This window comes from Rattus norvegicus, chromosome 10 (genome assembly GCF_021556685.1).
Source record: "Rattus norvegicus strain SHRSP/BbbUtx chromosome 10, alternate assembly SHRSP_T2T, whole genome shotgun sequence".
NCBI lineage: Eukaryota > Metazoa > Chordata > Mammalia > Rodentia > Muridae > Rattus > Rattus norvegicus.
In genome coordinates this window covers 85,693,827-85,764,547 of record NC_141543.1, presented here as the reverse complement: position 1 = coordinate 85,764,547, position 70,721 = coordinate 85,693,827, and the positions used below count along the sequence as shown (strand labels likewise).

At 47.2% G+C, this 70,721-nt stretch overlaps 3 protein-coding genes across 3 annotated transcripts; all 3 read right to left on the bottom strand.

Moving 5' to 3' along the window:
• Positions 1 to 10,053: 10,053 nt before the first annotated feature.
• LOC148003057 (transmembrane protein 92-like) lies at positions 10,054 to 13,935 on the bottom strand. The gene is made up of 5 exons (XM_087575155.1): positions 13,855 to 13,935; positions 12,216 to 12,252; positions 10,656 to 10,785; positions 10,325 to 10,514; positions 10,054 to 10,155 (listed from the first exon to the last, which is right to left on the bottom strand). Exons 1-5 carry the CDS (start codon positions 13,933 to 13,935, stop codon positions 10,054 to 10,056), a joined length of 540 nt encoding a protein of 179 aa, XP_087431281.1.
• A 13,338-nt stretch (positions 13,936 to 27,273) lies between these two features.
• On the bottom strand, positions 27,274 to 31,083 carry LOC148003056 (transmembrane protein 92-like). The gene is made up of 4 exons (XM_087575154.1): positions 31,003 to 31,083; positions 28,272 to 28,294; positions 27,668 to 27,751; positions 27,274 to 27,526 (listed from the first exon to the last, which is right to left on the bottom strand). Exons 1-4 carry the CDS (start codon positions 31,081 to 31,083, stop codon positions 27,274 to 27,276), a joined length of 441 nt encoding a protein of 146 aa, XP_087431280.1.
• Positions 31,084 to 36,993: 5,910 nt separating this feature from the next.
• On the bottom strand, positions 36,994 to 64,154 carry LOC148003055 (transmembrane protein 92-like). The gene is made up of 5 exons (XM_087575153.1): positions 64,074 to 64,154; positions 38,325 to 38,347; positions 37,763 to 37,846; positions 37,451 to 37,635; positions 36,994 to 37,273 (listed from the first exon to the last, which is right to left on the bottom strand). Exons 1-5 carry the CDS (start codon positions 64,152 to 64,154, stop codon positions 37,254 to 37,256), a joined length of 393 nt encoding a protein of 130 aa, XP_087431279.1. The 3' UTR covers positions 36,994 to 37,253.
• Between the last annotated feature and the right edge of the window lie 6,567 nt (positions 64,155 to 70,721).

Below are 70,721 nucleotides of genomic sequence, written 5' to 3'. Positions count from 1 at the left end.
TCTATTTCCATTTTTAATTCCTTCAACTGTTTGATTGTGTTTTCCTGGAATTCTTTCAGGGATTTTTGTGTCTCCTCTCTATGGGCTTCTACTTGTTTATTTATGTTTTCCTGGAATTCTTTCAGGTATTTTTGCGATTCCTTTCTGTAGGCTTCTACTTGTTTATTAATGTTTTCCTGTGTTTCTCTAAGGGAGTTCTTCACGTCTTTCTTGAAGTCCTCCAGCATCATGATCAAATATGATTTTGAAACTAGATCTTGCTTTTCTGGTGTGTTTGGATATTCCATGTTTGTTTTGGTGGGAGAATTGGGGTCCGATGATGCCATGTAGTCTTGGTTTCTGTTGCTTGGGTTCCTGCGCTTGCCTCTCGCCATCAGATTATCTCTAGTGTTACTTTGTTCTGGTATTTCTGACAGTGGCTAGACTGCCCTATAAGCCTGTGTGTCAGGAGTGCTGTAGACCTGTTTTCCTCTCTTTCAGTCAGTTATGGGGACAGAGTGTTCTGCTTTCGGGCGTGTAGTTTTTCCTCTCTACAGGTCTTCAGCTGTTCCTGTGGGCCTGTGTCTAGAGTTCACCAGGCAGGTCACTTGCAGCAGAAAAGTTGGTCTTACCTGTGGTCCTGAGGCTCAAGTTCGCACGCGGGGTGCTGCCCTCGGGCTCTCTGTGGCGGCAGCAACCAGGAAGATCTGAGCCGCCCTTTCCGGGAGCTTCAGTGCATCAGGGTTCCAGATGGCCTTTGGTGTTTTCCTCTGGCGTCTGAGATGTGTGTGCAGAGAGCAGTCTCTTCTGGTTTCCCAGGCTTGTCTGCCTCTCTGAAGGTTTAGCTCTCCCTCCCACGGGATTTGGGTGCAGAGAACAGTTTATCCGGTCTGTTTCCTTCAGGTTCCGGTGGTGTCTCTGGCAGGGGTCCTGCCGCTCCTGTGCCCTCTCCCACGGGAGCCCAGAGGCCTTATACAGTTTCCTCTTGGGCCAGGGATGTGGGCAGGGGTGGGCAGTGTTGGTGGTCTCTTCCGCTCTGCAGCCTCAGGAGTGCCCACCTGATCAGGCGGTTGGGTCTCTCTCTCACGGGGTCTGGGAGCAGAGAGCTGCTGCGGGCCGGGATCCGCGGGTGTGAGACTTCCGGTAAACACAGGAGGTGCCCGGTCCTAGAGGAATTCTGCCTCTGTGTGTCCCGGGCTCACCAGGCAGCTTCCTTGCAGCAGAAAAGTTGGTCTTACCTGTGGTCCCGAGGCTCAAGTTCGCTCGTGGGGTGCTGCCCACAGGCTCTCTGCAGCGGCAGCAACCAGGAAGATATGCGCCGCCCCTTCCGGGAGCTTCAGTGCACCAGGGTTCCAGATGGCCTTTGGTGTTTTCCTCTGGCGTCCGAGATGTGTGTGCAGAGAGCAATCTCTTCTAGTTTCCCAGGCTTATCTGCCTCTCTGAAGGTTTAGCTCTCCCTCCGACGGGATTTGGGTGCAGAGAACTATTTATCCGGTCTGTTTCCTTCAGGTTCCGGCGGTGTCTCCAAAAGCTGTTCAATTTTAATAATTGGCGGAATCTGTAGTGGATATAAAGAAGTCATTGGTCGTGGTCTTCCCATCTAGACTGGACAGCTCACTCTGCCATTCTAGAGCAGCGAGGCTGTGCCTGGAAGACAGTGAAGACTGAGCTGGTCAGACTCTCTGAGACTTCTTCATCCATACCTGTGCTGAGAGGATCTCACTGCACCTCTATAGCAATGCAAAAACCACAGGTGCCCAGGTTCTGTCTGGCTGCTGAGTGCTGATGGGGACCAGTTCAGAGGCTAAGGGGACACTTCAGCTTCTTCCAATGGTGACTGACTGCCCTGAGCACCTGCTAGGAGGATGGAGAATCCAGGATGTGAAGGAAAGCTTAGACCTTGTGTTTCCTGGGATCTTGGGGGCTCAAAAGAAATGAACTGGAAAGACAATACAATTCTACTCTATTCCTCTGACATGATTTCCTAGCAGACCAGAACTGGATTAATCATGGGACTATTAGGGAGTAACAATTCAGAAAACAGCCTTCTAGAGAAGGTAAAGTTGGGAGAAAGCCTGGAGAAGCATGAATAGAAATGTGTGGAGTGAGGTCTAGGGAACACTTCTTTTCACCTCCTTTCCTAGAACACCTTGGATGTAGTGGGGGGCTGACCCCACCTTGTACCTTCTGTTGAGAGGGGGTTCCAGGCACTAATGCTACAGCCCACCCAAGGTGAACTCCTAAAGAGAAGAAGGGTTTGTCCAGAGGCTGAGGTACTGAGGCCATCTTGGAGCTTGGAGTGTGCACAGGCTGTGGAAGGGAATGGAGACAGTTCCTGTTGGAGGTGCCTGGACACCTACTGAGGTCTTTACTGTGGTTCCTGCAGGGGGCTGAAGGCCAATGTTTCTCTGCAGACAGACAGCACTAGGGAAACTCACTGCTTAGGTGTGCAGGCAGGGCAGGGGGCTGTCCTGGACTCACTCTGTAGAACAGGCTGGCTTCAAGTGCGGGATCCTCTGGCTGCCACAGAAGATGGCAAGACAGGGAATCCAGGGACATTCAGGCTCCTAGCGAGAGCAGTAGATGCTGACAAAATGTTACTGTGCAGGGAAAAGAAGTCGTGGTGGAGGGAGTGTGGGTAGACAGGTTTGTTTTGATGTGGGAGTCTTTCTAAAGGAGGAGGGAAACCTCAGCCTCCTTCCCCCCACCATATTGAAGATGGTCTAGGGCTTTCCAATCAGTGCTTGGCCTGAGAGAGTGGCTCTCCTGAAGTTCATTGGCTGGAATATCGTGTTTAAAATGTGCATTCGTCGGTGTGGGAAGGTCACAGATCCCCCTGGTGTTTCTGATGGTTATGACCTGCCATGCGGGTTTTGGGAATTGAACTTAAGTACTGACAAGTAGCAGGCAGTAATAATCACTGAGCCTTCTCTCCAGGTGTCTGACAGAGTCTTTTCCCACTCAGTTTCTGAGGGTTTCGAGAAGTGGGTGAGGGTTTAGAGAAGTCATGGTGTCACAGGTGAGCCTACACTGTAGTGTTCTAAGCTCTGGTTGATCCACTCACCTGCCACTGCTGTTGTTGGCGATCATCTCATATTACTGGCATCTCCACTATGCTGGGGCCCTCACAATGAAGTAGGCATCATCCATATCCTCTCATAGGCTCTCTTCATGGTGCCAAGCCTCAGTTCCTTTTCATGACCTCTTCTGTCCTGGGCCATCAACTACAACTGAAGCTGCACCTTCATCAGTGGCCTCCCATGCTCCCTCACAATTCCAAGCCTCAGGTGTTCTTCATCACTGCTTTGTGCCTTCAAAACCAGTACCACCTGGGTGACTCTCACACATTAGCAAGTACAGCTGCAGCATGTGGTACAACCTTGGCTATCCCTGAACACAGCAACTTTGAGCTCACTGGAAATACTTCCCCTCACCTCAGCGACAATGGTCTCTTCTTAATCACAGCTCATTGCTCAGCTCCAGTTAAACAACATCAGTCGTCCCTGTCATCCATTCTGTTTCTATCTGTGAAGCCAGAGCCGCATGGAAGAACCAGCTGAGTTCTGCTGAGCGCCATCAAGACCGTGACCCGCTCCCCCATTCCATTCCCAGCGTTCTGTTTCCCATGTCCCACTCTGCCTAAGCTTTGATTTCCTGGACCTTGCTCTGCAGGCTGTCCTGGAACTAATAGATCTGCAGGGCTCAGTCTCCTGTATCACTTGTATTAAAGGTGTGTGTTATTATCCCTGGGATTTTAAGCCTTTCTTCACCTAGAGCCTGCTTTGTCCCAGGATGGTATTGAACTCATGTCCTGGGCCTTTATTCCTAGGATAAAAGGTGTGTACCACCATGCCTGCATCTACATTTTTCTGGGTAGGATCTTACCTGAAGGTAAACACACAATTAAATTCAATTATCTTTATCATAGAATTCAGCTCCATAGCACTTCCTGGTGCTCCTTTAGTACTCGAAGTATACATATTTTTTTTTTATTTTTCCTTTTTCAAATTGCTAAGCTCATTGAAAAGTCTGTTCAGGAGAAATAACCAAAGAACAAAGACTTTGCAGAGACTTCCCATGTCAAAGAAATTTATCTGAGTCTCTTCCTCTGAGCCTGAGATAGACTCCTCAGTCAAGGGCCAAAAGTAGCCTCATTCTTCTAAACCAAAACAGTACATAAACAGTATCTAAGACACATGTTGAAATACTTCACTGGAACCTCATGGCCCAAGTCTCAACAAGTCACATCAGTGTCAGTACAAACTTCTTCCATATTCCTACTAGGATGGCCCAATGATCCCCAATGAAAACATTCCAGTGTTTGGATATTTAAAGCTCTAAAATCCATATTCATCCAAACAAAGGCATGTTCAGACATATGACAGCAATACCCCAGAGACAGAGAACAGAGACAGAGACAGGGATGGAGAGATAGGAAGAGAGAGAACATAAGAGGGAGAGGGAGAAGCCTGGAGAGATGACTCAGTGGTTAAGAGCACTCAGTGCCCTTCCAGAGGTCCTGAGTTCAAATCGTGGCAACCAGGTGGTTGCTTACAACTATGTGAAATGGGATCTGATGCCCTCTTCTGGTGTGACTGAAGACAGTTAATAGCGTAGTTATACATAAAAAATAAATAAATCTTTAAAACAAAAAGATGAAGAGGGAGAGAGCTAGTGAGGGTGTGCATAAATGAAAAATTGTAATTATATATTTCATTTTTTTTTGGTTCTTTTTTTGTCGGTGCTGGGGATCGAACCCAGGGCCTTGCGCTTCTAGGCAAGTGCTCTACCATTGAGCTAAATCCCCAACCCCTATATATTTCTTATTATTCTTTTACTTTTTCAATTCAGTGTTTATGTGTGTAGCACTCTTTGTCCTGGAACTCACTCTCTAGGTCAGGCGGGCCTCCAACTGAAGATACACACCCCGTAGGTGTCCAGAGGATGGGGATTAAACACATATGCCACATCTATCCCATATAAAATACCCTTTAAATGAAAATTTTAAATTCAATCCAAGTGTTGGTGAAACACAGCTTTAGTCCCAGAATGTGGGAGGCCAAAGAAGGCAGATCTTTGAGCTCAATGCTAGCCTGGTCTCAAGAGGGAGTTGGAGGATAACCAAGGTTACTCAGAGAAACCCTGTCTCAAGAAATCAAAATCAATACATAAAACAGGAGAGATCCCCTCAACACTGAATGGTGATGTCCTTGCCCAGAGACAGGGAGGTATATGATGGGAAGGAGGCAGAGACTGGGGAAAGGCAAGTCAGTGCAGGAGAAGGATAATGGGGTATGTGTCACATAAAAGGTGCCATTCCTTTGTGCTTTGACCAAGAGAAGAGGAAAAGACCCTGAGTTGGGGACGAAACACTTTGGCACAGCGTTCCCCACAGCACTAGGTTATTAGTGTTCCCTCCATTTTGTAATTTGTGAGAGATGTTGGTATCTTTCCTTTCTGTCTGAAGAAAAAATCGTGGCTAAGCACTTTGTCCATTGTGCCCAAAAAGTAGGTGTCCCTCACGGCGATGAGCAGGCCAGGTGGGATTCATGTTCAGAATCATGGAGTGAGAATATGGCCTCCAGGTAACAGCATAGGCCAGCGACTAGGTGGGCACAGGCATTTAGGTCATGACTTGAGAGGCTCTGAGACCTTACGAGAAAGCAGCAGACTGGTGGATGTAGGATGACTGACAAGAGTGGAAGACGGACATGTGTGTGGCCTCTGGGCTAGAGGAAGAGAAATAAGGACTCAGTGACTGAGTTGCTGTCTGGTCTGCTGACACAGGAAGGTGACCCTTGGAGGCTCTGCTGTGAATGCCATGTGCATCTCACATGCCCTGTTCCCTGTCCTCTGGAACTTGGCTGTGGGATACAGGTAACTTCTAGGAAACCTCCCCTTATTTCTGGTCCCTTTATTACCTGTCATACTAAGAGATTCTCCAAGCCTCAACTTCTCTCCCAGTCTTTGTTTTCCAGCTTTACTGTCCTAATGGGTGCCACTTCCAAAGGCATCTATTTGGGCCCCTCTGTTGTCCTGCTGTTTCCATCACCAACTGTGTCTCAGGGACCCTGCAGCTCCCTCATTCTCCTGCAAGGAAATGTCCTGAGGTCTCTCTCCCACTATCTGCCTCTGATTCTCATTATCCCTTGTTTCCTTTAATGCTCAAAATCAGAACCTTCCAGAGTCAGGCCAAGTGCAATTGGGATCTGTTCCCAGAGAATCCCGTCTCTATTTTAAATCTCTGGAGACTGAGGCTGGGGATTCAAAAGGTGGGAGGTGGGTGTGCCTCTTGATGGAACCCCCTTGGGACAGTCCTGATATTTCCCTACAACATTCACACTTCTGCCCTTTTGAGAGAAATTGTTGCTAAGTTGGATTTCTGGCCCTCCGTCCTCTGCCCAGGACCCACTGTGTCTGTCTGTGTCCTGAGAGAACTTCTGTGGTCCTTCATTCCCTGCTGCCTGCCACCATGCCAGACCGGGAGCCCCCTCTGGAATTAGGTCTCATGAAAGAGGAGAAGGCCAGACACCCTGAGTACTTGAGAAGAGGGTTGGGCTGGAGAAATGAAGGGAAGTGTCTAGTACCTGTGTCCCTGATGGCAGTATGGAACAGGGGTTATTTCCTGTGAGTATCTGGCATCCATCCAACGTCCATGTTTTCTTATCAGAGGAGAGGGGAGGAGATTAAAATTGTATTGAGATAACATAAAGTTTTTCTTTTCTTGTGTGATGGTTGGCATGTGCTTGGCCCAGATTGGCAGTATTGCAAACTGTGGCCTTGTCAGAGTAGGAGTGTCGCTGTGACATTTGGCTTGGAGACCCTCATCCTATCTGGCTTTAAGTTACTGTTCAGCTTGTTTCTGATGAAGATGAAGAAGTCCTCCATTCTTCTTGCAGTATGCCTGCCTTGGGGCTGCCATATTCCTGCCTCCATGATATGAACTGGACATCTGAACCTGTTACCCAGCCCCAGTGAAATGTCTTTATAGAGGTGACTTGGTCATGGTGTCTGTTCCCTGAGGTGAAACCCTAACTAACAGAGAAGTTGGTACCAGAACTGGGGTATTGCTGTCATATGTCTGAACATGCCTTTGTTTGGATGAATATGGATTTTAGAGCTTTAAATATCCAAACACTGGAATGTTTTCATTGGGGATCATTGGGCCATCCTAGTAGGAATATGGAAGAAGTTTGTACTGACACTGATGTGACTTGTTGAGACTTGGGCCATGAGGTTCCAGTGAAGTATTTCAACATGTGACTTAGATACTGTTGATGTACTGTTTTGGTTTAGAAGAATGTGGCTACTTTTGGCCCTTGACTGAGGAGTCTACCTCAGGCTCAGAGGAAGAGACTCAGATAAATTTCTTTGACATGGGAAGTCTCAGCAAAATCTTTGTTCTTTGGTTATTTCTCTTGAACAGACTTTTCAATGAGCTTAGCAATCTGAAAAAGGAAAAATTAAAAAAAAAATATGTACACTTCGAGTACTAAAGGAGCACCAGGAAGTGCTATGGAGCTGAATTCTATGATAAAGATAATTGAATTTAATTGTGTGTTTACCTTCAGGTAAAATCCTACCCAGCAAAATGTAGATGCAGGCATGGTGGTACACACCTTTTATCCTAGGAATAAAGGCCCAGGACATGAGTTCAAGACCATCCTGGGACAAAGCAGGCTCTAGGTGAAGAAAGGCTTAATCCCAGGGATAATAACACACACCTTTAATACAACGTTACAGGAAACTGAGCCCTGCAGATCTATTAGTACCAGGACAGCCTGCAGAGCAAGATCCAGGAAATCAAAGCTTAGGCAGAGTGGGACATGGGAAACAGAACGCTGGGAATGGAATGGGGGGGCGGGTCACGGTCTTGATGGCGCTCAGCAGAACTCAGCTGGTTCTTCCATGCGGCTCTGGCTTCACAGATAGAAACAGAATGGATGACAGGGACGACTGAGGTTGTTTAACTGGAGCTGAGCAATGAGCTGTGATTAAGAAGAGACCATTGTCGCTGAGGTGAGGGGAAGTATTTCCAGTGAGCTCAAAGTTGCTCTGTTCAGGGATAGCCAAGGTTGTACCACATGCTGCAGCTGTACTTGCTAATGTGTGAGAGTCACCCAGGTGGTACTGGTTTTGAGGGCACAAAGCAGTGATGAAGAACCCCTGAGGCTTGGAATTGTGAGAGAGCATGGAAGGCCGTTGATGAAGGTGCAGCTACAGTTGCAGTTGATGGTCCAGGACAGAAGAGTTCATGCAAAGGAACTGAGGCTTGGCACCATGAAGAGAGGATATGGGTGACGCCTACTTCAATGTGAGGACTCCAGCACATAGGAGATGCCAGTAGCATGAGATGATCACAAAGAACAGCAGTGGTTGTTGATTGGATCAACCTGAGCATAGAGGGCTACAGTGTAGGCTCACCTGTGACACCATGACTTCTCTAAACCCTCAGCCACAGTAGAAACTGAGTGGAAACAGACTCACTCAGAGGCCTGGAGAGAGGGCTCCGAGGTTATTAATGCCTGCTACTTGGCAGTACTTAGGTTCAATTCCCAACACCCGCATAGCAGGACATAACCATCTGAAACACCAGGGGGACATGTGACCCTCCCACAACACCGATGAATGCACGTTTTAAACATGATTTTCCACCCACTGAACTTCAGGAGAACCACTCTCTCAGGCCAAGCACTGATTGGAAAGCCCTAGATTATCTTCAATATGGTGGGGGGGGAAGGAGGCTGAGGTGTCCCTCCTCCTTTAGAAAGATTCCCACATCAAAACAAACCTGTCTACCCACACTCCCTCCATCACGACTTCTTTTCCCTGCACAGTAACATTTGTCAGCATCTACTGTTCTCGCTCAGAGCCTGAATGTCCCTGGATTCCCTGTCTTGCCATCTTCTGTGGCAGCCAGAGGATCCCGCATTTGAAGCCAGCCTGCTCTACAGAGTGAGTCCAGGACAGCCCCCTGCCCTGCCTGCACACCTAAGCAGTGAGTTTCCCTAGTGCTGTCTGTCTGCAGAGAAACATTGGCCGTCAGCCCCCTGCAGGAACCACAGTAAAGACCACAGTAGGTGTCCAGGCACCTCCAACAGGAACTGTCTCCATTCACTTCCACAGCCTGTGCACACTCCAAGCTCCAAGATGGCCTCAGTACCTCAGCCTCTGGACAAACCCTTCTTCTCTTTAGGAGTTCACCTTGGGTGGGCTGTAGCTAATGCCTGGAACCCACTCTCAACAGAAGGTACAAGGTGGGGTCAGCCACCCACTACATCCAAGGGATTCTAGGAAAGGAGGTGAAAAGAAGTGTTCCCTAGACCTCACTCCACACTTTTCTATTCATGCAGGCTTCTCCAAGCTTTCTCCCAACTTTACCTTCTCTTGAAGGCTGTTTTCTGAATTGTTACTCCCTAATAGTCCCATGATTAAGCCTGTTCTTGTCTGCTAGGAAATCATGTCACAGGAATAGAGTAGACTTGTATTGTCTTTCCAGTTCATTTCTTTTGAGCCCCCAAGATCCCAGGAAACACAAGGTCTAAGCTTTCCTTCACATCTTGGATTCTCTATCCTCCTAGCAGGTGCTCAGGGCAGTCAGTCACCATTGGAAGAAGCTGAAGTGTCCCCTTAGCCTCTGAACTGGTCCCCATCAGCACTCAGCAGCCAGACAGAACCTGGGCACCTGTGGTTTTTGCATTGCTATAGAGGTGCAGTGAGATCCTCTCAGCACAGGTATGGATGAAGACGTCTTAGAGAGGCTGACCAGTTCAGTCTTCACTGTCTTCAGGCACAGACTCGCTGCTCTAGAATGGCAGAGTGAGCTGTCCAGTCTAGATTGAGGACCACGACCAATGACGTTTTATATCCACTACAGACTTGGCGAATTATTAAAATTCAACAGGTTTTATTTTGGGACAGAGATTACAGATCCAGGATAGTTCCCATGACAATAGGGGAGGGGACAGCGGTATATAAAATCAATAAATTAATTCAAAGAACAAATGACAGGATGGGATAGGCAGTCATTCCATGGTCTTTGGCTTCCTCCAAGATGTTTGTGTGTGTCATAGCTCAAATGGTTGCATAGCGAGTCCCTCTCCTCTGGCCAGTAGGGCGCTCAGGCCTGAGACTGTAGGGAGGAGGTCGTTCTGTGCGTGTTGAGTTCAGGACAACCTGCAGGAGAAGAGGCTCATTTGCTTTATTTGGAGTCTGCTTAAAAAAAGGACAAATGTGGTTGGCAGAGCCCTTCCCAGTCCATACTCCCTCAGCCTGCAAAACATTATTTCAGCAGGTTGGACAGCCAGCTATGAAACACATTGGGCATGGGGACAGAAAGACCCACCTGACTGTAGGTTGGTAGGGGATCCAAGGAGGTGATCCAAATGCTCTCTAGAGGCGCGATGGAGGATGTGTCTTGAGGAGTCTGATGATCAGCTGCTCTGAGGTCATGGTGAAGTCGTTTGCACTTGCACATCACAAGGCCACAGATGTACAGGAGGACGATAATGACCAATGAGATGATGAACACGATCCTAGGGAGGTGGGCATGGTAATGTCATAAGTGCCGAGGCCATGCTCCCTTGCTCTACCTCCTCCGTCCCTCACCCTCACCCTGTCTCTGATGAACCCAGCCCTCAGTGAATGATGCCCTGGAGGGGTGAACCTCTGCTTACCTGAGGGGGTCATTTTCAGGATCCCAGATTTTTCTTTCCTGACAGCATTCATTCTCACAGCATATGAATCCTTTGGGGCAGTGTCTAGTCAGGACGAACAAGCATGGGGAGATACTGATGACATCGCAGCCTGAAAGCAAAGGGTCCCTGCTTCCCTAGACACCTAGGTCCTTCAAGTGCAAGTCACCCTTAGTGTGTGGGGGTACAGATCCCTCTGGGGCTCACTGGGAAGGATTGCGGTATGGACCTGAGACCTGGGTTCACAGTTCTCCATGGCAGTAGTGTGCCCTTGTTCCTCAGGCAGAGTGGTCTGCTGAGGATCTTACACGGGAGGCAGGAGTGCGATACTGACCATTTGTCTCCCCCCTCCCACCTATGGAAGGTTGGGAATTAGCAAGAGTTACAGACCTGCAGATCCCATGGTTGGGTAAGGTGACAGGGGCTGTGGTTTCAGCATAGTGATTTTAATTAGGTGTCTGTCACCTTATCCAGGGCCAAATCTGAGCACACACCTGACCCCCCTGCCTTTATTGACACCATCGACAAAGTCCCATACTTATAGGTCTTCACAGTTATTCACAGTCTGTGGAAGGAAAAAGACAGAGGTCCGAGGTCAAAGCCTGGGAGTTGGGTCTGGGCTATTAGAGTGCTTGTTCAGCATGGCAATAGTACTTGCTATTTAGTACAGAACTCAAGAGAAGGCTGGACTATCCATGGCTGCACAGGCAAGGTGAGGCCATATAGGAAACAAGAATCTATGTCTCAATAAGAACTAAAGCTAGATATAGTATATCGTTTCAGACAGGCCCTCCAACTACCATGTCCAGGTTCAAATACAGAAGCCTACCTCTGGCTACCCAAGTGCTAGGCTTAAAATCTTGACTTACCATGGGAGCCCCCTAACAAGTTTGTATTGACACAGGCAAGTGTGTCCTGGCTTGTCCTGGCTCGCCTGGAATTCAGAGATCTACTTGTCTCTGCCTCCATATTCTGGATTAAAGATGGTCACCCTAACCCTGGCTCCCTCTTGGAAATTGTCCTATGAAGCTTCCCATAGTAGATTCTTAGATTCAGAGACTCCCAGAAAGCAACCTAAGCACCACGTTGCACCTACACCCTTGATTCACTGTCATCTGTCGACACCACTCTGGGAGTTCACTAAACACACTCATGTCCTATCCATCCTCAGGTCCCCATTGCAAACCCTTGCCCTGTATCCTTCAGTATTTTGAGACGCTCAGGGTCTCCATACAGAATCCCATGCTGTCATTAGCAGTACTGTGTAAGGTCTTAATTAGAACTCTCTTCCTCCAGGTATTAAGGCATTGCCCTTTCTGGCTACTTCACTTCAAAGCATCACCATGTGTGGTGGTGCATGCCTCCAATCTGAGAACTCCACAGGTTCTAGGGCAGCTAGACGTAGACCGTGTGCCAACCAATGAAGACAAGGAAGGCAGCTTTGGCTTTTATAATGATCCTTACATTAGCTTTTCTCTTGTTAAAGAGCAGAGGAAAGGACAGATGACAGTCACAGCTGGGTCATCTCTTCTCAATGCTCACAGTCCCTGTGTTCTTTGGTAAGGATGGGTACAGTAAGCTGAAGACACAAGGGCCCAGGAACTCATACACATGCTCCTTTAACTCGCTCTCTCCCTCCCTCCCTCCCCGTCTCCCTCCTCCTCCCTCCTACTCCATTCTTCCATTCTTATCCTTCCCTCTCCCTTTCTCTCTCTCTCTCTCTCTCTCTCTCTCTCTCTCTCTCTCTCTCTCTCTCTCTCTCTCCTCTCCCCACTTGTCCAAATACCACTGTCTTGTCTTGGACTGTATTTTTGTCAAGACAAGATTTCTCTGTGCACCCCTGGCTGTCCTGGAACAGGCTCTGTAGACCAAGCTGGCCTAGGAGTCAGATCCACCTGCCTCTGCCTCCCCAGTGCAGGCAATAAAGGTGTGTGCTGCTGACACCACTGGGCTCCTCTGCTAACTACATTTAAACAGAAGTTAAGGCAGGCATGGTAGACCCACCCTCTAACTCCTTTTAATTCCAATGCTGGGATACCAATGCAGATCTGTGGTGAATTCACAGTTAGTACAATCTACATAGTGACAGCCTGTGTCAAAAAAAAAAAAAAAAACGACAGGTTTAATAAACTGGATCCGGATTATTCCCTGACCCACCTTAACCATGTGGTCAGATCAGGATGGTTGGGAGCCTGAATATTAGTAAGCATGGATTTATCAGATCTGATTGGTGTTTTGACAACACTTGTAATTGGATCTGCAGAGAGGGTCAAAAAGGATGGGGAGGTCCCAGTTGGAAGCGTCTTGAACCTGGGTTCACTCATACGTGGCCTTGGATGGAGAATTAGGGGCTTCAAACAGCCAATGAGCACTGTTCTGGGGAGCTGACTTGGGAAGTCACTTACCACAGGCCCACCACCCAGAATATTATCAACCAAGATTGTAAATTTGATCCCAGTCCTCCAGAGGCAGAGGCAGAGGCAGAGGCAGAGGCAGAGTTGAGGCCATCCTGGACTAACGAGTTCTAGTATATCCTCAGCTAGAGGAACCATGTCTCAAAAAACAAAAGAAACCAAAAGATTGTAGGTTTAAAAGGCTTCTTCTGACCACTTCTCAGGAAAACCTACCAACCCAAGTCACTTAAAGAGTTTGAAGAGAAAGAGAGCTCCAATCCTCCCTCCCTGAGATCAGAGTAGAAGGACACCCAGCCTAGGAAGCCAAGTTGACTGTGAGATCAAGTTCAAACTAATTAGAGAAGTGAGAGAACCTCCACCTCCCTGGTACACAAACAGATAAGTCAGAGTGAATGAATAAACAACACCCCAAGGTCACTAGCCATGCAGGGTCAGGGAAGCAGAGACACCTAATCCAGACAAGCGAGACCTCAGGATCCTCAGCATGACTCAGAGGCATGCAAAGGCTAAACCGGGGTTCAAAGCCCCTATTCAGGGCTGTGCTTGGATCCACTTCCCAGTTAACAACACAGTCCTGCCCAAAATAGGGGCCCAGGTTTACCCAGGGCCTCCTTGTGGACCCTACTTCCACTTTCCCCAAACAGAGTAGGAAGGAAGTTACCAATGCCTGTGGTTAAGGGAATTCCTGTCAAGATAAAGCTGGGACAGGGCTCCAAGGCAAGCCTCTGCCCCCAAAGAGTCCTCCTAAGTCACAGAGTCCTGCTTACCTCATTGGAGCTTACTCCTTGCAATCCGAATATTGTTCCGAAGATCATGGTGAGTGCTCCTGGGACCCAGGCTTCCTGCATCCTGACAGGAGGGCCAATGAGCTTAGATGTGTAAGGACCCAGGAACTGGGCAAGACCTTACCAACTTCTCTCCTCCTATGGGGCCCAGCAGTGGTGTTGGGCTGGACCAGGCCTTAGAGCCTAGCCAGAGCTCAGGGAAGAGAAGTAGAGAGGGTCTGGCCTTGTTGAGTTTGAGGATGGAGGAATTGGGAGGTTAGAGAGTTTGATTTACCAACTTGGTGAGTTGGATGGAGCAGAACACTCTAGAACTTAGTCTGTTGTTCTGTGCTTAAATAGTGTTTAGAGCAGGGCAAGACCACACACCTTTAATCCCATCTCTAAGCAGGCACAGCTCTGTGAGTTCAAAACTACAATCTATTGGATCCGGGACAGCCAGGGTTAAATTTCAAAAGCCCAGTGGTGTTAGCACAAGCCTTTAATTCCCCAGCACTCAGGACAGAAAGAGGTGGATCTCTGAGGCTAGCCTGGGCTACGGAGGGGGTTCCTGGACAGCCAAGACTTCACAGAGAAACCCTTTGGGTGTCAGGAGGGGAAATGTCTGGGGAGGTGACTCAGGGGTTAGGAGCAGCTGTCCTTGGACCTGGATTCTGTGTCCAGCATCTTCATAGAAGATGGCTCATAATCCTCTGAAAGTCTACTTTTAGATCATCCCATCTTCTGAACTCTGAGGGCATCATGCATGCATATGGTGTACATACATGAGGCCAATCAATACTCATAGAAATAAAAATGACATAAATATACCTTAAACAAAACAAACCTTTAAGGTCAGTCAGGTGATTCAGTGGGGATGGAGAGATAGGAAGAGGGAGAACAAAAGGTGGAGAGGGAGAGGGCTGGAGAGATTGCTCAGTGGTTAAGAGCACTCAGTGTTCTTCCAGAGTTGACTTCGTGGGAAGCTCTGAGTTGACATGGTGGCTCACAACTATGTGAAATGGGATCTGATGCCCTCTTCTGGTGTAACTGAAGACAGTTAACAGCGTAGTTATATATAAAAAATAAATAAATCTTTAAAAAAAAGGTGAAGAAGGAGAGAGCTAGTGAGGGTGTGCATGAATGAAAAATTATAATTTAAATGATTCTTATTATTCTTTTACTTTTTCCATTCAGTGTTTCTGTGTGTAGCTCTCGTTGTCCTGGAACTCACTCTGTAGGCCAGGCAGGCCTCCAACTGAAGATACACACCCCATAGGTATCCATAGGATGGGGATTAAACACATGTGCCACATCTATCCCATATAAAATACCCTTTAAATGAAAATTTTAAATTCAACCCAAGGGGTGGTGAAACACAGCGTTAGTCCCAGAATGTGGGAGTTAAAGTAGGCAGATCTTTGAGCTCAATGCTAGCCTGGTCTCAAGAGGGCGTTGGAGGATAACCAAGGTTATTCAGAGACACCCTGTCTCAAGAAATCAAAATCAATACAGAAAACAGGAGAGATCCTCTCAACACTGAATTGTGATGTCCTTGTCCAGAAATAGGGAGGCATATGATGGGAAGGAGGCAGATACTGGGGAAAGGCAAGTCATTGCAGGAGAAGGATAATGGGGTATGTGTCACATAAAAGGGGCCATTCCTTTGTGCTTTGACCAAGAGAGGAGGAAAAGACCCTGAGTTGGGGAAGAAACACTTTGGCACAGCGTTCTCCACAGCACTGTGTTATTAGTGTTCCCTCTGTTTTGTAATTTGTGGGGAGATGTTGGTATCTTTCCTTTCTGTCTGAAGAAAAAATCGTGGCTAAGCACTTTGTCCATTGTGCCCAAAAAGTTGGTGTCCCTCACGGTGATGAGCAGGCCAGGTGGGATTCATGTTCAGAATCAGGGAGTGAGAATATGGCCAACAGGTAACAGCATAGGCCAGCGGCTAGGTGGGCCCAGACATTTAGGTCATGACTTGAGAGGCTCTGAGTCCTTACGAGAAAGCAAGCAGACTGGTGGATGTAGGGTGACAGTCAAGGGTGGAAGACAGACATGTGTGTGGCATCTGAGCTAGAGGAAGGGGCATAAGGACTTAGTGACTGAGTTGCTGTCTGGTCTGCTGACACAGGAAGGTGACCCTTGGAGGCTCTGCTGTGAATGCTATGTGCATCGCACATGCCCTGTTCCCTGTCCTCTGTAACTTGGCTGTGGGATACAGGTAACTCCTAGGAAGCCTCTCCTTATTTCTGGTCCCTTTATTACCTGTCATACTAAGAGATTCTCCAAGCCTCACCTTCTCTCCCAGTATGTGTTTTCCAACTTTACTGTCCTAATGGGTGCCACTTCCAAAGGTATCTGTTTGGGCCCCTCTGTTGTCCTGCTGTTTCCATCACCAACTGTGTCTCAGGGACCCTGCAGCTCCCTCATTCTCCTGCAAGGAATTGTCCTGTCGTCTCTCCCACTATCTGCCTCTCTTTCTCATTATCCATGGCTCCTTTAATACTCAATATCCGAAGCTTCCAGAGCCAGCCCAAGTGCAATTGGGATCTGTTCCCAGAGAATCCTCTTTCTATTTTAATTCTCTGGAGACTGAGGCTAGGGATACAAAAGGTGGGAGGTGGGTGTGTCTCATGCTGGAACCCCCTTGGGACAGTGCTGATATTTCCCAACAACATTCACACTTCTGCCCTCTTGAGAGAAATTGTTGCTAAGTTGGATTTCTGGCCCTCCGGCCACTGCCCTGGCCCCATGTGTCTGTCTGTGTCCTGAGAGAGACTTCTGTGGTCTTCATTCCCTGCTGCCTGCCACCAAGCCAGACTGGGAGCCCCCTCTGGAATTATATCTGATGAAACAGGAGAAGGCCAGACACTCTGTGTAGTTGACAAGAGTGTTGGGGTGGGTGGGCTGGAGAAATGAAGGGAAGGGTCTAGTACACATGTCTCTGAAAGGCAGTATGGAACAGGGGTTATTTCATGTGAGTGTCTGGCATCCATCCAACCTCCATGTATTGTTGTCAGAGGAGAGGGGAGGAGATTAAAGTTGTATTGAGATAACAGAAAGTTTTTCTTGTGTGATGGTTGGCATGTGCTTGGCCCAGATTGGCAGTATTGCAAACTGTGGCCTTGTCAGAGTAGGAGTGTCGCTGTGACATTTGGCTTGGAGACCCTCATCCTATCTGGCTTGAAGTTACTGTTCAGCTTGTTTCTGATGAAGATGAAGAAGTCCTCCATTCTTCTTGCAGTATGCCTGCCTTGGGGCTGCCATATTCCTGCCTCCATGATATGAACTGGACATCTGAACCTGTTACCCAGCCCCAGTGAAATGTCTTTATAGAGGTGACTTGGTCATGGTGTCCGTTCAATGAGGTGAAACCCTAACTAACAGAGAAGTTGGTACCAGAACTGGGGTACTGCTGTCATAGGTCTGAATATGCCTTTGTTTGGATGAATATGGATTTTAGAGCTTTAAATATCCAAAGCACTGGAATGTTTTAAATGGGGATCATTGGGCCATCCTAGTAGGAATATGGAAGAAGTTTGTACTGACACTGATGTGACTTGTTGAGACTTGGGCCATGAGGTTCCAGTGAAGTCTTTAAACATGTGTCTTAGATACTGTTTATGTACTGTTTTGGTTTAGAAGAATGTGGCTACTTTTGGCCCTTGACTGAAGAGTCTACCTCAGGCTCAGAGGAAGAGACTCAGATAATATTCTTTGACATGGGAAGTCTCTGCAAAGTCTTTGTTCTTTGGTTATTACTCCTGAACTGAGTTTTCAATAAGCTTACAAGCTGAAAAAGGAAAAATAAAAAAAAAGTACACTTCGAGTACTAAAGGAGCACCAGGAAGTGCTATGGAGCTGAATTCTATGATAAAGATGATTGAATTTAATTTTGTGTTTACGTTCAGGTAAGATCCTACACAGCAAAATGTAGATGCAGGCATGGTGGTACACACCTTTTATCCCAGGAGAAAAGGCCCAGGACATGAGTTCAATACCATCCTGGGACAAAGCAGGTTCTAGGTGAAAAAAAGATTAATCCCAGGGATAATAAAACACACCTTTAATACAAGTGTTACAGGAGACTGAGCCCTGCAGGTCTATTAGTTCCAGGACAGCCGGCAGAACAAAGTCCAGGAAATCAAAGCTTAGGCAGAGTGGGACATGGGAAACAGAACGCTGGGAATGGAATGGGGGAGCGGGTCATGGTCTTGATGGCGCTCAGCAGAACTCAGCTGGTTCTTCCATGTGGCTCTGGCTTCACAGATAGAAAGAGAATGGATGACAGGGAAGACTGATATTGTTTAACTGGAGCTGAGAAATGAGCTGTGATTAAGAAGAGACCATTGTCGCTGAGGTGAGGGGAAGTATTTCCAGTGAGCTCAAAGTTGCTGTGTTCAGGGATAGCCAAGGTTGTACCACATGCTGCAGCTGTACTTGCTAATGTGTGAGAGTCACCCAGGTGGTACTGGTTTTGAAGGCACAAAGCAGTGATGAAGAACCCCTGAGGCTTGGAATTGTGAGAGAGCATGGAAGGCCGTTGATGAAGGTGCAGTTTCAGTTGCAGTTGATGGTCCAGGACAGAAGAGGTCATACAAAGGAACCAAGGCTTGGCACCATGAAGAGAGCATATGAGAGGATATGGATGATGCCTACTTCATTGTGAGGACCCCAGCCTAGTGGAGATGCCAGTAATATGAGATGATCGCCAACAACAGCAGTGGCAGGTGAGTGGATCAACCTGAGCTTAGAGCGCTACACTGTAGGCTCACCTGTGACACCATGACTTCTCTAAACCCTAACACTTCTCGAAACGCTCAGAAACTGAGTGGGAAAAGACTCTGTCAGACGCCTGGAGAGAAGGCTCAGTGGTTATTAATGCCTGCTACTTTTCAGTACTTAAGTACAATTCCCAACACCCACATGGCAATTCATAACCATCTGAAACACCATGGGACCTGTGACCCTCCCACAACACCGATGAATGCACATTTTGAACAGGATTTTCCAGCCAATGAACTTCAGGAGAGCCATTCTCTGCAGGTCAGGAACTGATTGGAAAGCCCTAGACCATCTTCAATATGGTAGGGGAGAAGGAGGCTGAGGTGTCCCTCCTCCTTTAGAAAGACTCCCACATCAAAACAAACCTGTCTACCCACACTCCCTCCATCACGAATTCTTTTCCCTGCACAGTAATATTTGTCAGCATCTACTGCTCTCGCTCAGAACCTGAATGTCCCTGGATTCCCTGTCTTGCCATCTTCTGTGGCAGCCAGAGGATCCCGCACTTGCAGCAGCCTGCTCTACAGAGTGAGTCCAGGACAGCCCCCTGCCCTGCCTGCACACCTAAGCAGTGAGTTTCCCTAGTGCTGTCTGTCTGCAGAGAAACATTGGCCTTCAGCCCCCTGCAGGAACCACAGTAAAGACCACAGTAGGTGTCCAGGCATCTCCAACAGGAACTGTCTCCATTCCCTTCCACAGCCTGTGCACACTCCAAGCTCCAAGATGGCCTCAGTACCTCAGCCTCTGGACAAACCCTTCTTCTCTTTAGGAGTTCACCGTGGGTGGGCTGTAGCACTAATGCCTGGAACCCACTCTCAACAGAAGGTACAAGGTGGGGTCAGCCCCCCACTACATCCAAGGGATTCTAGGAAAGGAGGTGAAAAGAAGTGTTCCCTAGACCTCACTGCACACATTTCTATTCATGCTTCTCCAAGCTTTCTCCCACCTTTACCTTCTCTCGAAGGTTGTTTTCTGAATTGTTACTCCCTAATAGTCCCATGATTAATCCAGTTCTGGTCTGCTAGGAAATCATGTCAGAGGAATAGAGTAGAATTGTATTGTCTTTCCAGTTCATTTCTTTTGAGCCCCCAAGATCCCAGGAAACACAAGGTCTAAGCTTTCCTTCACATCCTGGATTCTCCATCCTCCTAGCAGGTGCTCAGGGCAGTCAGTCACCATTGGAAGAAGCTGAAGTGTCCCCTTAGCCTCTGAACTGGTCCCCATCAGCACTCAGCAGCCAGACAGAACCTTGGCACCTGTGGTTTTTGAATTGCTATAGAGGTGCAGTGAGATCCTCTCAGCACAGGTATGGATGAAGAAGTCTCAGAGAGTCTGACCAGCTCAGTCTTCACTGTCTTCCAGGCACAGCCTCGCTGCTCTAGAATGGCAGAGTGAGCTGTCCAGTCTAGATGGGAAGACCACGACCAATGACTTCTTTATATCCACTACAGATTCCGCCAATTATTAAAATTGAACAGCTTTTGGAGACACCGCCGGAACCTGAAGGAAACAGACCGGATAAATAGTTCTCTGCACCCAAATCCCGTCGGAGGGAGAGCTAAACCTTCAGAGAGGCAGATAAGCCTGGGAAACCAGAAGAGATTGCTCTCTGCTCACACATCTCGGACGCCAGAGGAAAACACCAAAGGCCATCTGGAACCCTGGTGCACTGAAGCTCCCGGAAGGGGCGGCGCATATCTTCCTGGTTGCTGCCGCTGCAGAGAGCCCGTGGGCAGCACCCCACGAGCGAACTTGAGCCTCGGGACCACAGGTAAGACCAACTTTTCTGCTCCAAGGAAGCTGCCTGGTGAGCCCGGGACACACAGAGGCAGAATTCCTCTAGGACCGGGCACCTCCTGTGTTTACCGGAAGTCTCACACCCGCGGATCCCGGCCCGCAGCAGCTCTCTGCTCCCAGACCCCGTGAGAGAGAGACCCAACCGCCTGATCAGGTGGGCACTCCTGAGGCTGCAGAGCGGAAGAGACCACCAACACTGCCCACCCCTGCCCACATCCCTGGCCCAAGAGGAAACTGTATAAGGCCTCTGGGCTCCCGTGGGAGAGGGCCCAGGAGTGGCAGGACCCCTGCCAGAGACACCACCGGAACCTGAAGGAAACAGACCGGATAAACTGTTCTCTGCACCCAAATCCCGTGGGAGGGAGAGCTAAACCTTCAGAGAGGCAGACAAGCCTGGGAAACCAGAAGAGACTGCTCTCTGCACACACATCTCAGACGCCAGAGGAAAACACCAAAGGCCATCTGGAACCCTGATTCACTGAAGCTCCCGGAAAGGGCAGCTCAGATCTTCCTGGTTGCTGCCGCCACAGAGAGCCCGAGGGCAGCACCCCGCGTGCGAACTTGAGCCTCAGGACCACAGGTAAGACCAACTTTTCTGCTGCAAGTGACCTGCCTGGTGAACTCAAGACACAAGCCCACAGGAACAGCTGAAGACCTGTAGAGAGGAAAAACTACACGCCCGAAAGCAGAACACTCTGTCCCCATAACTGACTGAAAGAGAGGAAAACAGGTCTACAGCACTCCTGACACACAGGCTTATAGGGCAGTCTAGCCACTGTCAGAAATACCAGAACAAAGTAACACTAGAGATAATCTGATGGCGAGAGGCAAGCGCAGGAACCCAAGCAACAGAAACCAAGACTACATGGCATCATCGGACCCCAATTCTCCCACCAAAACAAACATGGAATATCCAAACACACCAGAAAAGCAAGATCTAGTTTCAAAATCATATTTGATCATGATGCTGGAGGACTTCAAGAAAGACGTGAAGAACTCCCTTAGAGAAACACAGGAAAACATTAATAAACAAGTAGAAGCCTACAGAAAGGAATCGCAAAAATACCTGAAAGAATTCCAGGAAAACATAAATAAACAAGTAGAAGCCCATAGAGAGGAGACACAAAAATCCCTGAAAGAATTCCAGGAAAACACAATCAAACAGTTGAAGGAATTAAAAATGGAAATAGAAGCAATCAAGAAAGAACACATGGAAACAACCCTGGATATAGAAAACCAAAAGAAGAGACAAGGAGCTGTAGATACAAGCTTCACCAACAGAATACAAGAGATGGAAGAGAGAATCTCAGGAGCAGAAGATTCCATAGAAATCATTGACTCAACTGTCAAAGATAATGTAAAGCAGAAAAAGCTACTGGTCCAAAACATACAGGAAATCCAGGACTCAATGAGAAGATCAAACCTAAGGATAATAGGTATAGAAGAGAGTGAAGACTCCCAGCTCAAAGGACCAGTAAATATCTTCAACAAAATCATAGAAGAAAACTTCCCTAACCTAAAAAAAGAGATACCCATAGACATACAAGAAGTCTACAGAACTCCAAATAGATTGGACCAGAAGAAGAAACACCTCCCGTCACATAATTGTCAAAACACCAAATGCACAAAATAAAGAAAGAATATTAAAAGCAGTAAGGGAAAAAGGTCAAGTAACATATAAAGGCAGACCTATCAGAATCACACCAGACTTTTCGCCAGAAACTATGAAGGCCAGAAGATCCTGGACTGATGTCATACAGACCCTAAGAGAACACAAATGCCAGCCCAGGCTACCGTATCCTGCAAAACTCTCAATTAACATAGATGGAGAAACCAAGATATTCCATGACAAAACCAAATTTACACAATATCTTTCTACAAATCCAGCACTACAAAGGATAATAAAGGGTAAAGCCCAACATAAGGAGGCAAGCTATACCCTAGAAGAAGCAAGAAACTAATCGTCTTGGCAACAAAACAAAGAGAATGAAAGCACACAAACATAACCTCACATCCAAATATGAATATAACGGGAAGCAATAATCACTATTCCTTAATATCTCGCAACATCAATGGCCTCAACTCCCCAATAAAAAGAAATAGATTAACAAACTGGATACGCAACGAGGACCCTGCATTCTGCTGCCTACAGGAAACACACCTCAGAGACAAAGACAGACACTACCTAGGGGTGAAAGGCTGGAAAACAACTTCCCAAGCAAATGGTCAGAAGAAGCAAGCTGGAGTAGCCATTCTAATATCAAATAAAATCAATTTTCAACTAAAAGTCATCAAAAAAGATAAGGAAGGACACTTCATATTCATCAAAGGAAAAATCCACCAAGATGAACTCTCAATCCTAAATATCTATGCCCCAAATACAAGGGCACCTACATACATAAAAGAAACCTTACTAAAGCTCAAAACACACATTGCACCTCACACAATAATAGTGGGAGATTTTAACACCCCACTCTCATCAATGGACAGATCATGGAAACAGAAATTAAACAGAGATGTAGACAGACTAAGAGAAGTCATGAGCCAAATGGACTTAACGGATATTTATAGAACATTCTATCCTAAAGCAAAAGGATATACTTCTTCTCAGCTCCTCATGGTACTTTCTCCAAAATTGACCATATAATTGGTCAAAAAACGGGCCTCAACAGGTACAGAAAGATAGAAATAATCCCATGCGTGCTATCGGACCACCACGGCCTAAAAGTGGTCTTCAATAACAATAAGGGAAGAATGCCCACATATACGTGGAAATTGAACAATGCTCTACTCAATGATTACCTGGTCAAGGAAGAAATAAAGACAGAAATTAAAAACTTTTTAGAATTTAATGAAAATGAAGGTACAACATACCCAAACTTATGGGACACAATGAAAGCTGTGCTAAGAGGAAAACTCATAGCACTGAGTGCCTGCAGAAAGAAACAGGAAAGAGCATATGTCAGCAGCTTGACAGCACACCTAAAAGCTCTAGAACAAAAAGAAGCAAATACACCCAGGAGGAGTAGAAGGCAGGAAATAATCAAACTCAGAGCTGAAATCAACCAAGTAGAAACAAAAAGGACCATAGAAAGAATCAACAGAACCAAAAGTTGGTTCTTTGAGAAAATCAACAAGATAGATAAACCCTTAGCCAGACTAACGAGAGGACACAGAGAGTGCGTCCAAATTAACAAAATCAGAAATGAAAAGGGAGACATAACTACAGATTCAGAGGAAATTCAAAAAATCATCAGATCTTACTATAAAAACCTATATTCAACAAAACTTGAAAATCTTCAGGAAATGGACAATTTCCTAGAAAGATACCAGGTATCGAAGTTAAATCAGGAACAGATAAACCAGTTAAACAACCCCATAACTCCTAAGGAAATAGAAGCAGTCATTAAAGGTCTCCCAACCAAAAAGAGCCCAGGTCCAGACGGGTTTAGTGCAGAATTCTATCAAACCTTCATAGAAGACCTCATACCAATATTATCCAAACTATTCCACAAAATTGAAACAGATGGATCACTACCGAATACCTTCTACAAAGCCACAATTACTCTTATACCTAAACCACACAAAGACACAACAAAGAAAGAGAACTTCAGACCAATTTCCCTTATGAATATCGACGCAAAAATACTCAATAAAATTCTGGCAAACCGAATTCAAGAGCACATCAAAACAATCATCCACCATGATCAAGTAGGCTTCATCCCAGGCATACAGGGATGGTTTAATATACGGAAAACCATCAACGTGATCCATTATATAAACAAACTGAAAGAACAGAACCAAATGATCATTTCATTAGATGCTGAGAAAGCATTTGACAAAATTCAACACCCCTTCATGATAAAAGTCCTGGAAAGAATAGGAATTCAAGGCCCATACCTAAACATAGTAAAAGCCATATACAGCAAACCAGTTGCTAACATTAAACTAAATGGAGAGAAACTTGAAGCAATCCCACTAAAATCAGGGACTAGACAAGGCTGCCCACTCTCTCCCTACTTATTCAATATAGTTCTTGAAGTTCTAGCCAGAGCAATCAGACAACAAAAGGGGATCAAGGGGATACAGATTGGAAAAGAAGAGGTCAAAATATCACTATTTGCAGATGATATGATAGTATATTTAAGTGATCCCAAAAGTTCCACCAGAGAACTACTAAAGCTGATAAACAACTTCAGCAAAGTGGCTGGGTATAAAATTAACTCAAATAAATCAGTTTCCTTCCTCTATACAAAAGAGAAACAAGCCGAGAAAGAAATTAGGGAAACGACACCCTTCATAATAGACCCGAATAATATAAAGTACCTCGGTGTGACTTTAACCAAGCAAGTAAAAGATCTGTACAATAAGAACTTCAAGACACTGAGGAAAGAAATTGAAGAAGACCTCAGAAGATGGAAAGATCTCCCATGCTCATGGATTGGCAGGATTAATATAGTAAAAATGGCCATTTTACCAAAAGCAATCTACAGATTCAATGCAATCCCCATCAAAATACCAATCCAATTCTTCAAAGAGTTAGACAGAACAATTTGCAAATTCATCTGGAATAACAAAAAACCCAGGATAGCTAAAGCTATCCTCAACAATAAAAGGACTTCAGGGGGAATCACTATCCCTGAACTCAAGCAGTATTACAGAGCAATAGTGATAAAAACTGCATGGTATTGGTACAGAGACAGACAGATAGACCAATGGAACAGAATTGAAGACCCAGAATTGAACCCACACACCTATGGGCACTTGATTTTTGACAAAGGAGCCAAAACCATCCAATGGAAAAAAGATAGCATTTTCAGCAAATGGTGCTGGTTCAACTGGAGGGCAACATGTAGTAGAATGCAGATCGATCCATGCTTATCACCCTGTACAAAGCTTAAGTCCAAGTGGATCAAGGACCTCCACATCAAACCAGACACACTCAAACTAATAGAAGAAAAACTAGGGAAGCATCTGGAACACATGGGCACTGGAAAAAATTTCCTGAACAAAACACCAATGGCTTACGCTCTAAGATCAAGAATCGAGAAATGGGATCTCATAAAACTGCAAAGCTTCTGTAAGGCAAAGGACACTGTGGTTAGGACAAAACGGCTACCAACAGATTGGGAAAAGATCTTTACCAATCCTACAACAGATAGAGGCCTTATATCCAAAATATACAAAGAACTCAAGAAGTTAGACCGCAGGGAAACAAATAACCCTATTAAAAATGGGGTTCAGAGCTAAACAAAGAATTCACAGCTGAGGAATGCCGAATGGCTGAGAAACACCTAAAGAAATGTTCAACATCTTTAGTCATAAGGGAAATGCAAATCAAAACAACCCTGAGATTTCACCTCACACCAGTGAGAATGGCTAAGATCAAAAACTCAATTGACAGCAGATGCTGGCGAGGATGCGGAGAAAGAGGAACACTCCTCCATTGTTGGTGGGATTGCAGACTGGTAAAACCATTCTGGAAATCAGTCTGGAGGTTCCTCAGAAAATTGGACATTGAACTGCCTGAGGATCCAGCTATACCTCTCTTGGGCATATACCCAAAAGATGCCTCAACATATAAAAGAGACACGTGCTCCACTATGTTCATCGCAGCCTTATTTATAATAGCCAGAAACTGGAAAGAACCCAGATGCCCTTCAACAGAGGAATGGATACAGAAAATATGGTACATCTACACAATGGAATATTACTCAGCTATCAAAAACAATGACTTTATGAAATTCGTAGGCAAATGGTTGGAACTGGAAAATATCATCCTGAGTGAGCTAACCCAATCACAGAAAGACATACATGGTATGCACTCATTGATAAGTGGCTATTAGCCCAAATGCTTGAATTACCCTAGATCCCTAGAACAAACGAAACTCAAGACGGATGATCAAAATGTGAATGCTTCACTCCTTCTTTAAATGAGGAAAAAGAATACCCTTGGCAGGGAAGGGAGAGGCAAAGATTAAAACAGAGACTGAAGGAACACCCATTCAGAGCCTGCCCCACATGTGGCCCATACATATACAGCCACCCAATTAGACAAGATGGATGAAGCAAACAAGTGCAGACTGACAGGAGCCGGATATAGATCGCTCCTTAGAGACACAGCCAGAATACAGCAAATACAGAGGCGAATGCCAGCAGCAAACCACTGAACTGAGAATAGGACCCCCATTGAAGGAATCAGAGAAAGAACTGGAAGAGCTTGAAGGGGCTCGAGACCCCATATGTACAACAATGCCAAGCAACCAGAACTTCCAGGGACTAAGCCACTACCTAAAGACTATACATGGACTGACCCTGGACTCTGACCTCATAGGTAGCAATGAATATCCTATTAAGAACACCAGTGGAAGGGGAAGCCCTGGGAAAGGGAATAACACTCGAAATGTATATAAGAAATACTCAAGTTAATAAAGAAAAAAAAAGAAAAAAATTGAACAGCTTTTATTTTGGGACAGAGATTACAGATTCAGGATAGTTACCATGAAAAAAGGGAGGGGACAGTAGTATACAAAATCAATAAATTAATTCAAAGGACAAATGACAGGATGGGATAGGCAGTCATTCCATGGTCTTTGGCTTCCTCCAAGAAAGAGGTTTGTGTGTGACGTAGCTCAAATGGTAGCATATCGAGTCCCTCTCCTCTGGCCTGTAGGGCGCTCAGGCCTGAGACTGTAGGGAGGAGGTGGTTCTGTGGGTGTTGAGTTCAGGACAACCTGTAGGAGAAGAGGCACATTTGCTTTATTTGGAGTCTGCTTTAAAAAAGGACAAATGTGGTTGGCAGAGCCCTTCCCAGTCCATAGTCCCTCAGCCTGCAAAGCATTATTTCAGCAGGTTGGACAGCCGGCTATGAAACACATTAGGTATGGGGACAGAAAGACCCACCTGACTGTAGGTTGGTAGGGGATCCAAGGAGGTGACCCAAATGCTCTCTAGGGGCGCGATGGGGGGTGCATCTGGAGGAGTCTGATGATCAGCTGTTCTGAGGTCATGGGGTAGTCGTTTGCACTTGGACATCACAAGGCCACAGATGCACAGGAGGACGATGATGACCAATAAGGTGATGACCACGATCCTAGGGAGGTGGGCATGGTATTGTCATAATTGCCGAGGCCATGCTCCCTTGCTCAACGTCCTCCCTCCCTCACACTCACCCTGTCTCTGGTGAACCCAGCCCTCAGTGAATGATGCCCTGGAGGGGTGAACCTGTGCTTACTTGAGGGGGTCATTTTCAGGATCCAAGATCTTGCTTTCGTGACAGCATTCATTCCCACAGCATCTGAATCCTTTGGGGCAGTGTCTAGACAGGACGAAAAAGCATGGGGAGATACTGATGACATCGCAGCCTCAAAGCAAAGGGTCCCTGCTTCCCTAGACACCTAGGCCCACAAGTGCAAGTCACCCTTAGTGTGTGGGGGTACAGATCCCTCTGGGGTTCCCTGGGAGGGATTGGGGTATGGACCTGAGACCTGGGTTCACAGTTCTCCATGGTAGTAGTGTGCACTTGTTCCTCAGGCAGACTGGTCTGCTGAGGATCTTACACGGGAGGCAGGAGTGCGATAAGACTGGTCTGCTGAGGATCTTACACGGGAGGCAGGAGTGCGATACTGACCATTTGTCTCCACCCTCCCACCTATGGAAGGTTGGGAATTAGCAAGAGTTACAGACCTGCAGATCCCATGGTTGGGTAAGGTGACAGGGGCTGTGGTTTCAGCATAGTGATTTTAATTAGGTGTCTGTCACCTTATCCAGGGCCAAATCTGAGCACACACCTAACCCCCCTGCCTTTACTGACATCATCGACAACATCCCATACTTACAGGTCTTCACAGTTATTCACAGTCTGTGGGAGGAAAAAGACAGAGGTCAGAGGTCAAAGACTGGGAGTTGGGTCTGGGATATTAGAGTGCTTGTTCAGCATGGCAATAGTACTTGCTATTTAGTACAGAACTCAAGAAAAGGCAGGACTATCCACGGCTGCACAAGCAAGGTGAGGCCATATAGGAAACAAGAAACTATGTCTCAATAAGAACTAAAGCTAGATATAGTATATCGTTTCAGACAGGCCCTCCCTCCAACTACCATGTCCAGGTTCAAAAACAGAAGCCTACCTCTGCCTACCCAAGTGCTAGGCTTAAAATCTTGACTTACCAAGGGAGCCCCCTAACAAGTTGTATTGACACAGGCAAGGGTCTACTGGCTTGTCCTGGCTAGCCTGGAATTCAGAGATCTACTTGTCTTTGCCTCAATCTTCTGGATTAAAGATGGTCACCCTAACCCTGGCTCCCTCTTGGAAATTGTCCTATGAAGCTTCCCATAGTGGTTCCATTGATTCAGAGACTCCCAGAAAGCAACCTAAGCACCACGTTGCACCTACACCCTTGACTCACTGTCATCAGTCGACACCACTCTGGGAGTTCACTAAACACACTCATGTCCTATCCATCCTCAGGTCCCCATGGCAAACCCTTGCCCTGTATCCTTCAGTATTTTGAGACGCTCAGTGTCTCCATACAGAATCCCATGCTGTCATTAGCAGTACTGTGTAAGCTCTTAATTAGAACTCTCTTCCTCCAGGTATTCAGGCATTGCCCTCTCTGGCTACTTCACTTCAAAACATCACCATGTGTGGTGGTGCATGCCTCCAATCTGAGAACTCCACAGTTTCTAGGGCAGCTAGAGGTAGACGCTGTGCCAACCAATGAAGACTAGGAAGGCAGCTTGGCTTTTCTAATGATCCTTACAAAAGCCTTTCTCTTGTTAAAGAGAAGAGGAGGGGTTGGGGATTTAGCTCAGTGGTAGAGCGCTTGCCTAGGAAGCGCAAGGCCCTGGGTTCGGTCCCCAGCTCCGCAAAAAAGAACCAAAAAAAAAAAAAGAGAGAGAAGAGGAAAGGACAGGTGACAGTCACAGCTGGGTCATCTCCTCTCAATGCTCACAGTCCCTGTGTTCTTTGTTAAGGATGGGTACAGAAAGCTGAAGAAACAAGGGCCCAGGAACTCATACACATGCTCCTGTCTCTTGCTCGCTCCCTCCCTCCCTCCCTCCCTCCCTCCCTCCCTCCTCTCTCCCTCCCCATCTCCCTCCTCCTCCATTCTTACATTCTTCTCTCTCTCTCTCTCTCTCTCTCTCTCTCTCTCTCTCTCTCTCTCTCTCTCTCTCTCTCTCTCTCTCTCCCCACTTGTGCAAATAACACTGTCTTGTCTTGGACTGTATTTTTTTCAAGTCAAGATTTCTCTGTGCACCCCTGGCTGTCCTGGAACAGGCTCTGTAGACCAAGCTGGCCTAGGAGTCAGATCCACCTGCCTCGGCCTCCCCAGTGCAGGGAATAAAGGTGTGTGCTGCTAACACCACTGGGCTCCTCTGCTAACTACATTTAAACAGCAGTGAAGGCAGGCATGGTAGACCCAGCACCTAACTCCTTTTAATTCCAATGCTGAGATACCAATGCAGGTCTATGGCGAATTCACAGTTAGTACAATCTACATAGTGTCAGCCTGTGTAAAAAAAAATGACAGGTTTAATAATCTGGATCCAGATTATTCCCTGACCCCCCTTAACCATGTGGTCAGATCAGGATGGTTGGGAGCCTGAATATTAGTAACCATGGATTTATCAGATCTGATTGGTGTTTTGACAACACTTGTAATTGGATCTGCAGAGAGGGTCAAAAAGGATGGGGAGGTCCCAGATGGGAAGAGTCTTGAACCTGGGTTCACTCATACGTGGCCTTGGATGGAGAATTAGGGGCTTCAAACAGCCAATGAGCACTGTTCTGGGGAGCTGACTTGGGAAGTCACTTACCACAGGCCCACCACCCAGAATATTATCAACCAAGATTGTAAATTTGATCCCAGTACTCCAGAGGCAGAGGCAGAGTTGAGGCTATCCTGGACTAACGAGTTCTAGTATATCCTCAGCTAGAGGAACCATGTCTCAAAAAACAAAAGAAACCAAAAGATTGTAGGTTTAAAAGGCTTCTTCTGACCACTTCTCAGGAAAACCTGCCAACCCAAGTCACTTAAAGAGTTTGAAGAGAAAGAGAGCTCCAATCCTGCCTCCCTGAGATCACAGCAGGAGGTCACCCAGCCTAGGTAGCCATGTTGACTGTGTGATCAAATTCAAACTAATTAGAGAAGTGAGAGAACCTCCACCTCCCTGGTACACAAGTAGATAAGTCAGAGTGAACCAATAAACTACACCACAATGTCATGCAGGGTCAGGGAAGCAGAGATACCTAATCCAGACAAGCAAGACCTCAGGATCCTCAGCCTGACTCAGAGGCATGCAAAGGCTAAACCGGGTGTCAGAGCCCCTATTCAGGGCTGTGCTTGGAGCCAGATCCCAGTTAAAAACACAGTCCTGCCAAAAATAGGGGCCCAGGTTGCCCAGGGCCTCCTTGTGGACCCTACTTCCACTTTCCCCAAACAGAGTAGGAATGAAGTTACCAATGCCTGCCGTTAAGGGAATTCCTGTCAAGATAAAGCTGAGACAGGGCTCCAAGGCAAGCCTCTGCCCCCAAAGAGTCCTCCAAAGTCACAGAGTCCTGCTTACCTCATTGGAGCTTACTCCTTGCAATCCGAATAGTGTTCCGAAGATCATGGTGAGGGCTCCTGGGACCCAGGCTTCCTGCATCCTGTCAGGAGGGCCGATGAGCTTAGATGTGTAAGGACCCAGGAACTGGGCAAGACCTTACCAACTTCTCTCCACCTATGGGGCCCAGCAGTGGTGTTGGGCTGGACCAGGTCTTAGAGCCTAGCCAGAGCTCAGGGAAGAGAAGTAGAGAGGAGCTGGCCTTGTTGAGTTTGAGGTTGGAGTAATTGGGAGGTTAGAGAGTTTGATTTACCAATTTGGTGAGTTGGATGGAGAAGAACACTCTAGAATTTAGTCTGTTGTTCTGTGCTTAAATAGTGTTTAGAGCAGGGCAAGACCACACACCTTTAATCCCATCTCTAAGCAGGCACAGCTCTGTGAGTTCAAAACTACAATCTATTGGATCCGGGACAGCCAGGGTTAAATTTCAAAAGCCCAGTGGTGTTAGCACAAGCCTTTAATTCCCCAGCACTCAGGACAGAAAGAGGTGGATCTCTGAGGCTAGCCTGGGCTACGGAGGGGGTTCCTGGACAGCCAAGACTTCACACAGAAACCCTTTGGGTGTCAGGAGGGGAAATGTCTGGGGAGGTGACTCAGGGGTTAGGAGCAGCTGTCCTTGGACCTGGATTCTGTGTCCCGCATCTTCATAGAAGATGGCTCATAATCATCTGAAAGTCTACTTTTAGATCATCCCATCTTCTGAACTCTGAGGGCATCATGCATGCATATGGTGTACATACATGAGGCCAATTAATACTCATAGAAATAAAAATGACATAAATATACCTTAAACAAAACAAACCTTTAAGGCCAGTCAGGTGATTCAGTGGGGATGGAGAGATAGGAAGAGGGAGAACAAAAGGTGGAGAGTGAGAAGGCCGGAGAGATGGCTCAGTGGTTAAGAGCACTCAGTGCTCTTCCAGAGGTCCTGAGTTGACATCGTGGCAAGCTCTGAGTTGACATGGTGGCTCACAAGTATGTGAAATGGGATCTGATGCCCTCTTCTGGTGTGACTGAAGACAGTTAACAGCGTAGTTATATATAAAAAATAAATAAATCTTTAAAAATAGGTGAAGAGGGAGAGAGCTACTGAGGGTGTGCATGAATGAATAATTATAATTTAAATGATTCTTATTATTCTTTTACTTTTTCCATTCAGTGTTTCTGTGTGTAGCTCTCTTTGTCCTGGAAGTCACTCTGTAGGCCAGGCGGGCCTCCAACTGAAGACACACACCCCGTAGGTGTCCATAGGATGGGGATTAAACACACATGCCACATCTATCCCATATAAAATACCCTTTAAATGAAAATTTTAAATTCAATCCAAGGGGTGGTGAAACACAGCTTTAGTCCAAGAATGTGGGAGGCCAAGGTAGGCAGATCTTTGAGCTCAATGCTAGCCTGGTCTCAAGAGGGAGTTGGAGGATAACGAAGGCTACTCAGAGAAACCCTGTCTCAAGAAATCAAAATCAATACATAAAACAGGAGAGATCCTCTCAACTCTGAATGGTGCTGTCCTTGCCGAGAGACAGGGAGGCATATGATGGGAAGGAGGCAGAGACTGGGGAAAGGCAAGTCAGTGCAGGAGAAGGATAATGGGGTATGTGTCACATAAAAGGTGCCATTCCTTTGTGCTTTGACCAAGAGGGGAGGAAAAGACCCTGAGTTGGGGAAGAAACACTTTGGCACAGCGTTCCCCACAGCACTGGGTTATAAGTGGGCCCTCCATTTTGTAATTTGTGAGAGATGTTGGTATCTTTCCTTTCTGTCTGAAGAAGAAATCGTGGCTAAGCACTTTGTCCATTGTGACCAAAAAGTAGGTGTCCCTCAAGGCGACGAGAAGGCCAGGTGTGATTCATGTTCAGAATCAGGGAGTGAGAATATGGCCACCAGGTAACAGCATAAGCCAGCGACTAGGTGGGCCCAGGCATTTAGGTCATGACTTGAGAGGCTCTGAGACCTTACGAGAAAGCAGGCAGACTTGTGGATGTAGGATGACTGACAAGGGTGGAAGACAGACATGTGTGTGGCATCTGAGCTAGAGGAAGAGGAATAAGGACTTAGTGACTGAGTTGCTGTCTGGTCTGCTGACACAGGAAGGTGAACCTTGGAGGCTCTGCTGTGAATGCTATGTGCATTTCACATGCCCTGTTCCCTGTCCTCTGTAACTTGGCTCTGGGATACAGGTAACTCCTAGGAAGCCTCCCCTTATTTCTGGTCCCTTTATTACCCGTCATACTGAGAGATTCTCCAAGCCTCAACTTCTCTCCCAGTCTTTGTTTTCCAACGTTACTGTCCAAATCGGAGCCACTTCCAAAGACATCTATTTGGGCCCCTCTGTTGTCTTGCTGTTTCCATCACCAACTGTGTCTCAGGGACCCTGCAGCTCCCTCATTCTCCTGCATGGAATTGTCCTGTGGTCTCTCTCCTTCTATCTGCCTCTGATTCTCATTATCCCTTGTTTCATTTAATGCTCAAAATCAGAACCTTCCAGAGTCAGCCCAAGTGCAATTGGGATCTGTTCCCAGAGAATCCCGTCTCTATTTTAAATCTCTGGAGACTGAGGCTGGGGATTCAAAAGGGGGTAGGTGGGTGTGCCTCTTGCTGGAACCCCCTTGGGACAGTGCTGATATTTCCCAACAACATTAACACTTCTGCCCTCTTGAGAGAAATTGTTGCTAAGTTGGATTTCTGGCCCTCCGGCCTCTGTCCAGGCCACACTGTGTCTGTCTGTGTCCTGAGAGAGATTTCTGTGGTCCTTCATTCCCTGCTGCCTGCCACCCTGCCAGACTGGAAGCCGGATCTGGAATTATGACTGATGAAAGCGGAGAAGGCCAGACACCCTGTGTAGTTGAGATGAGGGTTGGGGTGCTTGGGCTGGAGGAATGAATGGAAGTGTCTAGAACCCCTGTCCCTGATGGGCAGAATGGAGCAGGTGCTATTTCCTGTGAGTGTCTGGCATCCATCCAACCTCGATGTATTGTTGTCTGAAGAGATGGGAGGAGATTAAAGTTGTATTTAGATAAGATAAAATTTTTCTTGTGTGATGGTTGGCATGTGCTTGGCCCAGATTGGCAGGATTGCAAACTGTGGCCTTGTCAGAGTAGGAGTGTTGCTGTGACAGGTGGCTTGGAGACCCTCATCCTATCTGGCTTGATGCTACTGTTCAGCTTGCTTCAGATGAAGATGAAGAAGTCCTCCATTCCCCTTGGAGTATGCCTGCCTTGGGGCTGCCATATTCCTGACTTCATGATATGAACCGGACATCTGAACCTGTTACCCAGCCCCAGTGAAATGTCTTTATAGAGCTGCCTTGGTCATGGTGTCTGTTCGCTGACGTAAAACCCTACTAACAGGGATGTCGGTACTAGAAGTGGGGTACTGCTGTTTTAGACCTGAACATGCCTTTGTCTGGATGAATATGGATTTAGGAGCTTTTATATTGAAAGCAGTGGAGTGTTTTAAATGGGGATCAATGGGCCATCCTAGTAGGAATATGGAAGAATTTTGTACTGAGAGTGATGTGATCTGTTGAGACTTGGGCCATGAGGTTTCAATGAAGTATTTCAACATGTGTCTTAGATACTGTTTATGTACTGTTTTGGTTTAGAAGAATGTAGCTACTTTTGGCGCTTGACTGCAGAGCCTACCTAACGCCCAGAAGAGACTCAGATAAATTTCTTTGGCATAGGAAGTCTCAGCAAAGTCTTTGTTCTTTGGTTATTTCTCCTGAAGAGCTTTTTCAATGAGCTTAGCAAGCTGAAAAAGGAAAAATAAAATAAAAAAAAAGGTACACTTCAAGTACTAAATGAGCACCAGGAAGTGCTATGGAGGTGAAGTCTGTGATAAAGATTATTCACTTGAATTGACTGTTGAACTTGAGGTAATCCTACCCAGCAAAATGCAGATGTAGGCATGGTGGTACACACCCTTTTTTGTTGTTGTTGTTTGTTTGTTTTTGGTTTTGGTTTTTCCGGAGCTGGGGACCGAACCCAGGGCCTTTCGCTTGATAGGCAAGTGCTCTACCACTGAGCTAAATCCCCAACCCCAGGGTACATACCTTTTATCCCAGGAGAAAATGCCCAGAACATGAGTTCAAGATCATCTTGGGACAAAGCAGGCTCTAGGTGAAGAAAGGCTTAATCCGAGGGATTATAACACATACCTTTTTATAAGCGTTACAGTAGACTGAGCCCAGCAGATCTATGAGTTCTAGGACAGTCTACAGAGCAAGTTACAGGAAATCAAAGCTTAGGCAGAGAGGGACATGGGAAACAGAATGCTGGGAATACAATGGGCAAGTGGGTCATGGTCTTGATCATGCAAAGGAACTGAGGCTTGGCACCATGAAGAGAGGATATTGGTGACACCTACTTCAATGTGAGGACTCCAGCACATAGGAGATGCCAGTAGCATGAGATGATCACAAAGAACAGCAGTGGTTGTTGATTGGATCAACCTGAGCTTAGAGCGCTAGATTGTAGGCACAACTGTGACACCATGACTTCTCTAAACCCTCAGCAACAGTAGAAACTTAGTGGGAACAGACTCACTCAGACACCTGGAGAGAGGGCTCAATGGTTATTAATGCCTGCTACTTGTCAGTACTTAAGTTCAATTCCCAACACCTGCATGGCAGGTCATAAACATCTGAAACACCAGGGGGACCTGTGACCCTCCCACACCGATGAATGCACATTTTAAACATGATTTTCCATCCACTGAACTTCAGGAGAGCCACTCTCTCAGGCCAAGCACTGATTGGAAAGCCCTAGAACATCTTCAATATGGTTGGGGAGAAGGAGCCTGAGGTGTCCCTCCTCCTTTAGAAAGACTCCCACATCAATACAAACCTGTCTCCCCACACTCCCTCAATCACGACATCTTTTCCCTGAACAGTAACATTTTGTCAGCATCTACTGCTCTCGCTAGGAGCCTGAATGTCCCTGGATTCCCTGTCTTGCCATCTTCTGTGGCAGCCAGAGGATCCCGCACTTGAAGCCAGCCTGCTCTACAGAGTGAGTCCAGGACAGCCCCCTGCCCTGCCTGCACACCTAAGCAGTGAGGTTCCCTAGTGCTGTCTGTCTGCAGAGAAACATTGGCCGTCAGCCCCCTGCAGGAACCACAGTAAAGACCACAGTAGGTGTCCAGGCACCTCCAACAGGAACTGTCTCCATTCCCTTCCACAGCCTGTGCACACTCCAAGCTCCAAGATGGCCTCAGTACCTCAGCCTCTGGACAAACCCTTCTTCTCTTTAGGAGTTCACCTTCGGTGGGCTGTAGCTAATGCCTGGAACCCACTCTCAACAAAAGGTACAAGGTGGGGTCAGCCCCCCACTACATCCAAGGGATTCTAGGAAAGGAGGTGAAAAGAAGTGTTCCCTAGACCTCACTCCACACATTTCTATTCATGCTTCTCCAGGCTTTCTCCCAACTTTACCTTCTCTCAAAGGTTGTTTTCTGAATTGTTACTCCCTAATAGTCCCATGATTAAGCCTGTTCTGGTCTCCTAGGAAATCATGTCACAGGAATAGAGTAGAATTGTATTGTCTTTCCAGTTCATTTCTTTTGAGCCCCAAGATCCCAGGAAACACAAGGTCTAAGCTTTCCTTCACATCTTGGATTCTCCATCCTCCCAGCAGGTGCTCAGGGCAGTCAGTCACCATTAGAAGAAGCTGAAGTGTCCCCTTAGCCTCTGAACTGGTCCCCATCAGCACTTAGCAGCCAGACAGAACCTTGGCACCTGTGGTTTTTGAATTGCTATAGAGGTGCAGTGAGATCCTCTCAGCACAGGTATGGATGAAGAAGTCTCAGAGATTCTGACCAGTTCAGACTTCACTGTCTTCAGTCACAGCCTCGCTGCTCTAGAATGGCAGAGTGAGCTGTCCAGTCTAGATGGGAAGACCACGACCAATGATTTTTTTATATCCACCACAGACTCCGGCAATTCTTAAAAAAATCAACAGCCTTTATTGTGTGACAGAGATTACAGATCTACTTTAGCTCTCATGACAAAAAGGGATAGCGGTATAAAAGTACAATCAATGCAATCACAGTACAATAGACAGGATGGGATATGCAGTCATTCCATGGTCTTTGGCTGCCTCCAAGAGGTTTGTGTGTGAGGTGGGTGATAGGGTTGCATAGCGAGTCCCTCTCATCTGGACAGTAAGCCTTCAGGCCTGAGGCTATAGAAAGGACGTGTTTCAGTCTCAGTTGAATTCAGAACAACCTGCAGGAGAAGAGGCACATTTGTTTATCTTAATATCATGGTACAAAAAAAAGGACAAATATGGTAGGAAGAGCCCTTCCCAGTCTATAGTCCCCCAGCCTCCAAACCATCATTTAAGCAGGTTGGGCAGCCGGCTAAGAAACACATTAGTTATTGGGACAGAAAGACCCAACTTACGAATGGTTGGTAGGGGATCCACGGAGGTGACCCAAATGCTCTCTAGAGGAGCTTTGGAGGGTGGATTTTGAGGAGTATGATGATCCACTGGTCTGAGGTCATGCTGTAGTCCTTGGCATTTCGACATCACAAGGCCACAGATGCACAGGAGGGCGAAGATGACCCAAAAGACGATCAGTGCAATGCTAGGGAGGTAGGGGATGGTATTGTCATAAGTGCCTAAGCCATGTGCTCTTGCTGGACCTCCTCCATTCCCCAACCCACCCGGATTCTAGTGGATCCAGCCCTCAGTGAATGAAGCCCTTGGCTTACGTGAAGTGTTCAGTATCAGGATCCCAGTTCTTGCTTTCCTGACAGCATTCATTTTCATAGCATATGAATCCTTTGGGGCAGTGTCTAGTCAGGACAAACAGGAATGGGGAGATACCGATGAAATCCATGCCTCAAATGAAAGGGTCCCTACTTCCCCAGACACCTAGGACCTCAAGTGCAAGCCTCCCTCAGTGAGTGCTGGGTACAGATCTATCCTGTGTTCACCGGCAGGAATTGGTGTGTGGACCTGAGACCTGAGGTCAGAGTTGTCCATGGCAGTAAGGGGCCCTTTTTTCTCAGGTAGAGTGATCTGCTGAGGATCTTACAGGGGAGGCAGGAGTGCCACAGGGATCATTTTTGTCTCCCCCCTCCGAACCATGGAGGGTTTGGAATTAGTAGGAGTTACAGACCAGCAGTTCTCAAGCATTGGCAAGGTGACAGGGGCTGTGGTTTCATTAAAAGTGATATGAATTACATATCTGTCCTCATATCCAGGGCAGAATCTGAGCACACACCAGTCCCCACTGCCTTACTGACATCATCCACAACGTCCCATACTTACAAGTCTTCACAGTTCTGTAGAGTCTGTGGAAGGAAAAAGACAGAGGTCAGAGGTCACAGCCTGGGAGTTAGGTCTCAGGTGCTAGAATGCTTGTCCAGCGGGGCAATGAATCAGGTAGATGTGGGTAAACCAGGAGTTGATGTCCATCAGTACAGAACTCAAATGAAGGCAGGACTTCAAGATACACAGCCCAGGTGACGCCTAATACCGTAAAGGAATATCTGCCTCAGAAAGAACTGGGGCTACTCTCTGCTCAGACACTGTTACAGACAGTGTGTCTCAGAATCTCAGTTCCTCCAACTACCATGTCCAGAGGCAGCAACTGGAGCCTATCTCTGCTCCCTCACTAGCTGGGATTAAAGGCTTGAAGAACCAAAGAAGCTCCTTCACCCTTTTTTTATTGAGACAGGCACGGTGGTCACCGTGTTACTCTGGCTAGCCTGCAATATGGAGATCTACAGATCTCTGCCAAAGACCTATGAATTAAAGATATGCCCCACTACACTTGGATTCCACACACATCATTGGAACTTGGACTAGGAAGCCACCTTTAGTGGATCCTTAGCTCCACAGCCCCCCTCCCCCAGGGACAACCTCAGCCCCTCACTTCCCATACACCCACCAGTCACTGTCATCAGTAGAGACAACTCTGGGGTTCACTAAACATACTCATGTCTTATCCATCCTCAGGACCCCGTGGGAAACCCCAGCCCTGTATTCTTCAGTGTTTTGAGGCACCCACGGTCTCCATACAGAATCCCATGCTGACCATAGCAGTACTGCATCAAGTCTTAATCAGACTCTCTTCCTCCAGGTATCAAAGCATTGCCCTCTCTGGCTCCTTCACCTCAAACCATCGCCATGTGTGATGGAGCATGCCTCCATCTGAGAACTCCACAGGTTCTAGGACAGCTAGAAGTAGACCCTGTGCCAACCAATGAAGACTAGGAAGGCAGCTTTGGCTTCGGTAAAGATCATTCCTGTAGCCTCCACTTCCCTCCTACCCACTCAGGTAGGTGCCTAATAGAGGCAATGAACTACACCCCAAGGTCACCAGCCTTAAGGCAACAGGGAAGGAAATTCTCCTCACCCAGACAAGCAAGTCAGTTTCCTCAATCTGACTCAGAGTGTAATAAGACATATCAAGACTAAAACGGGGGTCAAACATTCTATTCACGGCTCTACGTGGGACAAATACTCAGGTAACAACACAGTCCTGCCATGACTACAGGACCAGGTTTCCCAAGGGCCTCCCTCAGAGGTCCCTCCCTCCTTTTTCCCAGAACAGAACAGAAGAAAGTTACCGATTGCCAGTGGTTAAGGGAATTCCTGACATGGAAAGGCTGAGACTGGGCTCCAAGGAAAGCTTCTGCCTCATGGAGTCCTCCAAAGCCAAAGAGTTTTGCTTACCTCATTGCCGCTTACTCCTTGCAGACTGGATATCAGGCCAAAGATCAGAGTGAGTGTGCCCAGGACCCAGGATTCCTGCATCCTGGCAAGAGAGCCTATGAGCTTAGAGAAGGGCAGAGTTAACACACTGGAGTTGGGCCGGATCAGGGCTTAGAGACTCTCCAGAGCTCAGGGAAGGGAAGGAGAGAGGAGCTGGCCCTGCTTGAGTTTGAGGATGGAGGAATTGGAAGGTTAGCAGAGGTTGAATACCAACTTGGTGAGTTGGATGGAGCAGAATGCTCTGGAACTTCCTCCCTTCTTTTGTGCTTAAATAGTGTTTAGAACAGGGCGTGGCGACACACCTTTAATCCCATCACTAAGCACTAAGCAGGCACAGCTCTGTTGAGTTCAAAACTACTATGATACCATATGTTGGATCCGGGAAAGCCAGGGTTAAATTTCAAAAGCCCAGTGGTGTTAGCACAAGCCTTTAACTCCCCCGCACTCAGGACATAGAAAGAGGTGGATCTCTGGGGCTAGCCTGGTCTACGGAGGGGGTTCCTGGACAGCCAACACTACATACAGAAACCCTTTGGATATCAGGAGGGGAAACTGTCTGGGGAGGTGACTTAGGGGTTTGAGCAGCTGTCCTTGGACCTGGATTCTGTGTCCAGCATTTACATAGAAGATGGCTCACAATCATCAGAAAGTCTACTTTTAGGTCATACCATCTTCTGAACTCTGAGGGCATCAGGAATACATATGATGCACACACATCAGGGCAATAAATACTCATACAAATTAAAATGACATAAATAAACCTTAAACAAACCAAACCAGACCTTTTATGGACAGCCATGGGATTCAGTGGGGAAATGTGCTGAAATACAATCCTGATAATCTAAATTTTGTTTTATTTTGCTTTTCAAGACAGGGTATCTCTAAATAGCTCTGGATTTTCTGAAACTGACTACCCAGTTAATTAACTGATTGCCCAGTTAATCCTCCAATTCATAGAGATCCCCCTGCCTCTGCCCCTTCTATATACTGATTAAAGGCAGGTGCCCGCCCATTTACTTTTTAAAACTGAATTCGAGGGGGTTGTGTGGAGAAAAAAAAAACTGAATTCGATCTTTGGGACCCCTCTAGTGAAATGAGAAAGTCAAGGCCATGCACTTGATTGCAAACACACAGACACAGACACACAGACACAGACACACACAGACACACACGCATGCACACCCACGCACACACAGAGAGAGAGAGAGAGAGAGAGAGAGAGAGAGAGAGAGAGAGAGAGAGATGGCTCAGTGGTTAAGAGCACTCAGTGCCCTTCCACAGGTCCTGAGTTCAAATCGTGGCAACCAGGTGGTTTTCCACAACTATGTGAATTGGATCGGATGCCCTCTTCTGGTGTGACTGAAGACAGTTAACAGCGTAGTTATATATAAAAAATAAATAAATCTTTCAAACAAAAAGATGAAGAGGGAGAGAGCTAGTGAGGGTGTGCATGAATGAAAAATTGTCATTTAAATATTTTTTATTATTCTTTTACTTTTTCAATTCAGTGTTTCTGTATGTAGCTCTCTTTGTCCTGGAACTCACTCTGTAGGCCAAGCAGGCCTCCAACTGAAGATACACAACCCGTAGGTGTCCAGAGGATGGGGATTAAACACATGTGCCACATCTATCCCATATAAAATACCCTTTAAATGAAAAATTTAAATTCATTCGAAGTGGTGGTGAAACACAGCTTTAGTCCCAGAATGTGGGAGGACAAAGTAGGCAGATCTTTCAGCTCAATGCTAGCCCGGTCTCAAGAGGGATTTGGAGGATAAACTAGGCTACTCAGAGAAACCCTGTCAAAGAAATCAAAATCAATACAGAAAACAGGAGAGAACCTCTCAACGCTGAATGGTGCTGTCCTTCCCAAGAGATAGGGAGGCATATGATGGGAAGGAGGCAGAGACTGGGGAAAGGCAAGTCATTGCAGAGAAGGATAATGGGGTATGTGTCACATAAAAGGTGCCAATCCTTTCTGCTTTGACCAAGAGAGGAGGAAAAGACCCTGAGTTGGGGAAGAAACACTTTGACACAGCTTTCCCCACAGCACTGTGTTATTAGTGTTCCCTCTGTTTTGTAATTTGTGAGAGATGTTGGTATCTTTCCTTTCTGTCTGAAGAAAAAATCGTGGCTAAGCACTTTGTCCATTGTGCCCAAAAAGTTGGTGTCCCTCACGGCGATGAGCAGGCCAGGTGGGATTCATGTACAGAATCAGGGAGTGAGAGTGTGGCCACCAGGTAACAGCATAGGCCAGCGCCTATGTGGGCCCAAGCATTTAGGTCATGACTTCAGAGGCTCTGAGACCTTAGGAGAAAACAGGCAGACTGGTGGATGTAGGATGACTGACAAGGGTGGAAGACAGACATGTGTGTGGCATCTGAGCTAGAGGAAGGGGCATAAGGACTTAGTGACTGAGTTGCTGTCTGGTCTGGTGACACAGAAAGGTGACCCTTGGAGGCTCTGCTGTGAATGCTATATGCATCTCACATGCCCTGTTCCCTCTCCTCTGTAACTTGGCTGTGGGATACAGGTAACTTCTAGGAAGCCTCCCCTTATTTCTGGTCCCTTTATTACCTGTCATTCTGAGAAATTCTCCAAGCCTCAACTTCTCTCCCAGTCTTTGTTTTCCAACTTTACTGTCCTAATGGGTGCCACTTCCAAAGGTATCTGTTTGGGCCCCTCTGTTGTCCTGCTGTTTCCATCACCAACTGTGTCTCAGGGACCCTGCAGCTCCCTCATTCACCTGCAAGGAATTGTCCTGTGGTCTCTCTCCCACTATCTGCCTGTGACTCTCATTATCCCTTGTTTCCTTTAATGCTCAAAATCAGAACCTTACAGAGTCAGCCCAAGTGCAATTGGGATCTGTTCCCAGAGAATCCCCCCTCTATTTTAAATCTCTGGAGACTATGGCTGGGGATTCAAAAGGAGGGAGGTGGGTGTGCCTCTTGCTGGAACCCCCTTGGGACAGTGCTGATATTTCCCAACAACATTCACACTTTGGCCCTCTTGAGAGAAATTGTTGCTAAGTTAGATTTCTGGCCCTCCGGCCTCTGCCCAGGCCCCAATGTGTCTGTCTGTGTGCTTAGAGAGAATTCTGTGGTCCTTCATAGCCTGCTGCCTGCCACCCTGCCAGACCGGGAGCCCCCCTGGAATTAGGTCTCAAGAAGAGGAGAAGGCCAGACACCCTGTGTAGTTGACAAGAGTGTTGGGGTGGGTGCGCTGGAGAAATGAAGTGTTTAGTACCCGTGTCCCTGATGGCAGTATGAAACAGGGGTTATTTCCTTTGAGTATCTGGCATCCATCCAACCTCCATGTATTCTTGTTGAGGAGAGGGGAGGAGATTAAAATTGTATTGAGATAACATAAAGTTTTTCTTGTGTGATGGTTGGCATGTGCTTGGCCCAGATTGGCAGTATTGCAAACTGTGGCCTTGTCAGAGTAGGAGTGTCGCTGTGACATTTGGCTTGGAGACCCTCATCCTATCTGGCTTGAAGTTACTGTTCAGCTTGTTTCTGATGAAGATGAAGAAGTCCTCCATTCTTCTTGCAGTATGCCTGCCTTGGGGCTGCCATATTCCTGCCTCCATGATATGAACTGGACATCTGAACCTGTTACCCAGCCCCAGTGAAATGTCTTTATAGAGGTGCCTTGGTCATGGTGTACATTCCCTGAGGTAAAAACCTAAGTAATAGACAAGTCGGTACCAGAACTGGGGTATTGCTGTCATACGTCTGAACATGCCTTTGTTTGGATGAATATGGATTTTAGAGCTTTAAATATCCAAACACTGGACTGTTTTAAATGGGGATCATTGGGCCATCCTAGTAGGAATATGGAAGAATTTTGTACTCACACTGATGTGACTTGTTGAGACTTGGGCCATCAAGTTCCAGTGAAGTATTTCAACATGTGTCTTAGGTACTGTTTATGTACTGTTTTGGTTTAGAAGAATGTGGCTACTTTTGGCCCTTGACTGAAGAGTCTACCTCAGGCTCAGAGGAAGAGACTCAGATAAATTTCTTTGACATGGAAAGTCTCAGCAAAATCTTTGTTCTTTGGTTATTTCTCCTGAACAGACTTTTCAATGAGCTTAGCAAGCTGAAAAAGGAAAAATAAAAAAAAATATACACTTTGAGTACTAAAGGAGCACCAGGAAGTGCTATGGAGCTGAATTCTATGATAAAGATAATTGAATTTAATTGTGTGTTTACGTTCAGGTAAGATCCTACCCAGCAAAATGTAGATGCAGGCATGGTGGTACACACCTTTTATCCCAGGAGAAAAGGCCCAGGACATGAGTTCAAGACCATCCTGGGACAAAGCAGGCTCTAGGTGAAGAAAGGCTTAATCCCAGGGATAATAACACACACCTTTAATACAAGTGTTACAGGAGACTGAGCCCTGCAGGTCTATTAGTTCCAGGACTGCCTGCAGAGCAAGGTCCAGGAAATTAACGCTCAGGCAGAGTGGGACATGGGAAACAGAACGCTGGGAATGGAATGGGGGGGCGGGTCACGGTCTTGATGGCGCTCAGCAGAACTCAGCTGGTTCTTCCATGCGGCTCTGGCTTCCCAGATAGAAACAGAATGGATGACAGGGAAGACTGATGTTGTTTAACTGGAGCTGAGAAATGAGCTGTGATTAAGAAGAGACCATTGTCGCTGAGGTGAGGGGAAGTATTTCCAGTGAGCTCAAAGTTGTTGTGTTCAGGGATAGCCAAGGTTGTACCACATGCTGCAGCTGTACTTGCTAATGTGTGAGAGTCACCCAGGTGGTACTGGTTTTGAGGGCACAAAGCAGTGATGAAGAACACCTGAGGCTTGGAATTGTGAGAGAGCATGGAAGGCCGTTGATGAAGGTGCAGTTTCAGTTGCAGTTGATGGTCCAGGACAGAAGAGGTCATATAAAGGGACTGAGGCTTGGCACCATGAAGAGAGCCTATGAGAGGATATGGGTGATGCCTACTTCATTGTGAGGACCCCAGCCTAGTGGAGATGCCAGTAATATGAGATGATCGCCAACAACAGCTGTGGCAGGTGAGTGGATCAACCAGAGCTTAGAGCACTACAGTGTAGACTCACCTGTGACACCATGACTTCTATAAACCCTCACCCACTTCTCGATACCCTCAGAAACTGAGTGGGAAAAGACTCTGTCAGACGCCTGGAGAGAAGGGTCAGTGGTTATTTATGCCTGCTACTTGTCAGTACTTAAGTTCAATTCCCAACACCCGCATGGCAGTTCATAAACATCTGAAACACCAGGGGGACCTGTGACCCTCCCACACCCATGAATGCACATTTTAAACATAATATTCCAGCCACTGAACTTCAGGAGAGCCACTCTCTGCAGGCCAAGCACTGATTGGAAAGCCGTAGACCATCTTCAATATGGTCGGGGGGAAGGAGGCTGAGGTGTCCGTCCTCCATTAGAAAGACTCCCACATCAAAACAAACCTGTCTCCTCACACTCCCTCCATTATGACTTCTTTTCCCTGCACAGTAACATTTTGTCACCATCTACTGTTCTCGCTCAGAGTCTGAATGTCCCTGGATTCCCTGTCTTGCCATCTTCTGTGGCAGCCAGAGGATTCCACACTTGAAGCCAGCCTGCTCTACAGAGTGAGTCCAGACAGCCCCCTGCCCTGCCTGCACACCTAAGCAGTGAGTTTCACAGGTATGGATGAAGACGTCTCAGAGAGTCTGACCAGTTCAGTCTTCACTGTCTTCCAGGCACAGACTGGCTTCTGTAGAATGGCAGAGTGAGCTGTCCATTCTAGATGGGAAGACCACGACCAAAGATTTTTTTATATCCACCACAGACTCCGGCAAGTCTTAAAAAAATCAACAGCCTTTATTGTGTGACAGAGATTACAGATCTAGTTTAGCTCTCATGACAAAAAGGGACAGCGGTATAAAAGTACAATCAATGCAATCACAGTACAATAGACAGGATGGGATATGCAGTCATTCCATGGTCTTTGAGTGCCTCCAAGAGGTTTCTGTGTGAGGTGGGTGATAGGGTTGCATAGCGAGACCCTCTCATCTGGCCAGTAGGGCCTTCAGGCCTGAGGCTGTATGGAGGACGTGTTTCAGTCCCAGTTGAATTCAGAACAACCTGAAGGAAAAGAGGCACATTTGTTTTTCTTAATATCTTGGTACAAAAAAAAGGACATATACGGTAGGAAGAGACCTTCCCCTTCTATAGTCCCCCAGCCTCCAAACCATTATTTAAGCAGGCTGGACAGCTGGCTATGAAACACATTAGTTATTGGGACAGAAAGACCCAAATACGAATGGTTGGTAGGGGATCCACAGAGGTGACCCAAATGCTCTATAGAGGATCTTGGGAGTGTGGATTTGGAGGACACTGATTATCTGCTGATCTGAGGTCATGCTGCAGTCCTTTGCTCTTGCACATCACAAGGCCATAGATGCACAGGAGGGCAAAGGTGATGACACAAAAGACAATCAGTGAGATGCTAGGGATGTGGGGGATGGTATTGTCATAAGTGCCTAAGCCATGTGCCCTTGCTGGACCTCCTCCATTCCCCAACCCACCCTGATTCTAGTGGATCCAACTCTCAGTGAATGAAGCCCTGGGCTTAAGTGAAGCGTTCAGTATCAGGATCCCAGATCTTGCTTTCCTGACAGCATTCATTGTCACAGCATTTGAATCCTTTGGGGCAGTGTCTAGTCAGGACAAACAGGAATGGGGAGATACCGATGAAATCTGTGCCTCAAACCAAAGGGTCCCTGCTTCCCTATACACCTAGGACCTCAAGTGCAAGCCTCCCTCAGTGGGTGTGGGGTACAGATCTATCCTGGGTTCACAGGCAGGAATTGGTGTGTGGACCTGAGACCTGAGGTCAGAGTTCTCCATGGCCGTAAGGGGCCCTTTTTCCTCAGTCAGAGTGATCTGCTGAGGATCTTTTTTTTTTTTTTAGATTTATTTATTTATTGTATATAAATACACTGTACCTATCTTCAGACACACCAGAAGAGGGCCTCAGATCTCATTACGGATGGTTGTGAGCTACCACGTGGTTACTGGGATTTGAACTCAGGACGTCTGGAAGAGCAATCAGTGCTCTTAGCCGCTGAGCCATCTCTCCAGCCCCTCTGTTGAGGATCTTACAGGGGAGGCATGAGTGCCACACGGATCATTTTTGTCTCCTCCCTCCCAACCATGGAAGGTTGGGAATTAGCAGGAGTTACAGACAGGAGATCTCAAGCATTGGCAAGGTGACAGGGGCTGTGGTCATTAAAAGTGATATGAATTACATATCTGTCCCCATATCCAGGGCAGAATCGGAGCACACACCAGTCCCCACTGCCTTACTGACATCATCGAAATGTCCCATACTTACAAGTCTTCCCAGGTGCATACAGTCTGTGGGAGGAAAAAGAAAGAGATCATAGGTCACAGCCTGGGATTTGGGTCTCAGGTGCTAAAATGCTTGTCCACCCAGGGAATGAATCAGGTAGATGTAGGTAAACCAGGATTTGATGTCCATCAGTACAGAACTCAAATGAAGGCAGGACTTCAAGATACATAGCCAAGACGAGGCCTAATACCGTAAAGGAATATCTGCCTCAGAAAGAACTGGGGCTACTCTCTGCTCAGACACTGTTCCAGACCGTGGGTCTCAGAATCTCAGTCCCTGCAACTACCATGTCCAGGGCAACAACTGGAGCCTAGCTCTGCTCCCTCACTAGCTGGGATTAAAGGCTTGAAGAACCAAGGAAGCTCCTTCACCATTTTTCTTATTGACACAGGCAAGAGGATCACTGTGTTACCCTGGCTAGCCTGCTATGGAGATCTACAGATCTCTGCCAAAGACCTCTGAATTAAAGATATGCCCCACTACCCTTGGATTCCACACACATCATTGGAGCTTGGCCTAGGAAGCCACCTTTAGTGGATCCTTAGCTCCACAGCCCCCCTCCCCCAGGACCAACCTCAGCCCCTCACTTCCCATACACCCACCAGTCACTGTCATCAGTAGAGACAACTCTGGGGTTCACTAAACGTACTCATGTCCTATCCATCCTCAGGACCCCGTGGCAAACCCCTGCCCTGTATTCTTCAGGATTTTGAGGCACCCACGGTCTCCATACAGAATCCCATGCTGACCATAGCAGTACTGCATCAAGTCTTAATCAGACTCTCTTCCTCCAGGTATCAAAGCATTGCCCTCTCTGGCTCCTTCACCTCAAACCATCGCCATGTGTGGTGGAGCATGCCTCCATCTGAGAACTCCACAGGTTCTAGGACAGCTAGAAGTAGACCCTGTGCCAACCAATGAAGACTAGGAAGGCAGCTTTGGCTTCGGTAAAGATCATTCCAGTAGACTCCACTTCCCTCCTACCCACTCAGATAGGTGCCTAATAGAGGCAATGAACTACACCCCAAGGTCACCAGCCTTAAGGCAACAGGGAAGGAAATTCTCCTCACCCAGACAAGCAAGTCAGTTTCCTCAATCTGACTCAGAGTGTAATAAGACATATCAAGACTAAAACGGGGGTCAAACATTCTATTCAGGGCTCTACTTGGTAAAAATGCTCAGTTAACAACACAGTCCTGCCATGACTACAGCCCCAGGTTTCCGAAGGGCCTCCCTCAGAGGTCCCTCCCTCCTTTTTCCCAGAACAGAACAGAAAAAAGTTAACGATTGCCCGTGGTTAAGGGAATTCCTGACATGGTAAGACTGATACTGGGCTCCAAGGAAAGCTTCTGCCTCAGGGAATCCTAGAAGTCAAAGAGTTTTGCTTACCTCATTGCCCCTTACTCCTTGCAGACTGGGTATCAGGCCAAAGATCAGAGTGAGTGTGCCCAGGACCCAGGAGTCCTGCATCCTGGCAAGAGGGCCTATGAGCTTAGATAAGGGCAGAGTTAACACACTGGAATTGGGCTGGATCAGGGCTTAGAGCCTAGCCAGAGCTCAGGGAAGGGAAGGAGAGAGGAGCTGGCCCTGCTGGAATTTGAGGATGGAGGAATTGGGAGGTTAGCAAAGTTTGATTTACCAACTTGGTGAGTTAGAAGGAGCAGAACACTCTGGAATTGCCTCTGTTGTTCTGTGCTTAAATAGTGTTTAGAGCAGCGCGTGGTGACACACCTTTATCCCATCACTAAGTAGGCACAGCTCTGCTGAGTTCAAAATTACTATGATAACGTATGTTAGATCCAGGAAAGCCAGGGTTACAGGAGACTGAGCCCTGCAGATCTATTAGTTCCAGGACAGCCTGCAGAGCAAGTTCCAGGAATTCAAAGCTTAGGCAGAGTGGGACATGGGAAACAGAACGCTGGGAATGGAATGGGGGAGCGGGTCATGGTCTTGATGGCGCTCAGCAGAACTCAGCTGGTTCTTCCATGCGGCTCTGGCTTCCCAGATAGAAACAGAATGGATGACAGGGACGACTGATATTGTTTAACTGGAGCTGAGAAATGAGCTGTGATTAAGAAGAGACCATTGTCGCTGAGGTGAGGGGAAGTATTTCCAGTGAGCTCAAAGTTGCTGTGTTCAGGGATAGCCAAGGTTGTACCACATGCTGCAGCTGTACTTGCTAATGTGTGAGAGTCACCCAGGTGGTACTGGTTTTGAGGGCAAAAAGCAGTCATGAAGAGCACCTGAGGCTTGGAATTGTGAGAGAGCATGGAAGGCCATTGATGAAGGTGCAGTTTCAGTTGCAGTTGATGGTCCAGGACAGAAGAGGTCATATAAAGGGACTGAGGCTTGGCACCATGAAGAGAGCCTATGAGAGGATATGGGTGATGCCTACTTCATTGTGAGGACCCCAGCCTAGTGGAGATGCCAGTAATATGAGATGATCGCCAACAACAGCAGTGGCAGGTGAGTGGATCAACCTGATCTTAGAGCACTACAGTGTAGGCTCACCTGTGACACCATGACTTCTCTAAACCCTCACCCACTTCTCGAAACCCTCTGAAACGGAGTGGGAAAAGACTCTGTCAGACGCCTGGAGAGAAGGCTCAGTGGTTATTAATGCCTGCTACTTGTCAGTACTTAAGTTCAATTCCCAACACCCGCATGGCAGTTCATAACCATCTGAAACACCAGGGGACCTGTGACCCTCCCACAACACCAATGAATGCACATTTTAAACATAATATTCCAGCCACTGAACTTCAGGAGAGCCACTCTCTGAAGGTCAAGCACTGATTGGAAAGCCCTAGACCATCTTCAATATGGTGGGGGAGAAGGAGGCTGAGGTGTCCCTCCTCCTTTAGAAAGACTCCCACATCAAAACAAACTTGTCTACCCACACTCCCTCCATCACGACTTCTTTTCCCTGCACAGTAACATTTTGTCAGCATCTACTGCTCTCGCTCAGAGCCTGAATGTCCCTGGATTCCTGTCTTGCCATCTTCTGTGGCAGCCAGAGGATCCCGCACTTGAAGCGAGCCTGCTCTACAGAGTGATCCAGGACAGCCCCCTGCCCTGCCTGCACACCTAAGCAGTGAGGTTCCCTAGTGCTGTCTGTCTTGCAGAGAAACATTGGCCGTCAGCCCCCTGCAGGAACCACAGTAAAGACAACAGTAGGTGTCCAGGCCCCTCCAACAGGAACTGTCTCCATTCACTTCCACAGCCTGTGCACACTCCAAGCTCCAAGATGGCCTCAGTACCTCAGCCTCTGGACAAACCCTTCTTCTCTTTAGGAGTTCACCTTGGGTGGGCTGTAGCTAATGCCTGGAACCCACTCTCAACAGAAGGTACAAGGTGGGGTCAGCCCCCCACTACATCCAAGGGATTCTAGGAAAGGAGGTGAAAAGAAGTGTTCCCTAGACCTCACTCCACACATTTCTATTCATGCTTCTCCAGGCTTCTCCCAACTTTACCTTCTCTAGAAGGCGGTTTTCTGAATTGTTACTCCCTAATAGTCCCATGATTAAGCCTGTTCTGGTCTCCTAGGAAATCATGTCACAGGAATAGTGTAGAATTGTATTGTCTTTCCAGTTCATTTCTTTTGAGCCCCCAAGATCCCAGGAAACACAATGTCTAAGCTTTCCTTCACATCTTGGATTCTCCATCCTCCCAGCAGGTGCTCAGGGCAGTCAGTCACCATTGGAAGAAGCTGAAGTGTCCCCTTAGCCTCTGAACTGTTCCCATCCGCACTCATCAGCCAGACAGAACCTTGGCACCTGTGGTTTTTGCATTGCTATAGAGGTGCAGTGAGATCCTCTCAGCACAGGTATGGATGAAGAAGTCTCAGAGAGGCTGACCAGTTCAGTCTTCACTGTCTTCAGGCACTGACTCGCTTCTCTAGAATGGCAGAGTGAGCTGTCCACTCTAGATTGAAGACCACTGCCAATGACTTCTTTATATCCACTACAGACTCCGTCAATTCTTAAAATTGAACCACTTTTATTTTGGGACAGAGATTACAGATTCCGGATAGTTCCCATGACAAAAGGGGAGGGTACAGTGGTATACAAAATCAATAAATTAATTCAAAGAACAAATGACAGGATGGGATAGGGAGTCATTCCATGGTCTTTGGCTTCCTCCAAGAAAGAGGTTTTGTGTGACTTAGCTCAAATGGTTGCATATCGAGTCCCTCTCCTCTGGCCTGTAGGGCGCTCAGGCCTGAGACTGTAGGGAGGAGGTGGTTCTGTGGGTGTTGAGTTTAGGACAACCTGCAGGAGAAGAGGCACATTTGCTTTATTTGGAGTCTGCTTAAAAAAGGACAAATGTGGTAGGCAGAGCCCTTCCCAGTCCATAGTCCCTCTGCCTGCAAAGCATTATTGCAGCAGGTTGGACAGCCAGCTATGAAACACATTAGCCATGGGGAAAGACCCAACTGACAGTAGGTTGGTAAGGGATCCAAGGAGGTGACCCAAATGCTCTCTAGGGGCGCAATGGAGGGTGCATCTGGAGGAGTCTGATGATCAGCTGCTCTGAGGTCATGGTGTAGTCGTTTGCACTTGGACATCACAAGGCCACAGATGCACAGGAGGACGATAATGACCAATAAGGTGATGAACACGATCCTAGGGAGGTGGCCATGGTATTGTCATAAGTGCCAAGGCCATGCTCCCTTGCTCAACCTCCTCCCTCCCTCACCATCACCCTGTCTCTGGTGAACCCAGCCCTCAGTGAATGATGCCCTGGAGGGGTGAACCTGTGCTTACTTGAGGGGGTCATTTTCAGGATCCAAGATCTTGCTTTCCTTACAGCATTCATTCTCGCAGCATCTGAATCCTTTGGGACAGTGTCTAGTCAGGACGAACAAGCATGGGGAGATACTGATGACATCGCAGCCTCAAAGCAAAGGGTCCCTGCTTCCCTAGATACCTAGGCCCTCAAGTGCAAGTCACCCTTAGTGTGTGGGGGTACAGATCCCTCTGGGGCTCCCTGGGAGGGATTGGGGTATGGACCTGAGACTTGGGTTCACAGTTCTCCATGGCAGTAGTGTGCCCTTGTTCCTCAGGCAGACTGGTCTGCTGAGGATCTTACACGGGAGGCAGGAGTGCGATACTGATAATTTGTCTCCCCCCTCCCACCTATGGAAGGTTGGGAATTAGCAAGAGTTACAGACCTGCAGATCCCATGGTTGGGTAAGGTGACAGGGGCTGTGGTTTCAGCATAGTGATTTTAATTAGGTGCCTGTCACCTTATCCAGGGCCGAAACTGAGCACACACCTGACCCCCTTGCCTTTACTGACATCATCGACAACATCCCATACTTACAGGTCTTCACAGTTATTCACAGTCTGTGGGAGGAAAAAGACAGAGGTCAGAGGTCAAAGCCTGGGAGTTGGGTCTGGGATATTAGAGTGCTTGTTCAGCATGACAATAGTACTTGCTATTTAGTACAGAACTCAAGAGAAGGCAGGACTATCCATGGCTGAACAAGCAAGGTGATGCCATATAGGAAACAAGAAACTATGTCTCAATAAGAACTAAAGCTAGATATAGTATATCGTTTCAGACAGGCCCTCCCTCCAACTACCATGTCCAGGTTCAAAAACAGAAGCCTACCTCTGCCTACCCAAGTGCTAGGCTTAAAATCTTGACTTACCATGGGAGCCCCCTAACAAGTTTGTATTGACACAGGCAAGGGTCTCCTGGCTTGTCCTGGCTAGCCTGGAATTCAGAGATCTACTTGTCTCTGCCTCCATCTTCTGGATTAAAGATGGTCACCCTAACCCTGGCTCCCTCTTGGAAATTGTCCTATGAAGCTTCCCATAGTGGATCCTTAGATTCAGAGACTCCCAGAAAGCAACCTAAGCACCACGTTGCACCTACACCCTTGATTCACTGTCATCTGTCGACACCACTCTGGGAGTTCACTAAACACACTCATGTCCTATCCATCCTCAGGTCCCCATTGCAAACCCTTGCCCTGTATCCTTCAGTATTTTGAGACGCTCAGGGTCTCCATACAGAATCCCATGCTGTCATTAGCAGTACTGTGTAAGCTCTTAATTAGAACTCTCTTCCTCCAGGTATCAAGGCATTGCCCTCTCTGGCTACTTCACTTCAAACCATCACCATGTGTGGTGGTGCATGCCTCCAATCTGAGAACTCCACAGGTTCTAGGGCAGCTAGACATAGACCCTGTGCCAACCAATGAAGACTAGGAAGGCAGCTTTGGCTTTTCTAATGATCCTTACAATAGCCTTTCTCTTGTTAAAGAGAAGAGGAAAGGACAGGTGACAGTCACAGCTGGGTCATCTCCTCTCCATGTTCACAATCCCTGTGTTCTTTGGTAAGGATGGGTACAGTAAGCTGAAGACACAAGGGCCCAGGAACTCATACACACGCTCCTTTCTCTCGCTCTCTCCCTCCCTCCCTCCCCCTCTCCCTCCTCTTCCCTCCTACTCCATTCTTACATTCTTCTCTCTCTCTCTCTCTCTCTCTCTCTCTCTCTCTCTCTCTCTCTCTCTCTCTCTCTCCTCTCCTCTCCTCTCCTCTCCTCTCCTCTCTTCTCCTCTCCTCTCCCCACTTGTGCAAATACCACTGTCTTGTCTTGGACTGTATTTTTTTCAAGTCAAGATTTCTCTGTGCACCCCTGGCTGCCCTGGAACAGGCTCTGTAGACCAAGCTGGCCTAGGAGTCAGATCCACCTGCCTCTGCCTCCCCAGTGCAGGGAATAAAGGTGTGTGCTGCTAACACGACTGGGCTCCTCTGCTAACTACATTTAAACAGCAGTTAAGGCAGGCATGGTAGACCCAGCATCTAACTCCTTTTAATTCCAATGCTGAGATACCAATGCAAGTCTATGGTGAATTCACAGTTAGTACAATCTACATAGTGTCAGCCTGTGTCAAAAAAAAATGACAGGTTTAATAATCTGGATCCGGATTATTCCCTGTCCCACCTTAACCATGTGGTCAGATCAGGATGGTTGGGAGCCTGAATATTAGTAAACATGGATTTATCAGATCTGATTGGTGTTTTGACAACACTGGTAATTGGATCTGGAGAGAGGGTCAAAAAGGATGGGGAGGTCCCAGATGGGAAGTGTCTTGAACCTGGGTTCACTCATACGTGGCCTTGGATGGAGAATTAGGGGCTTCAAACAGCCAATGAGCACTGTTCTGGGGAGCTGACTTGGGAAGTCACTTAACACAGGCCCACCACCCAGAATATTATCAACCAAGATTGTAAATTTGATCCCAGTACGCCAGAGGCAGAGACAGAGTTGAGGCCATCCTGGACTAACGAGTTCTAGTATATCCTCAGCTAGAGTAACCATGTGTCAAAAAACGAAAGAAACCAAAAGATTGTAGGTTTAAAAGGCTTCTTCTGACTACTTCTCAGGAAAACCTGCCAACCCAAGTCACTTAAAGAGTTTGAAGAGAAAGAGAGCTCCAATCCTGCCTCCCTGAGATCACAGCAGGAGGTCACCCAGCCTAGGAAGCCATGTTCACTGTGTGATCAAATTCAAACTAATTAGAGAAGTGAGAGAACCTCCACCTCTCTGGTACACAAGCAGATAAGTCAGAGTGAACCAATAACTACACCCCAAGGTCACCAGCCATGCAGTGTCAGGGAAGCAGAGACACCTAATCCAGACAAGCAAGACCTCAGGATCCTCAGCCTGACTCAGAGGCATTCAAAGGCTAAACCGGGGGTCAAAGTCCCTATTCAGGGCTGTGGTTGGAGCCAGTTCCCAGTTAACAACACAGTCCTGCCAAAACTAGGGGCCCAGGTTACCTAGGGCCTCCTTGTGGACCCTACTTCTACTTTCCCCAAACAGAGTAGGAAGGAAGTTACCAATGCCTGTGGTTAAGGGAATTCCTGTCAAGATAAAGCTGGGACAGGGCTCCAAGGCAAGCCTCTGCCTCCCAAGAGTCCTCCAAAGTCACAGAGTCCTGCTTACCACATTGGAGCTTACTCCTTGCAATCCGAATAGTGTTCCGAAGATCACGGTGAGGGCTCCTGGGACCCAGGCTTCCTGCATCCTGGCAGGAGGGCCAATGAGCTTAGATGTGTAAGGACCCAGGAACTGGGCAAGACCTTACCAACTTCTCTCCACCTATGGGGCCCAGCAGTGGTGTTTGGCTGGACCAGATCTTAGAGCCTAGCCAGAGCTCAGGGAAGAGAAGTAGAGAGGAGCTGGCCTTGTTGAGTTTGAGGTTGGAGGAATTGGGAGGTTAGAGAGTTTGATTTACCAATTTGGTGAGTTGGATGGAGCAGAACACTCTAGAACTTAGTCTGTTGTTCTGTGCTTAAATAGTGTTTAGAGCAGGGCAAAGCCACACACCTTTAATCCGATCTCTAAGCACGCACAGCTCGGTGAGTTCAAAACTACAATATATTGGATCCGGGACAGCCAGGGTTAAATTTCAAAAGCCCAGTGGTGTTAGCACAAGCCTTTAATTCCCCAGCACTCAGGACAGAAAGAGGTGGATCTCTGAGGATAGCCTGGGCTACGGAGGGGGTTCCTGGACAGCCAAGACTTCACACAGAAACCCTTTGGGTGTCAGGAGGGGAAATGTCTGGGGAGGTGACTCAGGGGTTAGGAGCAGCTGTCCTTGGACTTGGATTCTGTGTCCAGCATCTTCATAGAAGATGGCTCATAAACATCTGAAAGTCTACTTTTAGATCATCCCATCTTCTGAACTCTGAGGGCATCATGCATGCATATGGTGTACATACATGAGGCCAATCAAAACTCATAGAAATAAAAATGACATAAATATACCTTAAACAAAACAAACCTTTAAGGCCAGTCAGGTGACTCAGTGGGGATGGAGAGATAGGAAGAGGGAGAACAAAAGGTGGAGAGTGAGAGGGCTGGAGAGATGGCTCAGTGGTCAAGAGCACTCAGTGCTCTTCCAGAGGTCCTGAGTTGACATCGTGGCAAGCTCTGAGTTGACATGGTGGCTCACAACTATGTGAAATGGGATCTTATGCCCTCTTCTGGTATGACTGAAGACAGTTAACAGCGTAGTTATATATAAAAAATAAATAAATCTTTAAAAAAAGGTGAAGAGGGAGAGAGCAATTGAGGGTGTGCATGAATGAAAAATTATCATTTAAATAATTCTTATTATTCTTTTACTTTTTCCATTCAGTGTTTCTGTGTGTAGCTCTCTTTGTCCTGGAACTCACTCTGTAGGCCAGGCAGGCCTCCAACTGAAGATACACAACCCGTAGGTGTCCAGAGGATGGGGATTAAACACATGTGCCACATCTATCCCATATAAAATACCCTTTAAATGAAAATTTTAAATTCAATCAAAGCGGTGGTGAAACACAGCGTTAGTCCCAGAATGTGGGAGGCCAAAGTAGGCAGATCTTTGAGCTCAATGCAGGCCTGGTCTCAAGAGGGATTTGGAGGATAAACAAGGCTACTCAGAGAAACCCTGTCTGAAGAAATCAAAATCAATACATAAAACAGGAGAGATCCTCTCAACACTGAATGGTGATGTCCTTGCCCAGAGACAGGGAGGCATATGATGGGAAGGAGGCAGAGACTGGGGAAAGGCAAGTCATTGCAGGAGAAGGATAATGGGGTATGTGTCACATAAAAGGTGCCAATCCTTTCTGCTTTGACCAAGAGAGGAGGAAAAGACCCTGAGTTGGGGAAGAAACACTTTGGCACAGCGTTCCCCACATCACTGGGTTATTAGTGTTCCCTCTGTTTTGTAATTTGTGGGGAGATGTTGGTATCTTTCCTTTCTGTGTGAAGAAAAAATCGTGGCTAAGCACTTTGTCCATTGTGCCCAAAGAGTTGGTGGCCCTCAAGGCGATGAGCAGGCCAGGTGGGATTCATGTTCAGAATCAGGGAGTGAGAATATGGCCACCAGGTCACAGCATAGGCCAGCGGCTAGGTGGTCCCAGGCGTTTAGGTCATGAGTTGAGAGGCTCTGAGACCTTATGAGAAAGCAGGCAGACTGGTGGAAGTAGGATGACTGACAAGGGTGGAAGACAGACATGTGTGTGGCCTCTGGGCTAGAGGAAGAGGAATAAGGACTCAGTGACTGAGTTGCTGTCTGGTCTGCTGACACAGGAAGGTGACCCTTGGAGGCTCTGCTGTGAATGCCATGTGCATCTCACATGCCCTGTTCCCTGTCCTCTGTAACTCGGCTGTGGCATACAGGTAACTTCTAGGAAGCCTCCCCTTATTTCTGGTCCCTTTATTACCCGTCATACTAGGAGATGCTCCAAGCCTCAACTTCTCTCCCAGTCTTTGTTTTCCAGCTTTACTGTCTTAATGGGTGCCACTTCCAAAGGCATCTATTTGGGCCCTTCTATTGTCCTGCTGTTTCCATCACCAACTGTGTCTCAGGGACCCTGCAGCTCCCTCATTCTCCTGCAAGGAATTGTCCTGTGGTCTCTCTCCCACTCTCTGCCTCTGATATCATTATCCCTTGTTTCCTTTAATGCTCAAAATCAGAACCTTCCAGAGTCAGGCCAAGTACAATTGGGATCTGTTCCCAGAGAATCCCGTCTCTATTTTAAATCTCTGGAGACTGAGGCTGGGGATTCAAAAGGGGGGAGGTGGGTATGCCTCTTGCTGGAACCCCCTTGGGACAGTCCTGATATTTCCCAACAACATTCACACTTCTGCCCTCTTGAGAGAAATTGTTGCTAAGTTGGATTTCTGGCCCGCCGGCCTCTGCCCAGGCCCCACTGTGTCTGTCTGTGTCCTGAGAGAGACTTCTGTGGTCCTTCATTCCCTGCTGCCTGCCACCCTGCCAGACCGGGAGTCCCCTCTGGAATTAGGTCTCATGAAAGAGGAGAAGGCCAGACACCCTGTGTAGTTGACAAGAGTGTTGGGATGGGTGGGCTGGAGAAAGGAAGGGAAGTGTCTAGTACCCGTGTCCCTGATGGCAGTATGGAACAGGGGTTATTTCCTGTGAGTATCTGGCATCCATCCAACCTACATGTATTCTTGTCAGAGGAGAGGGGAGGAGATTAAAATTGTATTGAGGTAACAGAAAGTTTTTCTTGTGTGATGGTTGGCATGTGCTTGGCCCAGATTGGCAGTATTGCAAACTGTGTCGAGATTGGAGTAGGAGTGTCACTGTGACATTTGGCTTGGAGACCCTCATCCTATCTGGATTGAAGCTACTGTTCAGCTTGTTTCTGATGAAGATGAAGAAGTCCTCCATTCTTCTTCCAGTATGCCTGCCTTGGGGCTGCCATATTCCTGCCTCCATGATATGAACTGGACATCTGAACCTGTTACCCAGCCCCAGTGAAATGTCTTTATAGAGGTGCCTTGGTCATAGTGTCCGTTCACTGAGGTAAAACCCTAACTGACAGAGAAGTCGGTACCAGAACTGGGGTATTGCTGTCATACGTCTGAACATGCCTTTTTTGAATGAATATGAATTTTAGAGCTTTAAATATCCAAAGCACTGGACTGTTTTTAAATGGGGATCATTGGGCCATCCTAGTAGGAATATGGAAGAATTTTGTACTCACACTGATGTGACTTGTTGAGACTTCGGCCAGGAGGTTCCAGTGAAGTATTTCAACATGTGTCATAGATACTGTTTATGTACTGTTTTGGTTTAGAAGAATATGGCTACTTTTGGCCCTTGACTGAAGAGTCTACCTCAGGCTCAGAGGAAGAGACTCAGATAAATTTCTTTGACATGGGAAGTCTCTGCAAAGTCTTTGTTCTTTGGTTATTTCTCCTGAACAGACTTTTCAATGAGCTTAGCAATTTGAAAAAGGAAAAATAAAAAAAAAAAATATGTATACTTCGAGTACTAAAGGAGCACCAGGAAGTGCTATGGAGCTGAATTCTATGATAAAGATAATTGAATTTAATTGTGTGTTTACCTTCAGGTAAGATCCTACCCAGAAAAATGTAGATGCAGGCATGGTGGTACACACCTTTTATCCTAGGAATAAAGGCCCAGGACATGAGTTCAATACCATCCTGGGACAAAGCAGGCTCTAGGTGAAGAAAGGCTTAAAATCCCAGGGATAATAACACACACCTTTAATACAAGTGATACAGGAGACTGAGCCCTGCAGATCTATTAGTTCCAGGACAGCCTGCAGAGCAAGGTCCAGGAAATCAAAGCTTAGGCAGAGTGGGACATGGGAAACAGAACGCTGGGAATGGAATGGGGGAGCGGGTCATGGTCTTGATGGCGCTCAGCAGAACTCAGCTGGTTCTTCCATGCGGCTCTGGCTTCCCAGATAGAAACAGAATGGATGACAGGGACGACTGATGTTGTTTAACTGGAGCTGAGAAATTAGCTGTGATTAAGAAGAGACCATTGTCCCTGAGGTGAGGGGAAGTATTTCCAGTGAGCTCAAAGTTGCTGTGTTCAGGGATAGCCAAGGTTGTACCACATGCTGCAGCTGTACTTGCTAATGTGTGAGAGTCACCCAGGTGGTACTGGTTTTGAGGGCACAAAGCAGTGATGAAGAACACCTGAGGCTTGGAATTGTGAGGGAGCATGGGAGGCCACTGATGAAGGTGCAGCTTCAGTTGTAGTTGATGGCCCAGGACAGAAGAGGTCATGAAAAGGAACTGAGGCTTGGCACCATGAAGAGAGCCTATGAGAGGATATGGATGATGCCTACTTCATTGTGAGGGCCCCAGCATAGTGGAGATGCCAGTAATATGAGATGATCGCCAACAACAGCAGTGGCAGGTGAGTGGATCAACCAGAGCTTAGAACACTACAGTGTAGGCTCACCTGTGACACCATGACTTCTCTAAACCCTCACCCACTTCTCGAAACCCTCAGAAACTGAGTGGGAAAAGACTCTGTCAGACACCTGGAGAGAAGGCTCAGTGATTATTACTGCCTGCTACTTGTCAGTACTTAAGTTCAATTCCCAAAACCCGCATGGCAGGTCATAACCATCAGAAACACCAGGGGGATCTGTGACCTTCCCACACCGACGAATGCACATTTTAAACACGATATTCCAGCCAATGAACTTCAGGAGAGCCACTCTCTCAGGCCAAGCACTGATTGGAAAGCCCTAGACCATCTTCAATATGGTGGGGGGAAGGAGGCTGAGGTTTCCCTCCTCCTTTAGAAAGACTCCCACATCAAAACAAACCTGTCTACCCACACTCCCTCCATCACGACTTCTTTTCCCTGCACAGTAACATTTTGTCAGCATCTACTGCTCTCGCTAGGAGCCTGAATGTCCCTGGATTCCCTGTCTTGCCATCTTCTGTGGCAGCCAGAGGATCCCGCACTTGAAGCCAGCCTGTTCTACAGAGTGAGTCCAGGACAGCCCCCTGCCCTGCCTGCACACCTAAGCAGTGAGTTTCCCTAGTGCTGTCTGTCTGCAGAGAAACATTGGCCTTCAGCCCCCTGCAGGAAGCACAGTAAAGACCTCAGTAGGTGTCCAGGCACCTCCAACAGGAACTGTCTCCATTCCCTTCCACAGCCTGTGCACACTCCAAGCTCCAAGATGGCCTCAGTACCTCAGCCTCTGGACAAACCCTTCTTCTCTTTAGGAGTTCACCTTGGGTGGGCTGTAGCATTAGTGCCTGGAACCCCCTCTCAACAGAAGGTACAAGGTGGGGTCAGCCCCCCACTACATCCAAGGTGTTCTAGGAAAGGAGGTGAAAAGAAGTGTTCCCTAGACCTCACTCCACACATTTCTATTCATGCTTCTCCAGGCTTTCTCCCAACTTTACCTTCTCTAGAAGGCTGTTTTCTGAATTGCTACTCCCTAATAGTCCCATGATTAATCCAGTTCTCGTCTCCTAGGAAATCATGTCACAGGAATAGAGTAGAATTGTATTGTCTTTCCAGGTCATTTCTTTTGACCCCCAAGATCCCAGGAAACACAAGGTCTAAGCTTTCCTTCACATCTTGGATTCTCCATCCTCCCAGCAGGTGCTCAGGGCAGTCAGTCACCATTGGAAGAAGCTGAAGTGTCTCCTTAGCCTCTGAACTGGTCCCCATCAGCACTTAGCAGCCAGACAGAACCTTGGGACCTGTGGTTTTTGCATTGCTATAGAGGTGCAGTGAGATCCTCTCAGCACAGGTATGGATGAAGAAGTCTCAGAGAGTCTGACCAATTCAGTCTTCACTGTCTTCCAGGCACAGACTTGCTTCTGTAGAATGGCAGAGTGAGCTGTCCAGTCTAGATGGGAAGACCACGACCAATGATTTTTTTTATATCTACCACAGAGTCCGGCAATTCTTAAAAAAATCAACAGTCTTTATTGTGTGACAGAGATTACAGATCTAGGTTAGATCTCATGACAAAAAGGGACAGCGGTATAAAAGTACGATCAATGCAATCACAGTACAATAGACAGGATGGGATATGCAGTCATTCCATAGTCTTTGGCTGCCTCCAAGATTTTTGTGTGTGAGGTGGGTGATAGGGTTGCATAGCGAGTCCCTCTCATCTGGACAGTAAGACCTTCAGGCCTGAGGCTGTAGGGAGGACGTGTTTCAGTCCCAGTTGAATTCAGAACAACCTGCAGGAGAAGAGGCACATTTGTTTATCTTAATATCTTGGTACAAAAAAAAGGACAAATATGGTAGGAAGAGCCCTTCCCAATATATAGGCCCCCAGGCTCCAAACTATCATTTAAGCAGGTTGGGCAGCCGGCTATGAAACACATTAGTTATTGGGACAGAAAGACCCAACTTACGAATGGTTGGTAGGGGATCCACGGAGGTGACCCAAATGCTCTCTTGAGGAGCTTTGGAGGGTCTATTTGGAGGACTCTGATTATCCGCTGGTCTGAGGTCATGCTGCAGGCCTTTGCAGTTGGACATCACAAGGCCACAGATGCACAGGAGGGCGAAGATGACCCAAAAGACGATCAGTGCAAGGCTAGGGAGGTGGGGGATGGTATTGTCATAAGTTCCTAAGCCATATGCCCTTGCTGGACCTCCTCCATTCCCCAACCCACCCGGATTCTAGTGGATCCAGCCCTCAGTGAATGAAGCCCTTGGCTTACGTGAAGTGTTCAGTATCAGGATCCCAGTTCTTGCTTTCCTGACAGCATTCATTTTCACAGCATTTGAATCCTTTGGGGCAGTGTCTAGTCAGGACAAACAGGAATGGGGAGATACCAATGAAATCCGTGCCTCAAATGAAAGGGTCCCTTCTTCCCCAGATACCTAGGACCTAAAGTGCAAGCCTTCCTCAGTGGGTGTGGGGTACACATCTGTCCTGGGTTCACCGGCAGGAATTGGTCTGTGGACCTGAGACCTGAGGTCAGAGTTCTCCATGGCAGTAAGGGGCCCTTTTTCCTCAGGCAGAGTGATCTGCTGAGGATCTTACAGGGGAGGCAGGAGTGCCACACAGATCATTTTTGTCTCCCCCCTCCCAACCATGGAAGGTTGGGAATTATCAGGAGTTACAGACCAGCAGTTCTCAAGCATTGGCAAGGTGACAGGGGCTGTGGTTTCATTAAAAGTGATATGAATTACATATCTCTCCTCATATCCAGGGCAGAATCTGAGTACACACCGTCCCCACTGCCTACTGACGTTATCGACAACGTCCTATACTTACAAGTCTTCCCAGTTGCACACAGTCTGTGGGAGGAAAAAGACAGAGGTCAGTGGTCATAGCCTGGGAGTTGGGTCTCGGGTGCTAGAATTCTTTTCCAGCGGTGCAATGAATCAGACAGATGTGGGTAAACCAGGAGTTGATGACCATCAGTACAGAACTCAAATGAAGGCAGGACTTTGAGATATAAAGCCAAGGCGAGGCCTAATTCCGTAAAGGAATATCTGCCTCAGAAAGAACTGGGGCTACTCTCTGCTCAGACACTGTTCCAGACATTGGGTCTCAGAATCTCAGTCCCTCCAACTACCATGTCCAGGGCAACAACAGCAGCCTCTCTCTGCTCCCTCACTAGCTGGGATTAAAGGCTTGAAGAACCAAGGAAGCTCCTTCACCCTTTTTATTATTGAGACAGGCAAGGTGATCACCGTGTTACCCTGGCTCGCCTGCAATATGGAGATCTACAGATCTCTGCCAAAGACCTCCGAATTAAAGATATGCCCCACTACCCTTGGATTCCACACACATCATTAGAACTTGGTCTAGGAAGCCACTTTTAGTGGATCCTTACCTCCACAGCCCCCCTCCCCCAGGGACAACCTCAGCCCCTCACTTCCCATACACCCACCAGTCACTGTCAGCAGTAGAGACAACTCTGAGAGTTCACCAAACACACTCATGTCCTATCCATCCTCAGGTCCCCGTGGGAAACCCGTGCCCTGTATTCTTCAGTATTTTGAGGCACACACGGTCTCCATACAGAATCCCATGCTGACCATAGCAGTAATGCATCAAGTACCATTGCCATGTGTGGTGGAGTATGCCTCAAATCTGAGAACTCCACAGTTTCTAGGGCAGCTAGAAGTAGACCCTGTGCCAAGCAAAGAAGACAAGGAAGGCAGCTTTGGCTTCGGTAAAGATCATTCCAGTAGCCTCCACGCCCTCCTACACAATCAGATATGTGCCTAGAAGAGGCAATGAACTACACCCCAAGGTCACCAGCCTTAAGACAACAGGGAAGGAAATTCTCCTCACCCAGACAAGCAAGTCAGGTGCCTCAATCTGACTCAGAGTGTAATAAGACATATCAAGACTAAAACGGGGGTCAAACATTCTATTCACGGCTCTACGTGGGACAAATACTCAGGAAACAACACAGTCCTGCCATGACTACAGGACCAGGTTTCCCAAGGGCCTCCCTCAGAGGTCCCTCCCTCCTTTTTCCCAGAACAGAACAGAAAAAAGTTACGGATTGCCAGTGGTTTAGTGAATTCCTGACATGGAAAGGCTGAGACTGGGCTCCAAGGAAAGCCTCTGCCTCATGGAGTCCTCCAAAGACAAAGAGTTTTGCTTACCTCATTTCCGCTTGCTCCTTGCAGACTGGATATCAGGCCAAAGATCAGAGTGAGTGTGCCCAGGACCCAGGATACCTGCATCCTGGCAAGAGTGCCTATGAGCTTAGATAAGGGCAGAGTTAACACACTGGAATTGGGCTGGATCAGGCTTAGAGCCTATCCAGAGCTCAGGGAAGGGAAGGAGAGAGGAGCTGGCCCTTCCTGAGTTTGAGGATGGAGGAATTGGGAGGTTAGCAGAGCTTGAATACCAACTTGGTGATTTGGATGGAGCTGAATGCTCTGGAACTTCCTCTCTTGTTCTGTGCTTAAATAGTGTTTAGAGCAGGGTGTGGCGACACACCTTTAATCCCATCACTAAACAGGGACAGCTCTGTTGAGTTCAAAACTACTATGATACCATATGTTGGATCCCGGAATGCCAGGGTTAAATTTCAAAAGCACAGCGGTGTTAGCACAAGCCTTTAACTCCCCAGCACTCAGGACATAGAAAGAGGTGGATCTCTGGGGCTAGCCTGGTCTACGGAGGGGGTTCCTGGACAGCCAACACTCCATACAGAAACACTTTGGATGTCAGGAGGGGAAACTGTCTGGGGAGGTGACTCAGGGGTTATTGGAGCTGTCCTTGGACCTGGATTCTGTGTCCAGCATTTACATAGAAGATGGCTCACAATCATCAGAAAGTCTACTTTTAGGTCATACCATCTTCTGACCTCTGAGGGCATCAGGCATACATATGATGCACACACATCAGGGCAATAAATACTCATACAAATTAAAATGACATAAATAAACCTGAAAGAAACCAAGGCAGACCTTTTATGGACAGCCATGCCATTCAGTGGGGAAATGTGGTGAACTACAATCCTGATAATCTAAATTTTGTTTTATTTTGCTTTTAGAGACAGGGTATCTCTAAATAGCTCTGGATTTTCTGAAACTGACTACCCCGTTAATTAACTGATTGCCCAGTTAATCCTCCAATTCATAGAGATCCCCCTGCCTCTGCCCCCCTCTATATACTGATTAAAGTCATGTGCCCGTCCATCTACTTTTTAAAACTGAATTCGAGGGGGTTTTGTGGAGGAAAAAAAAAACTGAATAAGATCATTGGGACCCCTCTAGGTAAATGAGAAAGTCAAGGCCATGCACTTGACTGCAAACACACAGACACAGACACAGACACAGACACAGACACAGACACAGACACAGACACACACAGACACAGACACAGACACAGACACACACACACACACACACACACAGAGAGAGAGAGAGAGAGAGAGAGAGAGAGAGAGAGAGGAACAGAGACAGAGACAGGGATGGAGAGATAGGAAGAGAGAGAACATAAGAGGGAGAGGGAGAAGCCTGGAGAGATGACTCAGTGGTTAAGAGCACTCAGTGCCCTTCCAGAGGTCCTGAGTTCAAATCGTGGCAACCAGGTGGTTGCTTACAACTATGTGAAATGGGATCTGATGCCCTCTTCTGGTGTGACTGAAGACAGTTAATAGCGTAGTTATACATAAAAAATAAATAAATCTTTAAAACAAAAAGATGAAGAGGGAGAGAGCTAGTGAGGGTGTGCATAAATGAAAAATTGTAATTATATATTTCATTTTTTTTTGGTTCTTTTTTTGTCGGTGCTGGGGATCGAACCCAGGGCCTTGCGCTTCTAGGCAAGTGCTCTACCATTGAGCTAAATCCCCAACCCCTATATATTTCTTATTATTCTTTTACTTTTTCAATTCAGTGTTTATGTGTGTAGCTCTCTTTGTCCTGGAACTCACTCTCTAGGTCAGGCAGGCCTCCAACTGAAGATACACACCCCGTAGGTCTCCAGAGGATGGGGATTAAACACATATGCCACATCTATCCCATATAAAATACCCTTTAAATGAAAATTTTAAATTCAATCCAAGTGTTGGTGAAACACAGCTTTAGTCCCAGAATGTGGGAGGCCAAAGAAGGCAGATCTTTGAGCTCAATGCTAGCCTGGTCTCAAGAGGGAGTTGGAGGATAACCAAGGTTACTCAGAGAAACCCTGTCTCAAGAAATCAAAATCAATACATAAAACAGGAGAGATCCCCTCAACACTGAATGGTGATGTCCTTGCCCAGAGACAGGGAGGTATATGATGGGAAGGAGGCAGAGACTGGGGAAAGGCAAGTCATTGCAGGAGAAGGATAATGGGGTATGTGTCACATAAAAGGTGCCATTCTTTGTGCTTTGACCAAGAGAAGAGGAAAAGACCCTGAGTTGTGGAAGAAACACTTTGGCACAGCGTTCCCCACAGCACTAGGTTATTAGTGTTCCCTCCATTTTGTAATTTGTGAGAGATGTTGGTATCTTTCCTTTCTGTCTGAAGAAAAAATCGTGGCTAAGCACTTTGTCCATTGTGCCCAAAAAGTAGGTGTCCCTCACGGCGATGAGCAGGCCAGGTGGGATTCATGTTCAGAATCATGGAGTGAGAATATGGCCTCCAGGTAACAGCATAGGCCAGCGACTAGGTGGGCCCAGGCATTTAGGTCATGACTTGAGAGGCTCTGAGACCTTACGAGAAAGCAGCAGACTGGTGGATGTAGGATGACTGACCAGAGTGGAAGACGGACATGTGTGTGGCCTCTGGGCTAGAGGAAGAGGAATAAGGACTCAGTGACTGAGTTGCTGTCTGGTCTGCTGACACAGGAAGGTGACCCTTGGAGGCTCTGCTGTGAATGGCACGTGCATCTCACATGCCCTGTTCCCTGTCCTCTGGAACTTGGCTGTGGGATACAGGTAACTTCTAGGAAACCTCCCCATATTTCTGGTCCCTTTATTACCTGTCATACTAAGAGATTCTCCAAGCCTCAACTTCTCTCCCAGTCTTTGTTTTCCAGCTTTACTGTCCTAATGGGTGCCACTTCCAAAGGCATCTATTTGGGCCCCTCTGTTGTCCTGCTGTTTCCATCACCAACTGTGTCTCAGGGACCCTGCAGCTCCCTCATTCTCCTGCAAGGAAATGTCCTGAGGTCTCTCTCCCACTATCTGCCTCTGATTCTCATTATCCCTTGTTTCATTTAATGCTCAAAATCAGAACCTTCCAGAGTCAGCCCAAGTGCAATTGGGATCTGTTCCCAGAGAATCCCGTCTCTATTTTAAATCTCTGGAGACTGAGGCTGGGGATTCAAAAGGTGGGAGGTGGGTGTGCCTCTTGCTGGAACCCCCTTGGGACAGTCCTGATATTTCCCTACAACATTCACACTTCTGCCCTTTTGAGAGAAATTGTTGCTAAGTTGGATTTCTGGCCCTCCGTCCTCTGCCCAGGCCCCACTGTGTCTGTCTGTGTCCTGAGAGAGACTTCTGTGGTCCTTCATTCCCTGCTGCCTGCCACCATGCCAGACCGGGAGCCCCCTCTGGAATTAGGTCTCATGAAAGAGGAGAAGGCCAGACAACCTGAGTACTTGAGAAGAGGGTTGGGGTGGTTGGGCTGGAGAAATGAAGGGAAGAGTCTAGTACCTGTGTCCCTGATGGCAGTATGGAACAGGGGTTATTTCCTGTGAGTATCTGGCATCCATCCAACGTCCATGTTTTCTTATCAGAGGAGAGGGGAGGAGATTAAAATTGTATTGAGATAACATAAAGTTTTTCTTTTCTTGTGTGAGGTTGGCATGTGCTTGGCCCAGATTGGCAGTATTGCAAACTGTGGCCTTGTCAGAGTAGGAGTGTCGCTGTGACATTTGGCTTGGAGACCCTCATCCTATCTGGCTTGAAGTTACTGTTCAGCTTGTTTCTGATGAAGATGAAGAAGTCCTCCATTCTTCTTGCAGTATGCCTGCCTTGGGGCTGCCATATTCCTGCCTCCATGATATGAACTGGACATCTGAACCTGTTACCCAGCCCCAGTGAAATGTCTTTATAGAGGTGACTTGGTCATGGTGTCTGTTCCCTGAGGTGAAACCCTAACTAACAGAGAAGTTGGTACCAGAACTGGGGTATTGCTGTCATACGTCTGAACATGCCTTTGTTTGGATGAATATGGATTTTAGAGCTTTAAATATCCAAACACTGGAATGTTTTCATTGGGGATCATTGGGCCATCCTAGTAGGAATATGGAAGAAGTTTGTACTGACACTGATGTGACTTGTTGAGACTTGGGCCATGAGGTTCCAGTGAAGTATTTCAACATGTGACTTAGATACTGTAGATGTACTGTTTTGGTTTAGAAGAATGTGGCTACTTTTGGCCCTTGACTGAGGAGTCTATCTCAGGCTCAGAGGAAGAGACTCAGATAAATTTCTTTGACATGGGAAGTCTCAGCAAAATCTTTGTTCTTTGGTTATTACTCCTGAACAGACTTTTCAATAAGCTTAGCAATCTGAAAAAGGAAAAATAAAAAAAAATATACACTTTGAGTACTAAAGGAGCACCAGGAAGTGCTATGGAGCTGAATTCTATGATAAAGATAATTGAATTTAATTGTGTGTTTAACTTCAGGTAAGATCCTACCCAGCAAAATGTAGATGCAGGCATGGTGGTACACACCTTTTATCCTAGGAATAAAGGCCCAGGACATGAGTTCAATACCATCCTGGGACAAAGCAGGCTCTAGGTGAAGAAAGGCTTAATCCCAGGGATAATAACACACACCTTTAATACAAGCGTTTCAGGAGACTGAGCCCTGCAGATCTATTAGTTCCAGGACAGCCTGCAGAGCAAGGTCCAGGAATTCAAAGCTTAGGCAGAGAGGGACATGGGAAACAGAACGCTGGGAATGGAATGGGGGAGCGGGTCATGGTCTTGATGGCGCTCAGCAGAACTCAGCTGGTTCTTCCATGCGGCTCTGGCTTCACAGATAGAAACAGAATGGATGACAGGGACGACTGAGGTTGTTTAACTGGAGCTGAGAAATTAGCTGTGATTAAGAAGAGAACATTGTCGCTGAGGTGAGGGGAAGTATTTACAGTGAGCTCAAAGTTGCTGTGTTCATGGATAGCGAAGGTTGTACCACATGCTGCAGCTGTACTTGCTAATGTGTGAGAGTCACCCAGGTGGTACTGGTTTTGAAGGCACAAAGCAGTCATGAAGAACACCTGAGGCTTGGAATTGTGAGAGAGCATGGAAGGCCATTGGTGAAGGTGCAGCTTCAGTTGTAGTTGATGGTCCAGGACAGAAGAGGTAATGCAAAGGAACTGAGGCTTGGCACCATGACGAAAGCCTTTGAAAGGATATGGGTGATGTCTACTTCATTGTGTGGACCCCAGCCTTTTGGAGATGCCAGTAGCATGAGATGATCGCCAAGAACAACACTGGTTGTTGAGTGGATCAACCAGAGCTTAGAGCGCTACAGTGTAGGCTCACCTGTGACACCATGACTTCTCTTCTTTTTTCTTTTCTTTTCTTTTCTTTTCTTTTTTTCTTTTTTCTTTTTTTTCCGGAGCTGGGGTCCAAATTCAGGGCCTTACGCTTGCTACGCAAGTGCTCTACCACTGAGCTGAATCCCCAAACTCTACCATGACTTCTCTAAACCCTCATCCACTTCTCCAAACCATCAGAAACTGAGTGGGAACAGACTCACTCAGACGCCTGGAGAGAGGGCTCAGTGGTTATTAATGCCTGCTACTTGGCAGTACTTAGGTTCAATTCCCAACACCCGCATGGCTGGTCATAACCATCTGAAACACCAGGGGGACCTGTGACCCTCCCACAACACCAATGAATGCACATTTTAAACATGATTTTCCAGCCAATGAACTTCAGGAGAGCCACTCTCTCAGGCCAAGCTCTGATTGGAAAGCCCTAGATTATCTTCAATATGGTGGGGAGGAAGGAGGCTGAGGTGTCCCTCCTCCTTTAGAAAGACTCCCACATCAAAACAAACCTGTCTACCCACACTCCCTTCATCACGACTTCTTTTCCCTGCACAGTAACATTTTGTCAGCATCTTCTGCTCTCGCTCAGAGCCTGAATGTCCCTGGATTCCCTGTCTTGCCATCTTCTGTGGCAGCCAGAGGATCCCGCACTTGAAGCCAGCCTGCTCTACAGAGTGAGTCCAGGACAGCCCCCTGCCCTGCCTGCACACCTAAGCAGTGAGTTTCCCTAGTGCTGTCTGTCTGCAGAGAAACATTGGCCGTTAGCCCCCTGCAGGAACCACAGTAAAGACCACAGTAGGTGTCCAGGCACCTCCAACAGGAACTGTCTCCATTCCCTTCCACAGCCTGTGCACACTCCAACTCCAAGATGGCCTCAGTACCTCAGCCTCTGGACAAACCCTGCTTCTCCTTAGGAGTTCACCTTGGGTGGGCTGTAGCATTAGTGCCTGGAACCCACTCTCAACAGAAGGTACAAGGTGGGGTCAGCCCCCCACTACATCCAAGGGATTCTAGGAAAGGAGGTGAAAAGAAGTGTTCCCTAGACCTCACTCCACACATTTCTATTCATGCTTCTCCAGGCTTCTCCCAACTTTACCTTCTCTAGAAGGTTGTTTTCTGAATTGTTACTCCCTAATAGTCCCATGATTAAGCCTGTTCTGGTCTCCTAGGAAATCATGTCACAGGAATAGAGTAGAATTGTATTGTCTTTCCAGTTCATTTCTTTTGACCCCCAAGATCCCAGGAAACACAAGGTCAAAGCTTTCCTTCACATCTTGGAATCTCCATCCTCCCAGCAGGTGC

Coding starts and splice junctions, on each gene's coding strand:
- LOC148003056 (XM_087575154.1), bottom strand. CDS start 31,083: ATGCAGGAAGCCTGGGTCCCAGGAGCCCTCACCATGATCTTCGGAACA. Junction 28,295..31,002: donor AAGGAGTAAGCTCCAATGAG/GTAAGCAGGACT, acceptor TTCCTCCCACAG/ACTGTGAATAACTGTGAAGA. Junction 27,527..27,667: donor CCTGAAAATGACCCCCTCAA/GTAAGCACAGGT, acceptor CCACCTCCCTAG/GATCGTGGTCATCACCTTAT.
- LOC148003057 (XM_087575155.1), bottom strand. CDS start 13,935: ATGCAGGAAGCCTGGGTCCCAGGAGCACTCACCATGATCTTCGGAACA. Junction 10,515..10,655: donor CCTGAAAATGACCCCCTCAG/GTAAGCAGAGGT, acceptor CCACCTCCCTAG/GATCGTGTTCATCATCTCAT. Junction 10,156..10,324: donor CCCTACCAACCTACAGTCAG/GTGGGTCTTTCT, acceptor CTTCTCCTGCAG/GTTGTCCTGAACTCAACACG.
- LOC148003055 (XM_087575153.1), bottom strand. CDS start 64,154: ATGCAGGTATCCTGGGTCCTGGGCACACTCACTCTGATCTTTGGCCTG. Junction 38,348..64,073: donor AAGGAGCAAGCGGAAATGAG/GTAAGCAAAACT, acceptor TTCCTTCCACAG/ACTCTACAGAACTGTGAAGA. Junction 37,636..37,762: donor CCTGATACTGAACACTTCAC/GTAAGCCAAGGG, acceptor CTACCTCCCTAG/CATTGCACTGATCGTCTTTT.